Source organism: Folsomia candida, unplaced genomic scaffold (assembly GCF_002217175.1).
Source record: "Folsomia candida strain VU population unplaced genomic scaffold, ASM221717v1 Fcan01_Sc006, whole genome shotgun sequence".
NCBI classification, from domain to species: domain Eukaryota; kingdom Metazoa; phylum Arthropoda; class Collembola; order Entomobryomorpha; family Isotomidae; genus Folsomia; species Folsomia candida.
In genome coordinates, this window is record NW_019091198.1 from 10,080,498 (window position 1) to 10,141,445 (window position 60,948).

Here is a 60,948-nt window from a genome sequence, read left to right on the forward strand (position 1 = left end):
TCTCCTCCTCCTCTCTTAAAAAGATAAGCAATTATTTATACTCACCAAGATAAGACCATTGGCTGTAGAAGGAAACGGTTCCCTCTATTCCCGTCAAAATTGCTGATAACAATGGTAACCTAACCAATTCTTTTCGGCGATATACACAAAACTTGGAATTCTTCACAGCTGGAATGCTTTACCCGATTCTTCCCTCTCTTTTTCCCCGTATTGTCGCTGATTATTAACGAGTAAAACTCTTTCCCAGTAAACCACTCCTTTTTTGCATCCATTATAAGTGAAGAAAAAAAAAATCACGAGCAAATTTTCCATCCAATGTGGCACCCTGTGGATTATGCTCATTCAATTTGTTGGCATGATTGATATTTCGGGGTAAACAACCCATTTACGATTTCTCTTTGAGATGTTACAATTCATTAATTAAGGGGAAGATTTACTGGAAGGGAAAATTAGAAAAAAAACTTCGATGGAATTTCCTTTAAACTTAGTTCAGAACTGAACTTTGAATGTTTTCTTTCTTCTGAAGTCAATTATGCTAGACGGCCAAAATTTTACAGAATTTCTGCTGGTAAAACCAATTGCAAATTGTTCACAAAATTTAAAAAAAGTTACTTGAAACTAGTAACAAAAAAAATGCTAACTGTAGAAGCCAAAATTTTATAGAATTTTTGCTGATAAAACCAATTGAAAATTGCTCACAAAATTAAAAAAAATCAGTTACTTGAAACTAGTTTCGGAAAAAAGGCATCCCGTAGAAGCTCAACTTTCCCAAAATAAAAGAAAGCAAGCATAATCCAGAGCAAACCCAACTCTCACTTTTTTAGCTGGTGCACTTCCCAGTATCCGCAGCCCATGCCATCTCTCCACTCCTCTCGACACCGGCCACCCTACTTTCTCTCCATCTCGTTTAATTAATATTTCCCTTTTACACGACTCCGCCACTTATGCCTCCCATACTCAAATGCATACTAATCGTAGTACGCATTCAATCATTATTACCAACCAGTGATGGACACGGGTAGTGATCCGTGCATACATCTTCCTCCTGGCATTTATGGATGGTGTGTTTGCTCAGCATGAATTTGGTCGGAGGAAGAAGTACATAAATTGAAGAAGCCGTAAGTATTCCTTCTGTCTGCTTTGTGTTAATGGGGTTTGTTGCGGAGGAGAGCAGTAAGTGTGGTGATATATGTAGAAACATGAGTCAGAGAAATATTGTCAATAATTTAGAAGCAGGGAATGACAGAGAGAAGTAGCAGGGAGATTTTAAAGTGAGAGAAAGCAGGAGCCACCAGCCGAGAGAGAGATCCATTCACTTCTGCTTCTTCTTCTTCTCTGCATACGGAATCAATGGCTAATATTATGACAACGGAGAGAGAAAGAGGAAGAAATAAGAGAGCAAGATGCAAATGTAGTAATGGATCTGACTGCAGGAGGAACACTGGCATCACCACACTTCATCTCTCTGACTGTGTGTGTCGCTTGATTTTTCCTCTAAATACATTCCCATCATCCATTTCATATCGTCTTCCTCCGCATGCATTTCATAATGAGGAGGAAAACCGTGGCATTTCTCCAATCTGCCATCGTATATGCAATAACACAAACATCTCAAATGCGCTATTCTCCCCAAGTAACACCGATACATACAAGCCACCAGCTCTCTCTCAGCCTCCGTCTCTCTCTCGCTCTCACTCTACGTGCAGTCTTTTGATGCCGATAAATCACCTCATTAAACGAAGAGAGACCAAAGAGCGTCTCTCAAAGACACAAGACACTCCAAATTTCTCGATGGCGAAATGCAACCACCACTACACAACTCCTTTCCACTTCTCTAATGTTCAAATGCACACGCTTTCTCCCAGGGTGTCCTCCAGTCCACGTGGGACGTTACGACACGCAGAGGATGTAACAGAGTAGTCAGCTCTTATTCCGTGGAAAGTACAAGACAACGATTTAGCTCAAGTTGTTGCGGGGCAATCTAACCACAGTTATTGGACTCAATCTCTCTCCTTCTTGTTGTGGGAGAAAAATGTGTATGTATCATTTCTTTAATTCGCACTTTCTCCACGTTCGCATTACGGGTGAAAGATTACATATGGGAAATGCTGGATGGGTAAGTAAGAAAAAGGAAAAAAAACTATCATCACGAAACATCATCTAATATTCTGGGACGGATTGTGCTAAAATATGTATCAACTAGTCATAAAATGAGATGATGATACTTAAGTTAGTTTCAATCCAGTCAATCCGTAGAGACCTAAAGCCGTGAATTCCAGGGCAGCCGTAGTCTCTAGCTTTGAAAGGGTAGCTGTTTCTTCTTTTCTAAGCAATTGTGAACCACGAACCACGGATTGGAAGGATTTCAGAAGAAGAAATTTCGTATCCTACTTCAGAACCAGACTTTCAAGTGGTCGGCACATTCATAGCATCGCACTTCTACCCACACTTGGATAAATAGATCTCAAATTCAATGAAAGTAGAAGAGGACAAACCTCAGATTACTCAATTATCGCCATCATCATCATCATCATAATCGTCATCAGAAGATACTTGTCTCATCAAATGAGAGAAAGAGAGAGAGCCTCAAACGTGTCTCATCTTCCCAGCAGCAGCAGTCGGAGCAGTCGTGGTGATTGTTGAAGCCAATATTTAAACAACCACTTGCCAGTTCCTTAAGTACGCTGTCAACACGAGCTAATGCTTACAAAGTGACTGCCACTTGGTGAAAGTGGGGATGAGATACCGGATTTCAAACACACTCTTCTTGCCAATCACGAGAAGACCACTTGGTTGCCTTGTAGAGAGAAAGCGGTTGCTTTGAACTTATACGATGATGGAAATGTTCAAAACCACCACCCACGCGTAACACCTTAACCATCCAGCCAGCCATCGATACTTATACACTTTGGCTCAATCTGCCTGCCGCTGCTTTCTCACTCTGCTGCGGTTCCGCCTGTTTGATGAATACATAAGTCTTTGCTGCTGCATTACGAGGCAGGTGGTTTAACTCAACCTGTGGTTTCCTTATCGCAATCCTCTCCTTCCGCTTTACTACGTACTCTCGTCTCAAAGCGATTCAAGGATCCGCCTATTTACGTAACCTTTCCCTAACCTACCATTATTTATGTAAAAGTATTTATGGAATGAGCCAAGTAATCAATTGGTCCAAATATAAACTACAAATTAGCTGCAGGATGGGAAAGGGTGAGGAAAATTGAAATTTTCTGCTCGACTAGGAACCAATCAAATTTGATTAGTGAGCATAATTTTGCCCAGAATTAGGTAGAAAGTCGGGACTCTTTTATGCCGTGGAAATTTAGAGAATGGTCCAAACCACGAGTTTTGTAGGAAAGAAATATGTACTTATTTTGTGCATATTATGCACGGAAATACGTGGACACGAGTGACTGAAGGAACGTGGCGTAGGCAGGTAAGGACGAGGTTGAGGAGTAATCGGCGGAGGTAGTATTATGGAAAACAGGAGCATGAATGGAGCTTGAGTTTGACTGGATGGCCTGCAGAATACGAAATTCGACAGATGAAGAGCATGAGGGAAATATTTGGATGAAATATTTGAGACTGAGGAGAAAGTTGGTGGTTGTTGGGGAAGAATTCTTATAAGTGGAGCATCCCACAGGATTAGGACAAAAGGATCATAATAATAGTGACGGCGGATCGCAGTTAAGGAAATCCAGTTGGAAATACATGCATGTTGGGATCGGTAAAGATTTTTGGAATGAAGGCAGAAGAAGAGTCATATTTCATGAGAGATGTTCACTCTTTGCATACTTATTGTACGTCCGGGTACGTATACATTTAGGCGGCGGAGGTAGTAGTGCTGCTGGGTCTCGTCGTCGTATCGTCGTAGTGCAATATTATTCTTATTCAGATCTGTTTGACTGCTCTTATGCTTCTGGCTTTGGCTGCACTATGTGGTGAGAGACCGATTAGGGCAAAAAACGTCCATGACCGTTTGAGACCTTCGGTTTATGTAAACTTAAGGTCAAAGGGATCTAGAGAATGCGATTCTGAAAATTTTTTGGGGTCATACCTTTTGGGGGGAAATTAACTCTCCAGTAGGAGTGGCCCGGAACTTCTTATATTTTTCTGCTGAAGGCGTGAGGGCAGATTTCGCGTTTTGTTTTTAAAACGCATGTTTTTGGGTACATCTACGACCATATCTCAGCCAGATCAACTCTTAGATCTACAAAACTTGAGAATTAAGATCAACATTAGAAAAATATTGCTGATCTTAATTAGTTACCTCCCCATAGTTTTGGCGAAACAAATTTTAAGAACTGCATTCTCTGGGTCCCTCTGACCTTAAATTTATATATATTTAAGGTCTCAAACGGTCAACAACTTTTGGCACCCTAATCCGTCCCTCGCCACATTGTGTTCCGTATGGAGATGGATGGAGCACTCACTCGGAGAGAAAGCAGATCGACTGATTCCGGCACACACACAATCCACGTAGGATAGATTAGGGGATACAAGATGCCGGATTGTGCCAAAATGCAAAAGGCATTACGTTCCTCTATTGACTAACAATATGCAAATGTTGGCTTCCCAGCAAAACGCCCCATCCGAGAACAATCAAGCTGCTTTGTGTCAAGCAAACGTGTACGTTATACGCACACACACAAAATCTCTCACCGGTGTGGTGCTAGCCCTGTTCTTACCGATTATTGTGATTTTGTGACCCTTTCATCTAAAACCGTTCCATCCAGCAATACATAATAGCCTCGCATCATCGATCCACCAGCAAGAAAACTACCCAAAGGGCTGCTTGAGTCGATCACCAATATGCAAATTAGAAATAATGCTCGTACAATATTTAAAATTAGTCTTTCTTAGAGAGGAGGGAAGCACCACTTTGTTTCCTTGATGGGGACCAAGCCAGCCGCCACCACCACCACCGCCACGACGATAAGACGGAGGAGAAACATCATCTCTTCGTCTTCCTGCTGCCCGTGGCAAAGTTTGGTGGACGACCTGCTTTGATCACTTGATCAGCCACTCCACCCACCACCACCACCAACCGACGACTTTCCATGAATATTATCTCCCTCACTCAATTACCTCCTTTCTCCATTATCCTTAATGTTGCATCATTTCCTCGTGTATGTACCTGCCCTCGTGCACTCCAACCCCACAGTCTCTTCATCATTATTCAACTCATCTCCATTTTCCAGCAAAACGAGTAGTTGTTGCTCGTTATTTATTGAAACCAAACAAAACCGAATTCTACTTCCATCAACCATCCATTTCCCCAATAATAATACTGATACGGAGCAATAATGCTCAAATTTGTATCCCGCACTGCCACTATCATGACTTCGACTACGTATTTACTTAATGCGAAATCAATTAATTCCACGGCTCAGTCTGATGTAAGAAGAAAGAAGAAAAAAGAGTGCTACTTTTTATCAACCTGTTAGAGCCTCTCAACAGAAAGGAGAGAAAAAAGGGAACGGTTAAATTTATTGGGGTAAGAATTGACTATTTCTGGCAATGTGGTTTTTTATCCTTTCGTGACTTGAGCTCCCTCATAAATCCCATATCGTTCGTATACATGGCACAAATCTATTGGGATAAAGACTGCATATTCTCGCTCCTCTTTCTCAACATTTCTCCACTTTCCTGCTACTTCATCATTCAGAGGTTGCCTTTCCTCCTTAGCTTTCCCCAATCCGGTGTACATTGAGTCTCACCAACCAACGACTCCTCGCAGCATGGGCCTTTCTCACCTTTACTTGTCCCACGTTACGTAAATTCGTATCAGGAGAAAGTATGGAGAGAGACAGTGTGAAACGATTCCAGGAAAGCACCTTAATTCCTGGTATCACAATTTCCTGAACTGTTTTCAGAATATAAAATAGGTTCGAAGTTTTGAAGCGGCTTTGCAAGTATCTTTAACTGCCGGGATGTTTCACTGCATGAAATTTACACCTGTCACTTCACTCTCCCTCAAAGACGTGCATATAAGTATGTCAAGTTTGTTATTTATTGTCATCGTGATGATTATGCCAAGGCGGAAGTGCAGAAATGCTTAATCAGACCAATTTTTACGTGAACTTGGACATTTTCTTGATCAATAGCAATGCTTATCATACGTACAAAGCTAGTTCCATAGCATAGAAAATTTTCTGTAACTTTGAAATACTCGAACTCTGCGATACACTACTTTCCTCGTGAAAATAGAGTACCGAATTTATCATCCATAGTCGCATAAGTAACCTAATATTGCCTGGCATTGATGAATATACAACGTAGATAAGTTGTCTCAGCGAGTCACCACCACCATGACGGCGCTTACTTATAGCAACGACGACGTAATATAAGCAACAGCCGAGGAATGAGAGCCTTGTGTTGTGTGAGGAATGACTGGGATTTGAAGAGGAGGAAGTTTTACTCCAAAAATTTATCTGTGTAAATCTTATTCCTGATTATAATTCCATAAGCGAATAAAGGAAAGGAAGAATAGTTCCACAAAGAAATATCCTCTTTGATCTTGATAAATCTCTTCAGAAAAGTCCCCAACTTCCTGCTCTAGCTTTCTGCCTACCCACCCACCCAGCGGACCTGCAACTTTCCTTCCTCCTCCTCACTTGCAAACTAGCAGAGAGAGGACTACATCACGTAACTGATACATATAATCCAGTACTCATCCGTACATATCAATCTCCGACAGACCAAAATGTGTTCTCACAAATATCCTCGTAATTTTCGGTACGCGCCGCGTTCCCAATGTTTTCTCCGACGTTGTTCATATCGCTCGTGTCGTGGCGATATGACTCGTGAAGAGCTATGCGTCATTATACCAGCGTCAGTGAAAGATCGCTTTTCAGCCGGGGAGTAGAATACACACGGATCTCTCGCACGTTTCAAATCCACAAACGCAGAGAGAGAAATACAGCTCAAGAGTGGAATTCCTAACTAAAAAAAATCCCAGTCTAATAATAATAATAATAATGATGCTATTCCTTCCTTCCACCTACACATCAACATACCAGTCACTCGTAGGACTCGTCTGATTCCAAAGTGATGATGAGTAGGACACACACGAGGCGGACGGAGAAGTGGATCGCGTCAAACTCACATAAGTAAAAATATCGCTATCTGGGGATATCACGCTCATAATCTCTCCTCCCCGTCAACTTTCTCCACTTGGCCGCATGGACTTTGAGCGAGGATGAAACAGTTTTTTTTTCTTCTTCTACTTTATAAATACAGAGTACAGAGAAGAGGAAAGTTTCGGGCTCGGGATGACTTTTGATCCTAAGTCACGTGAACAGTGACAGCTCAAGGAGCAGGAACGAGTAAAGTAAACAGCTCAAATCTTTTCAACTCAATTATCAAGTCAGTTTTCACTTCACAAACTCATGCCCATATTTTTCTCCGCCTTCTTCTTCTCTTAATCCCAACTGGTCTTCTCATCGCTACTCATTTTTTCCACGACTTTCTCCACTTTCTCCGCTACATACACGAGGAAACGAATAACTTTCTTTATATGGACGTACATATCTTTACACACTCGGAGTAATGAAAGTTGGTCGGTCGGTCTCCTGCTAAATAAGTAGCAGAGGAGTTGACTATATTTATTTTTTGGCGTGTTGCTTAATATATATTTTGCATCGCTCTGAGCTACATACACGAACTTCTTGGTTCAGTTCAACGTGGTGGCAGAGCAGAATAAAAACATGGGATGAAAAAAAAGAACGGATTTTTTTGTCAGGTCCCATTTGATCCTTTCTTGATTGCTGGCAAATTAAATGAGCAAACCAAACCGAGAGTCGGTCGGCTCATCGAGTTGCTGCTGCTTCAGAAAGTCGCCTCACATTAAATTGAAAACGGGCAACTTGGTCGGTGAACCAATTTATGTGAAAATGGGAAGAGGAGACACACCAAATGAGTCGCCTCCAGTGCAGTATGAGAAAAATGAGTAATTAAGTCTTTAAATAAGGCGAGAGAGATTGAACAACAAGAGGAGAAATAATCCCGGCTGCGCCTGTAGCTATTTAACCCATCGATCTTTTTCAGGCAATTACAGTACCACCACGGCCAAGTCTTCACGTTTTTTTCCTATTTTTTTCCCTCCTCCTGGATGTTATTATTGTTATATATCTGTCTTTCTGTGTGTGTGGTTCTTGTTGTCGTTCTCATTTGCCATGCCCCTTTACCCATGGTTCGAGTGCGGCTATACGTATGTGTGTACATGCCGCTCTCGGGAACCAAATACCAAATCAAAACGAAATGAGAGAAAGGCCCAAGATGTTGGGTGTCTCGTTTTATGTCGTTCTGCCTCCAAGTAGTCGTTGCTACTTTCACCACCAAAACCAGCACCACTTGGACCAGGAAGGGAAAGGAGGCACTAATGATACAAAAGGGCATGTACATTCTGCAGAGAGAGAGAGTGGTGGCCATTATCAATATCCTATCTAGAAAAATAATAATTCAGCGGCCCCTTGCTCTTGATCTTTTCAGACGATGGTCCTAATTGCTCTTCCTTCTCTCTCTCTTCCATATAATGCTTGGTGCTGCTGCATACTACACAAATGTCTTTACTTACGCAAAGTATCCATTATTGTCACTAGCCAAAGTATCGCCATTAGGCCAGATTTATGTGCGTCATACGAATAGAAAATTATTATTAAGCACTTATGCCCGCCGCTTCTGAGAGAAAGAGAGCAGTTGTTCTCGGGGTGCAGCAATCGAACTAACGAACTACTACTCATCTTCATTTGCCACTTGGAGCTGCTGCTCCCTCCTCGTACAATCTCTGATGAGGTAATAATCCGTGGGAGACAGAGGCTAAATGACTCGACATTCCTTGTTGACCTTCAAAATCACTCGGGGTGTGGGTAAGCATAATGAGAGCCAATACAGCCTAATTAGACTAGTCCAGGATGATTTTTAGCAAAAAGTGCATAATAAGACGTGACATTTAGTAAAACCTTTCATCAACCATGCAACGGAGACAATTCATAACAAAAATAAAAAGCGAGGTGACCATGATCTCCTAATTATTTAAGACGTGCAAGTGGGACCAGGAAGAGGTTACCGAGTGCTAATCACGGGCCCCAGTTTGTGAATGAAGGAGCAGTTGTAAGGAAAGGATTAGGCGGATGAGAGCGTGAACTGAACACTGCTCGGGAAGGGAGAAGGCAGCCACTCGGTGAAACAAAGACACGGGGTCCGACCGAGTAAGTAAAGACGTCTTGTTCCAAAGCCAACAGGCATCTGTGGCTGGTGTCCGGGTAAAAATCGGGGTTTTCCTTTCCCGTGTGTGTGTACGTACTCTTACTACGATGGGAAGAGAGAGAGAGAGTAGAAAGTGAGTGGGATCGCTTTCTTTTCTCACAGAGAGGTTCTTCCTCCTCGCTTCTTATTCTTATTCGGGTGCACATGAGAGTTCAACAGGTTAACACCACACTCACGGAGAGAGAGAGAGGAGGAAGTGAGAGTACGAGAACTCCACTTTTTCCCATGCCGCATCATGATCATCCCATCGTGGTGGGAGAAGAATCTGTGGAAGGAGTGGGTCGAGAGGAAGGAGTTGGGCACTCACTCTGCCAGGGAATGCATGCCAGGAGAAGCACGCGTTGCTTCGGTGGTGGTGGTGGTGGTGGGTCTTAGAAGACACGGCGACCACATGCATGGAAGAGCAACAGGAAGAAAGAGAAAGTGAGAGAAAGCAGCACTTACAGGTGAGTAGCTCCACCAGGTAGTCGTACCCTCTTCTTGGTTGGATGGATGGATGGTGCCGTGCTAATGAGAAGAGTCGGCGGCTCGACTGATGGTGATGAGAACTGCAGCAGGACTAATAAGTCGTAGTTGATTTGTCATGTTGTTTATGTGTGTGTGGTGGCGTCGGCAGGAGAGGAGCAGGCCTGGCTGATGAGCCGATGGGAGCGAGTGAGGAAGGATCGACTGCAGAAAGGCAAGTGAAAGAGAGTTGTAAAATAAACAGGGACTGTGCGAATCTGACGCAGTGTATGCTATATGCTGTCTCTGATAACTCTCTCCTCATCTCAAACTAATCAATAATACGCTGAATACTATTGATTGCCGATACCAATCAATCGCGCAAGTCTGTGGCTCTCCGAGTCGAGGATGGATGGATGGTATATGAGATGAGGCCCCCTTTCACTCAGTCAGTCATAGTGATGGTGGTACATAATTCTGGCTTAGGTCTCCTCTCTCTCTCTATTTCCTCTTTGCTAACTCTTCTCCTGCCACACACAAATTTCACCCTTCTCTCTCCAACGGCATGGGATCCCTGCTCCGTCAAAAAAGCCAAACTCTCCCCGCCAGCTCACCAACTCTCTAAATCATCATCAGCTCAAATCCTTCCAATGAATTCATTCACTGCCAAACCGCCCAGAGCTCACTTAATTATTCTCTCCGGCATGCAACACAACCACCACGGCTGTCTCTCGTCTTCATGACTTTCTCCACACTCCGCTCACTTTCCTTTCTCCCATCACCACCACCACAACCACCGCGTACGTACACGAGACCGGTCTCAACAGCATGTATGCAGATAAGTACGAGTGGGGCAGGCATATGGTCAACAAGGTGATCTGATCCACAACGCTCCTCTGAACAGCGAGACGAGGAAGAAGGAGAAGAAAGTCCCCGGAAGAAAGGAATCATCACACGTGAATCCATGCATGCAAACATCCGTCACGGGGAGAAAGAGAGAAAGTTGGGTAGCAGGGAAATGCTTCTGCTGCTGCTGCTGTAGGGCATAAATTTAAGCAAGTGCGGAATATCCCAATAATAAATGGAGGTTGTGGGAATGGAAAAGAACAATCGGAGAGGGGGACCTCATATGCATAATGGTCATCATCCTGGAATAGGTGAGGCACGTGACGGGAGGAGGGATAGGAATAATTTCATGTCACTGCTGCCTCTGCCTCTGCTGCCTCTGCTCGTCCGCCGTGCTGGGTGAGCTGGGCAGGAAGGAGGGTGGGTATTGGCGATATCGGAGATGGAAGCAATATATCGATCTGGAATGATAATTACGAGTGACAATTGGAGATAAAGGGGAAAAGAAGATGCATCAGGGAAAGGCTGTAGAGAGTCAAACAAAAAGGGATTAAAAGGGTGGGTGGCATTCTCGCCAGCATTCACGACTACATTATGATGACTATGAGCAGTAGTGAGTGAAGTGAGGGAGCGTTTGGCTGATATCAGAAATAATCAATAATTGTAAGCAGAGATGAGTCTCTCTCATTCTGGATACATTGGCATCAGACACGATTTTATTCCAAATATGGTTGTCATTTCTCACCATGCATCCTCTACTTTTACCATCACCTTCTGATGCCCAGCTCTCTCCCTGCCTGCCACCATCACCACCACCACCACAGCCAGCCAGCTAATCCTTCTTCCCTGCCTCCCCGATACAAAGTCCCAACCTGCCTCCATCGCCGATTCTTTCAATTCATAAATTTCCAATCCCACTAATTTTATACACAGCCACGCCAGCACACCGTGTCCTCCTCTCGCATCTCTCCGACTAGCTGCTCTCCATCCATCCTCCTCCTCCATGTCATCAAATCAACCAAAACCAATATGTGATACATATGCATGCACAGGTAGTTGGTTTGGGTGGGGGAAATCTTCAGCATATGGATTGCTTTCTTCTTCTCTCAACATCGTTCCTCTCCCGATTGACACACTATTGATTTATCGATCATCTCCAGTCAATACCAGTCTATCCATCCATAATCATCATCACCTTTTCCTATAACTTTCACCAGGCCCAATATCGCCTGTCCTCCTCCGATAGATCAATCTATCTCCGACTCCCAACCTACCTACGTGTACATGTAATAGCCAGAAGCAGCAGAAAGCAACTCATTCCAACCTTCCTCATGTTAACGGCTTCCTTTCTCCTTCTCCCAGAGAGAGAGAGAGAGGTGCCTTCCCTCCCTGATCCGACAACAGGAGCACTAACACAACTATTTTGTCCATCAATTGGCAACAGCCTTCTGATCAACCACAGAACACTGCTCGAGAGCAAACTGGTTGTGTGAGTGAGTCATGTTTGCAATTTGTGAAACAAGTTGGATCCGTGTTTCATGCGGAATTGTTGTTTGTTTATGTGCACTTATCAGGTTTGCCTGGCCGTATTACTCCCTCCTTCCTTTATTTAACAACCATTATACGATTACTTACTTACACTCGCCTACAACCAAGCCGTATACATACATACGAGCAAGAAGTGTTGTGATGAATGGTTGGTTATGCAATGCAACAAGACCAAGAAAGTCGTGTAATATGCACCGACTGGCATAAAATATTTAACAATCCGTGTTGCATATAACCATGATTCAATGACATAACATTTTGTCACACGACTTCTCGAGTCGATGACTCCCATTTCATCATCGAGCATGCAATGATGCGGAAGAAGGACTGATTGAGCCCTTAAAATAATAGCGCTGCTGAATAAATATCTTGTGTCGAAACATGTGTGCGTAATGTTCAATCGATGCAAAATCAATGGCCGATGGTGAAAATGAAGGGGGACGAAGAAGAAGAAATTAAAAATGTGGAGCCGTCCCCTTCTCTCCGTATCCCGCAGCTCGACAACCAGCCCAACTTATGTACGTACGTATGTGCATCAGCATCATTTTCTCCTATACGTAACAAAACTGTGAACGTACGCTGAGTACCAAGTACAACCTACTTGGTGACTCTCGGGAAGTAGGAAATATAAAGAAGTCGAAGGAACGAACGAGTTCAGCAGCATGGCAAACAGCAATTAAGCTATTACTAATTTAGATTTGGGAATATTTGCATATTCAGAACTTTCTATTCATACGCATAACTTGGATCGAAATCGAAAATAAGCATAATAATGGCTCAACCCAGAAGAAGTACAAGAAGAAAGTTTTGGAATTAGAAAGTGTATCGGCCCTATGGGAAATTTTGGCCTTAATAAGACGACTTATATATATAAAAACGTGCATACAAATGGGAATGGGCATAGCGACTTCTCAAACTGACGGCCTCCTGTGCACTTATTACTCCCGATGTGAAAAGAGATCGACCAAATTATAAAATTTGGATATGACTTTTGACTTTTATTCTGTCCCTTGCTTCCCACACACACAAATCCACATGCACAAGTCCCGTTCACTTCACTTTACTTCCTTCAACTCTCAAGCCAGGTCTCTAGAGATCGATAGCTTATCAGAAATCATACCCAGCCACCAAACTTACCTGGTCTCATTGGCCATTGATTGACAGGTATTAGCCTTAATGCTGATTTTGCGTGTTTGCCTTGGGTAATTAAAGAGTTTGGCACACAGCTCGGTCCGTGGGATCAAATCAAGCGATATATTGGAGAATTGACCCCTCGATCTTGATTCTCAACTCTCTGCTGGACCCACATCCAATTATATTATTATTACTTGTCACTCACTCACTCCACTCCGGGCGTGCTTTCACTTTGAACACAAACTTTATCTGGAACTGGGATCCGACCTTTTTCAAAATTCGTGATTTAATTTCAAAACAAGAAACTCGATTAAAAATTGTTAAGGCGAAGGAGAAAATCTCACATGTAAATGTCGCGGTTGACACTTGTAACGCAAAGCGACGCTTTACTGCCGATGTTCAATTGATGATTGCCGATACTTGGAAAGTAATATTGACAGATTTCTGGTCCCAAAGTACGAATCTATCTCGCATTCGAAGCATATAAATACATACGGAGAAACCTCAAACTGTTTTTTTTATATTCACTCTTACTTTGCGGCACGGTAGGAGCAGCGGTGTATCTCTTACACTGATCCTTATCGGGCTCAATAAAAAATAAAATATTTGGCAAATCTCCCAATTCAAAAAAATACATGAGAGTTGCATCGTACGTGCATATGTGTGGATCTCACAGATCAGATAAATGGATAGCAGATGAACGCAGCCCAATTTCCTCAGGATCAGTCACAACAAGATACGTACATATCGTTCGATCCATATCCATACCTTTCAGATCAGAAAGCATCGCGTCCCGATTTTCAATACAATCCATCGTTTCCTTTCCGCAGCCAAAATAAAAATCGTGTTCAATGTACGTAATTTCGGATCCTCACTCATTTGAGACACACGTTTTTTAAGAAATCTAATCCTTCTCCGACATTTTCTCCCTCTTCTTCGTCCCACTCACCTCACAGCGTTAACGACTTGTGTGCTATATGTACGTACGTAAATGTTTCAATCACTTTGTGTACCAATGCGAATCGACATTTATTTAAAATTACATATGTAAGACATTTAAAAGCGATAACTGTCGCGAAATAGTTGGCCATGATTCAAAGAAAAAGATTGGGAGTTATGCAGGATTATGAAATCAGCTAATAAGACTAGTCCTCCATTACGACACGTTTTATTTAGATGGTCGTAATACTGTCAGATATTGGAAAAAATTGTGGATATTATTTAGTGGTTAGGTAGTAAATACAATTTTACGAGTTCATTTAGCCCGAGACAGCGGAACAAATTTGTATATTGCACTAAATTGTATTTATGTGCATATATTCAACGAAAATTCGATGTACATATGTCATGATCTTAGCTTTAATTGACCCAAAATGGACCAAACTTTAATTTGATCCAATTACCCAAATAGATTTATCGCCTTTACTGCCGGACGGACGCGATGGCTGAATAAGCACATACGGCAAATCTGTTGCTCCTCGTATTTAGATGCGATTACATGTACGTACGTACGTGTACACCATTCAGTTCATGAACCTTCATACCGTTGCAAAAAGGGTGGGTCACTTTTTTTTATACGCGTACTAAAACCCTGTCATCCACACCACTCTACTTTACACTTGATAATAAAAATGTCATAAAGTGTACAACAAAATAAGTTGAAGTGATTTAAAATGTTTATCGAGCTCAGAGGCAATACGCTGTTGGGTGATGTCGTTGTTCGGAGGAGAAAAGGAAAACATGGGAAAATGCGTGTATTACGAGCATGAAAAACTGAATAGATTCCTTTGATGTATTCCCCAGCGGAAAAACAAAGATTATGGGATCTCTCCTCCTCGAGTGGTATCAAAGCTATTGATTGTTGCTTATGTGGAGCTGGTGAGAAAAGCACGGGGAGAGACTGATCTCTATTTTTGGCATAACATTATCCACACACGGAGCCTCCCCCACCATCAACTATGCACTAATACGATACAGCGTGTGTACATAGCACGTGTGAGAGGATGAACAGCAAAAAGAGAAACGATTGCGTTTTTGTTGGTACGCATTTTTCTAAAATATGTTTCGCCCTACATCGGATTTGTTCCCATCAACTTTTTTTTTGCTACTCAATCTGAATCGAACTAGGAAAATGATATTTACACGGAAATTTCACTTTTTCCTGGGGCTACATAATTTAGTTAAGTGATTCCAACTTGGTGTTTTTTTTCACCCATTGGCATTCCATGTTGGAGTTTTTCTTTCCGTTACGTATGTACCAACAGGTTGCCTGATTTTTTTGGAAAAAAAATGTAAATCCAAGCTTTCGCTACGTAACATTGAATTAACTTCGAGATAAAGTGAATTCTGCAGGTTGAGACATTTCCCTTTTCTCAATAAATCCTGTGGGTGAAGTGCGTTCCCGATTTTGCTGGCTGATACTGCAATACACACAGCACCGCCTACTTTATTGGATGCAGCAGTCTCAGGCGGAATGGGAATAACAAATTTCTTTGTCGATTTGGGATAAGTTTGTGGTGCCAAATGTTACTAATTATTTTCCCGTAATGGTCCGACCTTTAAGCAATAACGGAATTCTTGCTCGCCCGAATTGTTTCATTGGGGAAATATGTTGAGTGTGGAAGTGAAAACGAGATATCGAGTGAGATATTGGCTATTCTTTCCACAGGAAGTAAAATAATGTTCACATCATGTTCTCAACGACATGTAAATGCAACGCGGCCGCGTCGGTGGAATGGAAGCCGTCCAAGTAGTCGTGGTGTTCGTAATGAGACGGTAATTTGATGCTGATATTTATATCCCTGTTTCAATAAAAGTGTTTCATTTTCCCTTCGAATTGCTCTGCTAACTTGCTGCTCTCGATAAGACCTGAGAGAACTCATGCACTCATTACAGTGCCAACTTTCCTCTCTCTCTGACTTTTCGATTTCTGGTGAGTATCGCATTTTATTTAACTGGCAACTGGTGGCATGGATGGTGGTTGAGCGTCGCAAAAGCAGCATGACATAATTCACCCGTGTGGGGATTTGCTAACACAACCACCACGCTTATCTCAGACAAAAAGAAGCTGACATAAAAATCAGCCACTTTGTCCACGTTTGGGAACGATGCTTGGTGGTTAAGAGTTGTTCTTATTTGGACTCAATTTGTATAGCGAGTGAAGCTACGAGTTAAATTTGAGACATTTAGCTTAACTCTACAGCTTTACGTATCTTGTACTCGAAGGCGAAACTAATCGATTTTGAGAAGAGATCATATTGCCATTTTCTGTCCTTCGATCATTATTTATGACTCCATTCCCAGTCGTTCCGAGTGTAAAAAGATTGGTCGAGACGGGCTCAGTTGTCTGCTTAAATGGGTGTAAATGGATGAAGAATGGCCATAATCTCTCCAGAGGAGGACATTCGATACACATTGTATCGAATTTGAAACGATGTTGCTTATTTTATTGACTGCATTCCTTCACCTCTGCCCAGTTTTGGGGCTCAAATTTTGTCTCGAAATGCAAATTGAATCGGTTCCACATAGCGAGTTGTTCTAACCGTTTTTATTATTCATCATCCACTCTTCGTCTCCACTTGCTTCTCGTCGTCGTCGTCGTATAAATACTTACTTTGTGAGAAATGGACTGGCCCGGATGCAACCTTCCTCTTATTACCAGACGAAAGAAAAAATATTTATATCCATCCATCCATCCATACTTTTAATATTGTTGCAAGAGAAAATTTGTAAATTTGACGCGTAACAAATCGGATAAACTGCAGACGTAAGTTGAGCTCTATTTTTGCAACCCAAATTATCACCATTTCATTTCAATTGAGCTCATAACACTTTGCCTCGTAAAAACAATTTGCACAATTAATTACCAAATTTAACTGCAGCAACTGCCTTTACTTTACTTAATTATATGCCAAGAGCAAAGATGACGATTGTTTTATTATTGTGAAGTAATAATGAAGGAGGGAAAAAAAGTGTTGACTTTTCTAGGAAAGTGTATATTTCCTCTGCATTCATACACGTCTACATCTATATCTATTTCTTATATGGGGCTGTACAATTACAAGGTTTGTGGGGTTGTAGTTTTGGGGGCAGCAATCTGCAATCAAAGTACAGAATATTGAGTGAGGAGCAGGCCTAGAATAATGCATACATAGCAGGAGGCGTCCGTCACGGCAGTAGAGACGTGTGTACAGATTATTATGGCGGATTGGTCACCACCACGGAGAAGGGAATAATAATAATAATAATAACAGAGGGTCAGATTTGACACAGGAATCGATCGATTATTTCTTAACATGCACGAAACAAATTTATCGATTAGAAGTCTAAATCAAAGCATATTACACACACACAGAAACGACAGGAATGCTCTCTGAACTTGCTGTCGAGGTGCTTTAGCGTTAAATTAGAAATAGTCGTTCGTCAGCCAATCAGCGTGTCATGCCATGTCTTGAAGACAAAACAATTCCGGTGATATGAGACTCGTTCTTGCTGCTGCTGCTACGGGGCAAGTACGCAAATAATTGACAGAAAATGTTAATATGCCAAGTAAAAAAAATAGGGTTGCATTTATTTTTCGTCCTGTGTGTAAACAATGGTTTTACTCTCAAGTAGAATTATTTGTCTGCACCATTGGAAATATCCATAACTTGGGAAATCACTTGTTGTTTGTTACACCAAATTACGAGTTGTATAATGTTCCATGTTTGACACGCGTGCTGTATAGATTTATTTTGTCGTCTACTCTTGTTCTTTCCCGTTAAAACGGGACAATCAAGATACACGGACAATAATACATGTTCCCAAAGACGACGGAATATTCCATTGTTTCATGATCTCTCTCTCTCCCTGACATTTAAACGTCGCTCTGGCTCGGCACATTACGTGATATTTTCTCAGGCTAAATCCTCTCCCATCTAATTCCAAAGTTGTCCAGAGATCTTCAATCTCGTGCATACCAAATCGAATCTTGCTGATTGAGCTTGAGATTCACGTCCACCAGTTCACCCAATAGGGCGACCACTACCACATCATGACTCAAGGAGGAAGAAGAGCATCATGGGAAGGACCATCTTCCAACTTGATCTCATTCTCCGACAACACTTTCGTTCATTTCATTTCAGAAAATGGGAGAAGAGACGGAAGCAGAAGAAAGAGAGAGTAATAAATATGCACAACTGATTACTACACCAAGTGAATGAATGATCTGATAAATTTAGAGAAATTAAGGAATGCCGTCAGCTCTTTCGAAATATCCGAGACAGTTCACAGATAAAACAAAAGAGTTTTTGGAGAATAATTACGCAACTCTCGGACTCTTTTGTTGGAACCCCAACAATAATAAGTGATACGACCGACGGTAAAGTTATTTTGGAAGGAAATGAAACTGACTGAGCTGGAAAGGACAACATAAATATTACAAGCTGTACATATACTTCCACAGGCGGCGCATGGTAATAGTTTGAACCTCATCGACTTCACCCTTGAAACGCATTTGCATAGCGGATCGAGGAAGAGATAGGACTGCGAACCGAGAGGAAAAGTACAACAGGAAAGACAATCAACATTATTAATTTCTCTGTCAAAGCATTGAAAATATTGGAGACCAATGAATCCGAGGGCTTCAAAAGTAAAAGTGCACCCATGTCGACGGGTGAAATTAGTAGGGAAAAGAGCAATACATACACATGACATACTACGCGTTGGTTTGTGAATCGAGTTTTGAGAGGACAACAAAGGTTCGGAATGAATCCCTGTGCATTTCTCCTACCAAAACGGCTGGCTAAATAGATGGATGGATGGTGGATCTGATGTGAGTGAACGCATTTGTAGTAGTGGATTTATAAGCCGAGAAGGTTTTGCAGTTTTGTTGTGTGAGGAACTATAAGGCTCCTTTTACTTTTTCATTCTTCTTCTTTATTTCCGAGCGCTTCAAACCTCCTCCTCCTCTTATTTTTATTACAACTCCTGTGGGAAGTCGTAGTGGAATCGGGTAGTGGAAGCTACCCGATTAAAGTTTGCATAGAAACAAGATAGGAAATTAAAGGCTGAGTTCTTGGCCTTCTATCAAGAAACGATAGCTCATTGGGGATTTCGAGGCCTTTCCAATTTATGAACGATAGAGATTGCTGCTTCCCAGAAGCTGCATCCTCGCTCCTCAATGAATCCTCGATGAACTAACGAAATCGCTCCCAGAATCGTCGTCCACTTAAAAGTCGCTCCTACATTTGCATCCCATGGATTTTCTGCCTACATACTTTCGCCTCATATACGACGACCACCACTCACTAAATGTTATGATACCACCACGCGTAACAACAACTCATTCAAAACTTCATTATTATCTCCACGTCGTGAAACAGCAACATTACAATGATGACGTGCCAGCCAGCAAACACTGCTTAAAAACTTGTATCGTCTCATTTCACACGAATTGTAATAACAAAAAAACAGCAAATTTGACTCATTTCCCACAAAATCTTGGCTAATAAATAAGTGATGTGATAACGGATGGATCCCGTATTTTTATTTTTTCCCTCCTCTTCTCCGTCATGTCAAAGGTAATGTTGACTTTTTTTAAATGGACCCCATTTAACGAGGCGAAGGAGAATAAATGTTCCATTTACCTACCAATTCCATTTTTACTGCCGTATAAATACGACATAGGCCATAAACTTCGATTTTCGTTACTCTTTCTTTTCCTCATAAATACTGAACGTATGGTCATAACATGATTCCCGACAACATAAACACACTCCTCACGGTTTCAACATGGGTATAAAGTTCACTTTTAAATGTCAATGAAATGTGAGTGTGTGTATGTGTGCGTGGGGGTATGTGTACTTTGAAACTTGGGCTGGTTGCTCAATTCCTACATAAATGCATGCATACGAGTCATGCCTCATCTCATTATTACATCACCTCCTCCTCCTTGGTGAAGAAAGTTGTTGATATTTACGGAGCAGGAGGACATAGGATTCAAATTATTGTGAAAATACTTGGAATTACTTTGATTAGAGAATTGCAATTACTTAGAAAAGTTCCCAATTTAAGGAGAAGGAGCTCAAAATAAAATGTGCATCATAATTCTTTTCTCTACAGGAAAGACCCCCCAATTCAATCCCACGTCACCCTTCTCCTATTTTCGGATCGCTATAAATGTCTATCTATCCATAAAGAAAATCAAATTCATCTCTTCTTCCTCTGCTGATTCATTCCGTGTTAAGTTGGATTCTAAAATGCAAGGCTCCCATATCGCGAGATGCCATTAATTATAAATACACAGAGAATCCCAAATGAGCCGCTGTGCTGCTGAGCTACTTCATTCCTTTTTTCATTTCATTTTGTTTTACAAGCTCCGCAACTGATCGTTTGAATTATTGCCCACACCATATCGTTTGAGAGTCTCCTCTTCCCTTCGACGGTAGGTCTCCATTTCTTTCTCCGTACTAATTACAAAGTAAGCAAGCAGCTGAGCCGAGGAATAAGAACCCTAAGCAGCAGCACAGCAGCAGCATGGATGGAAACGTCAATTAGCACTAATTTTAAAAACTTTTCCTCATTCCATCATTCGAAAATGAAAAATTTACTTAAAAATTACATTCTCCTCTTCTTCCTCCTCCTCTCGCGATGGAGGAGGAAGGGAAGCATAAAATTTCTTCAAACAAGATCCACTACGACGAGTGAAAGCTGGTAGCTTTGGGTAGTGTACATATATGAGTACACATAGCGAGTAATTATCAATTATACCAAAAGATGAGATCCACTACGGGTAAAAATTAATAAAAAGACTGCGTAGAAAGAGACACCGTCATCAAATGTGCATCATTTAGTTAGCCATTCTTCATGACTAAATATGTATGAATATCGTGTCACAGTATTGCGTGGCGTATTCATAATAATGCAAATGATAGCTTCTGATGCTGCTTGAGTCTGGGGAAAGTAGGGAATAGTTACGTTTTCTCACCTTGTCTCACCTCCCTCCGTGGTTAGTCTGCCTATTGCTAAACAATTGATCTCACTCCTAGCCCCGAATATCTGCACACTTGGGAAAGTGAGACGACGCTCTTCTTCTCCACACTCCAACTCGGCTGAGCAGCAATCCAATTCACCCGGTAATAAGTCTCTCTTTCACACAAACTAACGAGTATGTATCTTATTCCCACAAGTTCACACCGTCCCTTCTTCTTCTTCTCGAACCGATTCCTGACAAACAGACAAGACGAGGAAAAATATTATTTATTGTGAAAAGACGGAACAAATTATCCCCATGAATCAAGCCTTCGTCATTACGATGATGACTAATACGAACTGGATCGAAAGGAGTAAACACATGCATAAAACAAGGCTTTTTTGTGCTGCCCATGGTGGTGCGAGTTGCATAATGAATTGTGACATGGTTGCGTAAAATTAGTTTTTGTGTCGATTTATGGAGAAATCTACACTGACCGGAATCACGCAGGGGAAGGGAGCGACAGACAAGAAATGATAGGACATGTAACCCGTGGGACAACGTGAGACACAAACAAAGAGAGAAAGGTGGTCGTCGTACCTGGTGAAAGCGTGGCTGGCTGGCCTGCCGGGTAGTATTTTATATTTAGACGCGGAGTCGTCGTCGTACTGGACGGCACGTTAGTTAACTTGTTACTGAAAACACCTTGTCACCTTCACTCCACTAATATGTCAAGCGATCAGCGTCCAGCGTGGAGTTTTGTGTAGGGCAGAATTAACCCCGAACTCGTGTGATTATTACACTCGAACAGGTATATGAAATAAATATAAATGAATTCCCGAATCGGGTTCGTGTTTATTTGGCCGTATCGAATTGGGGAGCAAGCAACAGAGGTGGAGGTAGTCAGTCAGTCACCGTCGTCCAAACCGGGGAAAATCCGATTTCACCGAAACCCGATTTAAATCAGATCAAGAGAGCACAGAGAGGTAGGTAGGTGGATGGATGGATGGATGGGAGGGTAGTGTTTACTTATTAGAGGAGAAAAGTCGCCAGGTAGGCTGCCACAAGTTTTAATGTGCAACAAACTTCTTCCGTACTTGTGCATATGCAAATATGTCCAGCAGCAGTAGCGCGGATGATGATGAGGAGCAGCTAAAAAAGAGTGCGGAATAAGTGGTGGGAGCATCTTGGTTAAATAGTCGTCACGACTATGTCACTTAACAAAGGGGCCAGGTCAAAGGTTTCTCCGTCATGAATAATTAGCCATGGATAATGTAAACTGTCCCTGCTTGAGCGTGTGGACTGTGGGCAGAGCTGTTGCGTAATAACGCAAACAAAGACTTGCATGCAGGCAGGACGATGATGATGGAAGCCGAGCGTGTTGGAGAAACGGCCAAAAAATGAACTGCCGACGCCTCCCTGGACTTTACTTGTATGTACGGTTTAAAATATGTAATATGCAAATTTGTATGGGAGCGAATTTGCAGTTGAAATTTGCGAATGTTTTTTAACACTTTTATCTTTGATAAATTTTGTTGTACATTTTTACGAATTTTTGTATCTAAAAAAATACCGTGCAAAAAGGAAAATTTGCGTAATTTGGGTATATCATGCATGACGAGAAAATAGTGGATTGGACTGGATACTAAATAATTATCATCTCGATAGTTGTCCGTATGTCAAGTCGATTTTATGTGTCAGATGATAATATTCGTACTACACGCTATAATAATAACTAGCTGGCTAGCTGCGGATGATAATGGCCTGAACTGCTCTTGAATTTCAATCTGATGAGTTTGCAAATTACGATAAAAATGTGACTTGTTTACGTCTACAAAGTAAGAAGTGGCTACGCTGTGCATAATCCAGCAGACTTTTTTTATTTTCTTGATCCAAATATGAAAGAAAATGGTACATACAAACGTGGTACTATTCCAGATCTCTATTTTATCACATGATGACAAATCTATTTGTACTTTTTCCCCTAATGACGCCAATACTGCAGTGACGATTGTTTCTTAATGGTCAATTAAGCAAATTAACTGCAAATGGTCAATAGGTCAGATGAGATGACGCGTAAAGGTGACGAAGAAAGTTGAGAAAAACCATGCCCATTTCACATCCCGGAGTTTCATCTCAATCCACCCAGACCGGCGGGAGATTGGGTTCTTGCACTCCGGCAAATAAAGAAAACCCACCGCTTTTATCGCCCAGCGGAAGAAGAAATAGGGCAAAGTAATAATTACGCAAATCCACTTCCGGTTAGTTGATTGATCAAATTAGTGATCTGGGCATAATGTGGAACGGTGTACTAGCCCCGGAGGAGGTGAGCTCTCTCAAGAATTTTATGGGCGATGAGAAGAAAACGCCCCCCTTCGAATCACTGACCTCTTCTCTTATCGACTTCCGCGATGACCACTTCGTCTCCTACAACAGGGCGAGGCACACCCTTTGTGTGGGCAGCGTCAAGAAACTAGTGAACTCAGTGGCGCAGGATGACCTTCCAGTTGATGAGGTGAGTGTCTTAATGGCAATTTAACATCATCATAATATGCATATCATATCGTATTTGTTCATTATAATGATGTTGTGTGAGTGAGGTGATAAGTTAATTGTTCTAAGAAGAGGTGGCGAAAATCTACATATAGCATTGGACATTCAAAACTATTTATACTAATTGTCGATATGAGTTTTAAAGAGAAAGTTCCCTAAGAGAAAGCAAGGAAATATAATTTATAAAGAAAGGTGAATAATCAAGCTTATCGTTATTGTTATCCTTGAAAAAAGAAGCTTGACAGAGGGATAAACTGTAAAAGAGAGAAAGAAAAATGGTTATTTGTTGCTTTCAAGGAGTAGAAGAAAGAATGGAAAAAGTCCATCAGGAATTGAACGTTAATGGCTTGGAGGAAGTATTTTACAAGATAATGACAATCCGTACTGCATGTCTCCAATTGTGTATCGGGTTGTTTTGCATAGACCGATCAAGAAGAAAGAGCCATCATCATTTCCATTCTTGTTTTCCTGTGTATTTCCTGCTTTCCTTATATTATATTCATCTCTCGATGTGCTGTGGGTGGGTGGGACGAGACTCGGGTGGGTTTTATGACAGAGAGATCTACTTGTCGTGAAAGTTTAAAGATTTTTCTGTTGCACTCCTCCTGAATTTCTCCTTTCTTTTTTTCCTTCTTTCGAGAGCTGCTACGACTATTGGTTTGGTGATCACGAGAAAAAGGGATAAGTAATCCATGCACCATTATTTCATAGGCAGACACACTACTTTCTCTCCATTTCAACCTATTACTCATGGCTTATTTGAGTCCTCCTCGTCGGTGGCGTCGCTCCTCTACTCGCTCGCATTTTATGACCAACTTACGCTTCATTTGACTCTTGGATCACGACATGCCACAACTACATACGTACGACGAGTTGTGCAGGATTGCTATTTACCACTTTTTCCCGTCGTCCCACTACTACTACTACAAAAACCATGGCATTGTAGTCGTCCTATCTGTGTCGTATGCTAAACGATCTCTTCGAAGAAGGCTTAAGTCGTCATATATCGCATCACTCACTTCACTCTCTGATCCGCCGACTGCTGCTGCTGCCTGCATATCATCATCCCACCCACTTCCTGCTCTCTCTTAAAAGTAGTTATTTATGCAGACAGTTATGCATGATGATATCATCAAAATACGAATATTTTTCCTCATCTCCGATTGAATCTGGAATAAAAACGCGATAAAATAACGCTGCTCTCTCTCTCTCACAAGTTTTTCTTCTTTCTCTGCTCCTCCATAATACGTTTCCAAAAAATCATTTTTTATCCCATCTCATTTTTTAATTATGACCTCGGGCAAGAACTTTGTAATTACTCATTCTTTTTCTGCAATAATTACCAGAGTCTCTCTCCATGTATAGCTTTCTCTGTTGCAATCAAGGGAGAAAGCGGTGGTGGGGGGATAAATAAAAACTGTCATGTATTTCATCTTCTCGTCTGACAAACTGGTCCTGTGTTTGCTTGCTTGTTTGTTTGAGATGACTTTTGACTCTGTATTACGAAAGAAGAAGCCTTTGGCAATTTCCGATTTTTTTATCGAGCTGTGAAAATTAGAAGGTATCACCGCCCACCACACATGGGACGACGAGGAGGGTCGTCGAGTATTGAAATATGACTTGCCTGACGCGGTTTGACTCACTGAGTGACTTCTTCCTAGGAGATCATGTCTAATAAATTGTTGTCATTCTTGATCCTCTCTCGCATTCCATGAGGCAATAGAGACCGAGAGAGCAGTCATTCTTCTTGACTTCCCTCCCAGAAAATTGGCCATCACAAGAAGCCAGCAGAGAATGGAGGAGGAGGACGAGAGGATTTAAAAAATATATACATACATAAAAAACATGAAATGTGATTTCCAATTGTACATATGAAATTAAAGAGGGCATTTCTGCCTGCTGCCTTCATTTTTCATAATGTTGAATGTATGACGTCCAGATACTTATCATATTGATCAAATTTATTTCCTGTCTCTAAAAGTATGAATATAATTATGCCGCATACATATAGGTTTTCGGTGGTGCAATACAATTGTTGTTGCTTTTCTCCTCTCTGGGAGAATGCTGCTGAGGGATCACATCAAGTTACGGAGTGGATCGAGTTAGTTGTGTAATATGACGTTGTATGTAAGAGGGAAAGCCACTCACTCACTCACTTGCTCTCAATCTATGCATGCTTTCGCGTGTGTCTTTTACCAACAAGAACATTCCCTTGTAAAACTGTGCATAATGGGTCTCCATTTGCTACAAGTCAGTAGGGCTGCAATTCAGGCAATCGCCCGCAGAAGAAGAACGCAGGCAGGCAGGCATGTTTGGCTTGGTTGGTTAAGAGGAAGGGGAGAAAGGGGAATAATAAATAGAATAAAAAGCTCATTTTCCTATAAAAGTAACTTAAATTTCATGCTGTTGTCACATGACAATTTTGATCCTTTGTGAATTTATGATGTTCAGCCTCTCGCTAAATGAATTCTGTCCAAAAAACAACTTGCTCTTTTTCCCTTCTGACTAGTTGACCATGAATTAGCCCCATTGTGTGTGTCGATTCAATCGAATCGAACAAGAACCCTTTTCAAATGTGATACATGTAAATATAAACTTTCACTCTGGTCGGATTCATCCATTTTATTTTGGGTCAGAATCAATTCGAAACATGTTTCACTCCCAAGTGAACATAATGGTTCGTTCGTTCTGGGTTTATAGGCAGAAAACGAGCTTTATATTTGAATATTCTCTGGAAAATATGCAAGGTGAAAGTCTTTATTTCTAGCCTTTGTTTTTGCAGAAGAATTTGAATTACTCATTCATTCTCGGTGGTAAGGAACACTGAAAATGGGGTGCAGAATATGCATAGGATTCAAGACAGTTGATGGTTTGGTTATACAATTGAGGTGAAGTTAAGAAAAGTGGGAGAAGAGGAAGAGAGTGAGAGCGAAAGTAGGCAGGTTTGTTTGTGTAAGCCTGTTGCCCAACAATTTTGTAATAGGTATCCATACATTCGGAGGTGATATGGCCATTGGTGCTGCCACACAATGGAGGAAAGGCGGTTGAAGGGCACATTTGTTAAATGCGATGAATGGATTGAGAGAATATAGAAAAATAGGAGAACGGAAGACTTTGAATCTCCTGTGGATTCATATTTGTCAGTTTATTTATTTCCTGGGGAATATGATTGCAGGCGAGATAAGGAACGCGGCGTATGGAGAGAGGGCCGGCAGAGAGATGTTTGTTGCCTTCTTCCCTGAGTTGTTGGGCCTGTTGAAAAATCGGAGTCCATTTTTCCTCTTTCCTTTCTCTCCCAGAGTTGACTCTCTAGTGATTTTATTCTCGTTTTCTGTTGCAATTTCAAAGTCAGTGAAAAATCGTCAATTTGGGAAAGAAAATAAAATAAAAGAGAATTACAGGCGGACCACGGAATAGGAGAGTCAGTCTTTTTAACTTCATGACGCTTTGAAAAATGCCGATTCCTTCCTTCTGGGTGGCTATTTCTCCTCTTCCTTAACACAGTTATTCATAACGTATGTGTCCTATTGCCACTGCTGCTTTTCTCCATCATTCCTCTCTCTCTCTCTCCTCCAACACACACTCACTCTCGTTTAACGTCTCACTGTTTTCAATACTCGTCCCTTTGGTTTCACTTTATCCAAATTGCATTGTTTTCTCTCTCTCCTTATCCCCCATCCGATTCCTCTCCGCTATCTCTCTCTCAGTCGGGCTCAAAGTGTGTCCCTTTCTCTCGATGTGTCACTTACTCATTTACAATGACACATAAAAATATAAAATATGCATGAATGGAGTTTGAATAATAAATTTTTATTTTCCTTCCCATTTATACATTTATGCTAATCCAATGGTGTCTACGCTTCCATTCACCCATTTTCAACCTCATTGATACATTTGTGATGCCTACTCAAAAATGTCTTCCGACGGATTGTTGTGTGCGATTCTTCTTCTCTTCTCGTCGCTCCCCTCATAAATAAACTATTATTCTTTACCCCTTAAACTGAACAAATGGAAAAAATAAACAAAGATGGATATCCTCCTGGCAAGCCGAGAGACAGAAGGGATTGACGATATGTGTGTGTACTGGTGCTGGTGAAAGTGGAAGAATGGAGAGGAAGGCACGATTTTTCATTTATTTATTTTTCTTCAATTTCACCTACGGATAGATAACAACAACAATTTTAAGAACCGTGGTGATGGCATGTCCTTGTTGGTCGTCTCATCTACTAACGAACCATTGCGATCTTCTTGAGGCTAAAGTAAAAGTTGAAAGTACGTGTGGCATTGGCGTTCCTTATTATTGCTTCAATGATATCAAAAAGTCCTCTAGGTTTGAAGTGGTCACACAGCCACGATGAGATAATGAACACAATGTTTCGACAAACAAAAAGGAAAATAGGAGATGGATTTTCTTACGAGTAAACACAGCGAGTCTTTTGAATTGGATAATAATAATGATATCCGTTAGACATTTCATATATCTAGCAAAGTTAATAATAAGTTGCATGATTTTCTGACTCGGGAAAAGAATGTGAAAGCTGAGACGGAGGCACAGCTAGGTTGAGGTAAACGGCATTTAGAGTCTGATAAATCGCAGTGTAAGTTTGCTGTAAATCCGTCGGATTTTCGATGCTATTTGGGACCACATTTATTTTCTTTATATTGAGTTCCACCACTGCCTCCCCAAAATGAGCTTCTTCTTTTACTACGTATGTACGTACACACATACACATGCCGACTTTTCTTTGTGAAAGTAGTTGGATGGATGGAACGAACAATGATCTGAGCAAACAATTATAAGGCGATACCAACGATAGTGAAAGTTAGTTGGAGACAGTGTTGTTGTGAAGTATGCGTAATAAAGATACACATCTTTCAATTTCTCTCCAGTCGTCGGATTAAGTAATTTTTGAGATCCGTTATTTAGTGACCGGCGGACGGAATGACTTTTTCTCTTTGTTTCTCAAATACTTTATTTGTTCTTTATTTTTTACTGGGATTTTGTCTTCTGTTGATTCTTCTTAACTAAACGGTAACGTGTGTGCAACCGCCTACTGTCTAATTTCTGCTGTACACACATACATACGTCTTATCCCCTTGGACAAAGATAAGAAAGAATGGTGGTGGTGGTGGGATTGGAATGGATTGCAACTCAAAATCGTATCTTGCCAACAACCCAACTTGATACTTTGTAGTACATAAAATTGTCTCTGAACGGTAAAAATGGATGGCGGATCTTGTTAGAGATTTCTTTGTGAATAATGGAATAAATAGTTTCTTGATTTTAGTGGTACAAAGATTTGCATGGCTTGGATACGATTGCAACATTAAATTCATTGGAAGAAATGAGCCAACGGTTAGCGGCGGAGGAATGGAAGAGCAGTAATTCATGGGACATGAGAATGGGACATGACTGGAGAGTTGTTTAGAACCCAATACTTATTCATTCATTTGGTTTTTTGGTAATAAATTTTGTTTTGTGACTGAGAAAGAGGCTGAACGAGGATGAGGATGATGAGGATGAGTCAATTGGCTGGAAGAGCTTTTGTTCACTCTTATATTCTCAATCCCTTGATCGCCCTTCTTCTTCTTCCACTTTGCAGAGGAGAGAATTTCAATGGCTTCTTCTTCTTTCTTTCTTTTACTACATATCTCAACCAGATTCTTTCAGGACAAGGATATCGTCGGGGAAAGGCGTGTTCAATTGCATGTTTGTTGGCGAAACAAGTCGTACTTTTCCTCCTGATCCTCCCCACACAGCAGCAGAATCAAAAGTCTTTTTCTCTCCTTGCATATTATTATTATTGTGTATATACAAGCAGACACTCAATCCTGCTGCTGCTGCTGGCTGGGAATAAATGACAAAATTGGAGTGAGAATAAAAATGTAAAATGCAGACGACACGACGACGAATGTTTGAAAATATGCAGGACGAGAGGAGAGGATATAGATACAAGAAAATGGGGGTCGTAAAAATCAAAGAGAAAGCGTTTTGACATTCTATGCACAAGTTGGTGGTAGGAATAAGTGGAAAAATTGTGCACGCCTCTTCTTCTTCTTCTGATTATCGTCGTCGTCAGCACAACTGTAATAATAACGTTGCATACTTTCACTTCACTTTCACTTTCTGCATAGCTATATGTACATCCTCGCCATAAACAAACTGTGTTGACAACGTGTTTTGTCTTTACAGAGCTGGGCGAAAAACTTCATTTGTATTGGGCGTGAGTGATATGAAAAATAAATTGGATGATAATTTCCTCCTTGAGATAAAAAGCAGGCAGGCGGTCGGATATTGACATTGAAGAAGAAGCTGCTCCTGAGTAAAAAGAAAGACGAACATTTCTTTATTATTGCAAATTTTGTCACGAAAGCCGGTACCAAGAATTCATGGTAGATGATATTCGTATTTACATGATTGGGCATTTCCGTTACCCTTGTAAAATTTGTTCTTGTAGCAGCATCACCATTTAATCCGCATGATCCCTTAGCCTTGTTGTACTTTTTTGTCATATTGAATATAAAGTGACACAATGAGAGCAATCAATGCGTCAAATGATGGCATCTCTGAATGAAATTGTGGTTGTGGGATAAAAAAGGGATAAAAAGAATCGAGGGGTTGGTGAAGGTAGAGGTGGCGACTACGACGGAACAAGAAAGAATACCACAATAACAGGTTATTTGTGGGTGAAAGTGCATGTGAACGCACTTTACTCTGAGGGCGAATAGATTTCTCAATGACATGTGTTTCGAGTTATAGTGATTGACGTTAGGTTGGAGAGTTGGTTTGGTAGGCAGGTTTGGACTTATTGCTCCACGATAAAGATTCAGATCCCAGATATGCTGAGTGAAAGGGGGACACGAGGAAGATGGGTTGGCCGGCTGCTGGAGAGAGTTGAGGAGGAGGAATAATAATGGAAAGGAGGGAAGAAATTTCTATTGTTGTGCGTTTTGTTGTTGTTGTTCATATGTATACGTGGGTGGTGTGACCTTTGGTTGGTGGTGCGGGAGGAAAAGTCTCAAGGAGAGAAAAGTCAAAGTGGCCAAGGAGAGAGGAGAGTGAAGACGATTTTGTTTTTTGAATGAGACGACCGACCGACTCGCTGCTATTGATACAATGAATATTTAGATGTGCGAGGAGTGAGGGGTTGGGTTGATGGCTCTCCAGGGAGTCCGAGGATCGGATTCGAACGGACCGATTTGATCCTCGTCTACCCCCTGATGAGCTCTGAATGTATATCTGCCAAAGTTCTTAATTAAAGCTTTTCCAATTTCAACTTGTATCATCACTGGAAGAATCCAAGCTCATCCCATTCTTCAGATAGACACGTAGCATTAATATTTGGCCGTGTTGTAATGGTCGTCGTCGTATTGTTCACTGCACTGCCGTACCACTTGCTATATGATCCTGCCGCATGGGTGGTGGTGTTGGTGGGGTACCTTAATAATGTTTGATATTTCACACCCTGCACCGTATAGGACTCTTTCATATGCATATCATCATCTCTATTGATTCTTTCACTTACCTTTTATCATGGTCCAACCAAGAAGATAGGCTGGCAGCATGTTGGTTGATCAAGTTCTCTCTCATTGCGGAAAACTCCCGAGGGATTCTCACAGAGAGTGAAAGTAGTGAAGCAAGTCCCTCTTCCTCCTCCGTTGGCTGCCTTGTTTTAATTTTAATGTGCCTCATACATACCAAACATCTCTTTTTATCCTCCCACTTCTCTCATCCATTCACTCATTTCCTTCTTCGGATCACTGATACTCGACCAAACCAACCCTTCTCTGCATACAAACTTACTCCTCGTCTCACTTGGGACCTTCCTAAAACTTTTCAATACTACTTCCACTACGGTTTATCTCTTCAACCTACCACCACCACCACCGTTCATTCATTCCACTTGCTCGTCTTCTTCTTATAAATATGTCAGCCGCAGATGGACGTGTAAAATCTTCCCGTCCACGATGCATGTGCGTACACACTCTTGTTCTTCTTGATATCCGCGTGAATCTAATTTCAATTTCTGCTTCGACCCTCTCCTCACTTTGTGTTCGATGATTAAAGTCCAGTTTATGCATTCGTGGGAGAAAGTGGAAAGGAGGGTAGAAGAAACTGCTGGTTGACTGGACCCTCTGTCGTATTAGTAGTCTAGTCAAAGCTGTGTTGTAGGTAAGATTCTGCGTTGATATCTAATGTCCTCCTGCTGCTTGGTCCCATTCAGACAAACGATTAAATAATGAATGAATGTGTTTCCTCATCCGTCACCGTGATTCTGTGATTGATTTTTCATCAATAGGAGCTGTGTTTGTTTGTGACGACAACGGCGGAAGCGAGGAGACTTATTGAGAATGAGAAGGAGAGAGAGGTCAAAATAGGTGAATATTGTCCTGAGGCACGCGATCCCACCGCCGCCACGATCTTCTCACCATTCCGTCTCCTCCTTCTGTGTACTTAACGAGAGAGAGGTAGACCCCGTGCGGTGCTGTAACAAAGGACCGTTGATTGAAACGGTGAGAACGGCATCGGTGCCACTCTGATGTTGGCGACATTTGATTATGTTGATTGAGCTACATCACGATACTCGCTCCTTTCTTTGTGATTCAAGATTTGTTGACAAAAATTACGACGATGAGGTGGCGTTTCATGCAATATTCGGCGGCACGGAGCAATATATCATTCATTTCACAATGTAGCCAAGTGGGAAATTCATAGGAGAGAGAGAATAAGTACTTGAAATTCATGGGAGAAATTACATACTGAACTGGTCCACCTGGTTTCGGTGATGATGATCCGATATCGTGTGTGACAACATCCACTCTTCTCCTCCTCCTCCTCCTGGCTGATCGTGCAGGTTTGGTGGTGTTTGTGCAGGGAAGAAGAAATTCCGACTATTTAATAAAGTGAATTGTAACAACTGGGAGGAGGAAATATATAACGATAATTATTCGGCTCTCTCTCTCTCTCCCATGTTCTCACATCGAGTAGGGGAGCATTGAATAGATAAACATCAGGAGAAAAGAGAGAGAGAGAGACAGAGAGGCTGAAGAAAATGAGAAGACGGGAGTAGAAAATAAGGGTGGAACGGAACCTGCTGAATGTGTGAACAACAATGTGAAATGCGATATTCAAAATTTGTCCATATATCTCACACAAATTAACTCTCTAGTACAAAGTCGTTGTGGCCATTGAATAATGTTCATTTATGCCGACATAAATTCACTCTTATTAGCAAATTGCAAATGCCTTTTCCTTCTCAGCTCTCGTGGTATGCCCTCCACTCCTCCGCTCTTCTTGGAAGAATGACCTGGTTGGTATCGGTTTATTATTGTGGGTGAGAGCCGTTGTGTGTGCCATGCTGGGTAAATTTAATGCATGTTATTGTGTAGTGAGATGAGGCTGCTGCTGCCGCGTTGGAGAAAGTTTACTCCTTGCCTTCTTCTTCTTATTCGTTTCTCATTGAGGGAGCAAATTCATGGCGAGACATGAAACGAGGAACTCTTGGTCGCAGTTCCTTATTCTTCCATAAATATCCAGCTCCTTTCCCTCACCATGTTTCACTGCATAAATATGTCCCAACTTTACCAATAAGTCCCATTACGCTGTTCTCAAACACCGACACCCGACAACACAATTCATGATTTACATCACAACCCATAAGCCAAAGAGCTTCATTTTCCCTTGTTTCCCAATACTCTGTCTTCTCGTCGACTCTCTGCCTCAGTCTGCACTATAAATTTTATTTCCTACTCGCTCACTTCTCTGTAAATTCCTAGTTTGCTGTTTGTTTACTCCTCGGAATTATGGGCCCCTGGACTTTGCACATCATCTGCCAATGATGCAAACCAAACTCCTCATGGCACTTAACTCGGAACAAGAAGGTGTCGATGTGATGTAGTCAAAGACCACCAAAGTAATAATGTTGCCGGGCTGGACCACAAATCTCAAACTCTCTCTCTCTCTCCATTTCAAAACGTGTACATGACATTGTTCTCTTTACGACTTTCTCTCTGTAATGGGTTGAACAAAAAGGCATTCTCCCACTCACTCGTTTCCTCTCACTGAAATTTGATTCCATCAACAGCTCCTTCTTACATGGACGCCGTATGAATGATGGAAGAACATTGAAATTATTATTAGTGGACATGCCTTCTTGAGAGAGTACATGTGCCACTGTGTATGGAATAATTTGATTGCCAGTGCGGTGATAAGGAGGATAAGACTGCTACCGGTTTTGGTACTATGTAACGTTTGATGATGGCATCAAAGTAGGAAACGGGATTGTGTGTGTACCTACTACTTACTACTGCCGGTGGGTGTAATATGATTGTGGTTGGTTGGTTGGGATGATGATTTTTTCTTCTCTTCTCCTGCAATGTGGGGATGATTTGGGGTAAAAGGAAGATTAGTGTAGGAGAAAGTAATGTGGAATTCATTGGATAATGTGTTGTGCATTGAGCCTGGTTGATGTGAAAAAATGAGCGAGACACTCCAACCCCGTGTGTTGCCGATGATGGGAACAATATTATTAGGGAAACAGAAGGAGAGGGAAGAAAGAGAGAAAGCATGCAATTTTTTACACTTAATGAAAAGCTATTAGATCGACTGCCACACAGTCAGCGAGCCGAAGAGAGAAGAGAATTCGTGGTGTTATAACATTGCTCGCATAACAGTCCCTCTTCTCACATTTCGTTAATATCCTCTCTCTTCTGGCTGCTGCTGCCTTTGGTAATAAATACATTTTTACTTTTTCCCATTCATTTCTTCTTATGTTCGACTACAAAGCAAAGGGTGGATCCGAATACCGCAGGATTATGTAATCATATGCGAAATGAAAAATAATCATAAATCGACTCATTTTCTATTCTTCCTTTCCTTCCTCTCCCTCTCTCTCTTGCTATTTCCTTCCTTCTATTCCAGCTATTATGCTACCATTACGATTATGCAGCAAAGCAGCAGCAGACGTCGTTTGCCTCGTCTACTTTTTAAACTGTTGTTATCGATTAATGTGATATTTTCTCTATTCATTAATTTAGCTGCTGGCTGGGAAAAGAATATGCCGCAACTGTTTCCTTCCAAATCCCAACATCCTTCGTTCCATTGCTCTTCTTCTTCTTCCCTCGGCCAGTATGCTAATTATCCAATTCCCTCATCCATCCTCCTCTCGAACATTACCTTTCCTCGCTTTCCCTTAACTGCCATCGTTTAAGAGAAACATTACGCCATCCGGCAATATCTCCTCCCTTCTCTCTCGCTTTCTCGTATTTTATCCAATTTTTCATGGATTATGGGTTACAGACGATGTGGATGATGCGACATAAAATTGTATTAGCCGTTTAGGGATATTGAATGCAAATTATGTATCGTGTTGTAGTCAAAGTCTTAAATTAGATGTCTCCTTCTCATTGTGCTCAGCTCTGTGAGGCTGTTTGGATTAACAAATCCATTCTTTTGTTCAACAACAGCACTATTTATGTGTATCCTACGTAGTAATAATCCAGTCTTGCAATGTCTCATCCGAGAAAGGAGGATAATGAGTTTTCGGTATTTTTGTCTTGCAGGAGTTACATTTAACAGTACAACAGTGGTTCGAAATCAGTCAACTTTCCTTATTCCCTAATGCCGACTATTGTTGCTTGCTGTGGGGATCTAGAGGAATCGTTATCGTGTCGATCGAGCATCGAAATTCTAGTTCCAGGCTTCAAATAACAAAGTAAGATAAACAAAACAATGGGATTTGGCTGGAATTAATGAATAATGTCCAAATTTTAATTTCTGCTTTTAATTGTGCCTGCAGGGAACATTTCATAGCTGAAAGCGTGTATCGGGATCATCCTACCTTGTCCATCTTCCAATGTAGATGGTCACCAATACGGTCGGCGAAAATTGTGATGGTTCTAAATTCGGATTCCTTTCTTAGGTATGATTATTTCAATGGTTTGATGGAAAAGAAAACGGAACATAATATGGAATTGTATTATTAATAATCTGTTTTGCTTTTTTCTTCACTGTAGAGTATATAATGTAATGTCCGGAGATACGTTGGGATGCTTTAACCTCGGACCCAAAATTAGTCTACCTCTCGTGACAACTTTCTCTCCAGACATTAACCCAGAAACTCCGATTGACTTCGATTTCGGCCCTTATATATCTGTCTTGAAGTCATGGATGATTCTTGTTTTGAAGCCGACTGGCCTGATATACTGTGCCCTTCTAGGAATTGTTGCGACAAATACGCAGTATGCTTAGACTTTTATTTCCTTAATATTTAGTATATGGTTTTGATGAAATTTGGTAATGATATGTTAATTTTTTATGGTTAGGTGTTTTATAAATTATTATCGTCACGTGCAATACTCGAGCAGCACGGAAGAAGAGGAAAACTACACGCGAATTTTGTGTTCTAAGCAATTTCCAATTGTTTGCGTAACAGGTCAAGAGAGTGGATTCTTGTCTCATTCAATAATGGTCCCTACCCGGTTAGAAGAAGATGATGTAGACTTGGAGGACCAAGTTGATAAACATCTCATGAACGACTCTTACAAATTGTTTATTAAAGAACGCTTAAAATTACCCAAAAGATCAAGTGGACATAATGAATATGAGTCGTCATTACAGTTACTACAGGATCCTCTATTTGATAACAGGTAGATTATAGATTATTTTGGGATTATTTTTTAGTTGAGCAAATATGGTCATTAATGTATTTAATTTTTTTATTTATAGATATATATGTGCACATGACAGTGGATTAAATATCATAACCATTAAATTTGCTCCAGAAGTACAAAAATTTTTAATGGGTGACGAGGATGCCCTCGAATCTTTGACGTCTTCAGTTTGTAGACACTTGATGGTTTGGAATGTAGGAGATACGGTGCCGACATTCAACAAATTGATAGGAATTTCTTTTACTGCTTCTCAACCCGAGAGATTATTATGTGTTCTTAATGATGCTAGAGTGAGTTGGTACTAGTTAATTATTAAGAAAGAATGGGTTTTCTGAGCTAATTATAAAATTAAAAGGGTTATTTCATTTTGAACCTTACAGGCTATCATATATTTAATACCACATCCTGCAGACATTCGTCATTTTGAGGAAAAGAAAGAAATTGTCTCAGTAAAATATGATCCGACGAACAGTAGGAGCATCTTGGACGTAATCAAGTCTATTTTAGGTCAATCCCCTGAGCAGCCATTTTATTGCTGTGACCAGGATGAGCTTGGGGTACGTATTTGTCTCTACGTCTAATCATCATTTAATACCAATCTTTACTATACATTATTACAAGTTAATTTATTTAATTAATTAATTTTGCAGACTGCGGAGAGTAGAAAGCTATTACAGGCCACTCTGAAGTCCAAATTCAAAAGACTGTGTTCATTGGAGAGAGCTTCAGAGTATCTGGCTTCCTATTTGAAATCAATTCGTTCAAAAACAAAAGATATGGAGACGTCTGTAAAAAATCTGCTAGATGCAAGAGGCGAAATAAAAGTATGTCCCAAAAATATGTAGAATATATTGAAGTATAATGTTGGAGGATAATTCAAAATTTATGTGTAAAACTATTTTATTAAAGGATGCTGCTCAAAACATTGCCGAAATATACGAAGATTTATCGGAAGAAGATCAAGTTACTCGCAAACGTATGGACGTTGTAATGTATCGTTTCCACCAAACGTTTCCTATTCTTACCGATAAAGAAAAAGAGTGGCGACAGATATTAGAAACTATAAGTCGCGAAATAACTTCACTTAAATCATCAACGGAGTCGCTTCATCATCAAGTTGCTGAGATGAAGGAAACTTTACCCACACAACCTGTCAAATTAAAAGCACATCAACTAGAGTCCATAAAAGAGCAAGTAATGCATAAGTAAGTAGTATAAAAAATTGCCAATTGGACTGATTTTCCTTTATACGGAATTAATTATTATTTTCATTTAATGTAGCCAAACTGTGATTTCCACCATGAAAAACAGCCTCCTTCAAATGCAAGACAAGATTCTACGACAATAATTATATTTTTAACACAAAAAAGAACAAATGTTGGAACACAGAAAACATACTGATCGTGTTCATCTTTTGCCGAGCTACTACAATTTATGAATTCTGTGATAACTTATTATAACTCGCACTCAAATATATGCCGCTAAAGTGATAATTCTTCTTAATTCGTATTAATAGTAACTATTAACAATAAGATTATAATCCTCTATACACACTAATTTTATCCATGGCTTGACAATATTGACAAACTAAAACTTCTGTTCTTTAACTTTACGTATTTTGATTAATTACTGATTATTCGGAATGAACCGTATAATAGATATAAGACTCGCATATACCAAATCAATATTCAGGATTAATATGAGCTGAAATGGTTTTCATGATCAATTTACTCTTTTTCTAAAATATTTTAATATTTGAACATAAAAGAAGTTAATTGTATACATCGATACAGTATATTTATAAATGTCTTTAAAATACATGCACAAATCAATAAGTTAGGTATTCTATTAAAATGTTTGAAAATAAAAAATAACCAGGTGCATTTAATACCGATAAAGAGGAGGAATGTGAAGGGGATGTATGTAAATATTTGCAAGCCCAAATTGTACCGTACATTTTATGTGAAATCTCCAAAATCGAATAAATAAATAAAGAATATTTGTATTCTTTTATGATAATAATTTCAATAGTCAAAAGTAAGTGGACCTTAAATTACCATTTTGAAAATAAATTCTATTAAAATTACTTAGAAAATTATTGCAATCATGAAAGTGAAACTTTTTGCTTTAATGTAAAGTCAGATCAGAATCTCCTCCGCTAATAATTATTTAGCATATACTGCAGTTTGGCATTTTATGGAAATTATTGAAAAATGCAAATTATTCGAAAAGATGTAATTCCATGCATGCAGTTGTGAATCGCAGAGAAAGCAGTGAGTTTGGTTGGATGGGGAAGGTGAGCGAGTGTTATTGGCGGCATGGGAAGCTACATTTTCAGCACTTTTTCACTTTCTCTCTCTCTCTTTCTCTCTCCTTGTATTTAATTGACAAATCGTAGAAAAATAATATTTAACTTTCTGATATCTAAATTTGTAACGTAAATTATCAGTTATCAAGTGTTCAAAAGATTCTTCTTGTTGAAATACAAAATAGGTGAGATATCTTGCTTGAAAATTTTATGAGTAGGTGAAAGTTAAGATTATTTACGCAGTATGTTGTAGACAGGTGACTGACATTGCTGTTCGGATTTTTCGACATGGCCTGCAGATGGTCATCCAAGCTGATCGAAAGCTGTAGAACCAAGTTAGGATCTGATCCACATTTTGCTCGACATAAGGCTCGATTTATGTCAGGCGACCGGTAAGTGAATTTGGCCAAGTTAGATAGAAAAGTAAATTAAATTAATGGGTGTTGTAGGTTAAGGATGTCAATCTCCCCTGGTTGGATTCAAGCCCAAACGATCAGTAGTTCTCAGAGCCGACATGAGTTTAAGATTTATACTCGAACTGGTGACAAAGGAACATCAGCCTTGTTCACGGGAGAAAGACGGCCGAAAAATGACCTTATTTTCAACGCATTGGGCAGCACGGACGAACTTTCTTCTCACATCGCCATGGCCAGGGAATACGCTCTGGAAGGGGACCATTCTTACTGTGAACGTTTGCTCAGGATTCAATGCATTTTACAGGCATGATAAATGAACTGCGTTGATACTTCATAATTTCACGATAATTTTCCTACCAATGCTATATAAATAAATTACGACATAAGAACATTCTATCGTGCAATCATGAAGCATCAACGAAACTATTGCTTGTTCTTATCAAATTGAACAATTTCATGTGAAGTAAAATAAACAAAGCGTTTTATTTTAGGATATCTCGGCCGTTATCGCCACACCAAAGTCGTCTGCACGGGAAGCTCATTTAAAGAAGGTCGGATTCTCGGAGCGTCACGCCACTGAATTGGAAGAATGGATTGATGAGTACACGCACGAACTGCCTCCTCTGCAGAATTTCATTTTACCAGTAATTTTTAATTTTTACTTCTATTATTTCAGTATTCAAAGGTAGATAGATGTGCCTTTGAACAAATATATGTAACATATTCGGTGTACAAAATAGGGTGGTGGAAAAGCTAGTGCAGCGCTTCATGTAGCGAGAACTGTTTGTCGACGAGCAGAACGTTGTGTTTCTCCATTGGTTCTTTCAGGAGAAATAGATACACAAGCACTCATATATCTGAACAGGTTGGCGTTTTAAATGTACTGTATATTAATGTATATTAAACTAGTGTTTATTTATGCATGTTTAAATTGTAGGTTGTCGGATTTCCTGTTTACCGCTGCTCGATATGCAGCAAAGCTAGATAATCGTCAAGAAGAAATCTACATCCGTTCCGACCTAGAAGAACCTCCAAAGAAAGAGAAATCAAAACCACTAAATCCTAGTAAAAAATAGTCATCTTCTAAGGTCAAAAACCAGGCCACAACAATGGTCATGCATTTATATTGAACTGATCAAATTATTGTACGCATTTAAATTTAGCTAAAAAAATAGTACCCGAATAATTGTAAGTGAAAGTAAACATTTTTATGTACAAAAAACAGACTGATTTGAACAATAAAAGTTTTGCTTTGTTATAATTTGTGGTGGTGCTTATTCAATTAATTATTACTTATTATTGATTATTATTAGATGGTGCTTATTCATTAATTATTCGATAGCTTCCTCGCTGTCGTTAACTTCTTTCAGAGACAGCACTTCTAATCTTCCTTGTCCCTTTGTTTCAGCCTGCATTATCTCATCTAATTGTCTGTAATAGCCAGGATCGATCAAAACAGTCTGTTCAACAATGCAAAAGAAACATTCAATTAATTTATCTCTTTTTATATAACCTCTTATTTTTTAAAACGAGATAAATGTACCATTGTTAACCCATTTCCCATAAACTCCTTATCCTCGACAGTCCCCATGTTCCCCACTTTCTCCGCAATGCTTTTACACGAGTGTCCTGACACAGTTATCTTCAACCTCATCTGCGCCCTCTCAATGGGAAGAGACGTCTTAAGCTGCGGAATTGCTTCCAAGGCCAATTGCTTCGCGCTTCGGTTTGGCTTGACTGAGAAGTGAATATCTTTCAAGCCCTTCTCGATAATTGAGATAGGATATGGCCGCTTCGTTTCAGGGTTAACACAGAGCCCTGGTCAAATAATAACAATAAATTGCATAAAAATAGTATAATTGTTCTCCAATAATAACCTTCTTGTAATTAAATAGCTCACCTGCAATCGTATTAGCAACATCTTTCACTGAAGCATCCAACTGTTCCTGCCTCTCCTTTCCGGACACTTGAAGCTCACCCTTATCCAAAATAAGTTTACAGATTTCTGTCTGATCATCCTTTCCAAAAGCTGCAACCAAATCCTCCTTTTTGGCGACTTGTCCCTTCGAAACGTTTGTGAAAACGGAATGAGTCTGTAAAACTTCATCAATATCCTTCTCCCTATAAAATATATTTAACCAAATTATATAAATTACCTTTAGAGAAATTAAAATTTATATTAATATTGTTTAATATGTTTACACTTTATTCCTCCAAGACAAAACCTTATTCTTGTAACACGCAATTTCAAAACGTTTTCCTCCCTTTTTCATCCTCACAATGGCCACATTTGTAAGTCGAATTTGATTCGTTGGCGTAAATATCTTGGACATTATGAATGTTGGATAAGTGTGAACTGCTGAACTAATATAACACGATGTAGTTTAAACTAATGTAGATTCTTCTAATTATTTCTTCTGAAACCAAACAATATTCACAAAATCGCCTCGTATTATTCTAGATGTGTCTTGCATGTGGTTGTTGAGATGAGATTGTTTTCCTTGTCTTTTTTATTCGTTGTCTCCAGTGGTCTCTCTTTTCCCAGGCATAAGATCTAGGCTCGGTGCCCTCTGATAGTAAAATGGGATCCTAATCCCATGAATTGGGGATTTATTATATCCACACAAGTGGGCGGAAGGTCAACATTGGCTTTATAAATTTCAAGCCTAAGCTTTTTCAATTTGGGAGGGGATTTGGATTCTTGCTCTGATCCTTCAACAGGAACAACTTGACGCCTCCCTCGGTGGATTACTCCCTTCATCACCAGAACAAGTTCTTCCAAATTGACACATTGTTTAAACAAAATGTTTTTCAATCCTTCCATTGACCAACCCGCAGGAACAACGAGCCGTTTCATGCGATGACCAAACTTTGTGAGAAAATTACTCATGGGGACATCGTCGATTGGCACGTTTATGGGCAATTCAACGTCCTCGTATATGTTTGGAATATCATTTGGAGCACAATCCATCCTTTCATCCACAAGTGCCATCAGTTTTTCAGCGTTATGTATTACCATTTTGATTTTATTGCTCAATCTTACAGTTGAGCACGCATCATACCAGTTGTTGCTAACTAGTCTGCATGACATCCAGTCCTTTAGTGATAAATTGGCTAATATCTCCCTAAATATCTGGAAAGAGAAATGAAAATTCTATTAGCATAAATAATTACAAAAGTATATCATCAATTTAAGAATTCCTCCAGGTGTGTCAAGCAGCTTACGTGGGGTAACTCAAATGGTGTAGTTGGTGGTCGATAATATGCTTCTCCGGATAAAGTTGACGGTCCACCGTGATTGTCGTCGTCGTTGTGGTATTGGCTGACTACTTCCTCGTTCAAAGAATGTAACTTTGAGCGTTTGGATTTGCGACATATCCCACCAGATCGAAGACTACGCTTGCCCATCATTGAATTCAAATCACAAATTCCAATTTGTTAAAAACTTTCAAGAGTTGAAACACGAATCAACAAGTAATGTGACTAGAGCAAAAACACCAGAGACCTTTTTCCGATGACTAGTAAAAAGTATATTGGATTGGATCACAGATAAAGTTAGTAAAGTAAGTAAATAATGAATCGAACTCGATCAAACTTATTTTAAATTGTGCATCTAAATTAAAATTACACGACACCACACGGCTACACGTATGTATTAGGATACGGGTGAAGCTGGAGGATTGAGGACTCATCCACAGAGATGCACGCTGTGATGTCATCGGGGTCAATGAGCACAGAGGGCACTTCACGCATCAAGGCCTGAACTAGCTCTGATTATCGTCTCATAATATGCAAAGTTAATTTTCGAATCATAATCATTTATTTGATATTAGACCCTTACGAAACGAAATACCAAGTCGTCATGCTCATCTAAACCTTTGATAAGCCCAATCATACTCTGGCACATTTTTAATGATTTTAGCATTACACATAGGTTTCCAATATCCAAATGTCTTCGTTTGAAATGCATGAAATACTGTAAAATTCGGTTTTATTTTCTTTTCTACATACAAAAGTAGAGAAACTCATTCAATTACAAATACACGGATTTATGATTTTCATAAATAAAGATATGATTAAATTAAAGATCCTTATGAAGAGGATCCACATACTGTTCTGTAGAGTTTTCAAAAAGGAGTTCCTCTCCATAGTCGTCATTTAGAGTGGAGGCTATATCGCCACGTTCCAAATTGTCCTCCAAACGTCGCAAAGTGATTTTATGTTGTCCCATTTTTACGTGGTCTTTAACAGTGGAGGAAGCGAGAGATTTGACCGTGGTGGTGGTGGTGGAGCTAATTAAATGACCTTGTCGGAGGGGTGTGGGTTCCATGATGACCTCTCGAGAGGATTGGTGATTGTTGTGATGGTGGTGATGACGAGGTTGAAGTCGGTCACGGTCACGTTCTTCCAGTGCTGTTGAAAGTCGGTACACTTCTCTCTCCAAGATTTCAATCCGTCTCTCCATTTCTCTGAGAGTGAAAGTGGAGTCAAATTGTATGAAAAATTACATGTTAAAATGTATAAAGTTACTAAACTATGTAAATTCATACCTAAATTCGTTCATTAAACTTGAAATTCTGGTGTTAAGAGCGACAAATGTTAACGACTTGTCACCACCTATTAGATTTTCATGATGACGGAAATCTTGTTCCAAAAATGTTTGACTCGCCATCAGATCATTCTTCTTATCCTTTTCATTCTCACCATTTTCTATCAAAATGCTTAGTTTCATCTCTATTTTAGAAACCCGGTTGGCAATGATGTGAAAAGTGGTGCAGTTGAAGCATTCTGAAATTAATTCAGTTTAAAAACGTATGAAAAATTAGAGAAATGCTTAACTATTAGTTTATTCTTACCTTCCTCGCAATCAGATCCTTCCAACCCTGGACAACATTTGTACCTTGTTTCCACAATCTTCTTATACGTCGTTACAAATTTGGGACGATGCAAAATTTTCTTCGTACAGGCAAACGATCCATTAATGCTTTTCCAGCAAATGTTTGGACCATAATACGGTTCTGTACCGTTCCTCACACGACAAGGCACCATTTTCTCGACTTTGTATGGACACCATGACCTACATAAATTTTTAACACACCACGTATTGAAAATTAATGAATCAATAACCTATAATACGCACTTACCCAGAATATATCGTCCGTGAACCAGGACATTGCCACAAGAGGCAAAGTAAGACTCGGAAAATACAAAGCAAGCGATTACTATTCATTCTGATTCTTTAAGGATTGAACATGGCCGATCAGTTTTGGGATATTTTAAATGAAACTAAGCACAAATTGATTGGAAAATCTCGTATTGCAAGAAAGAAATGAGGAGGAGAGGACGGATTTGAAATATTTACTTCTGCATGCGGGAGGTAGAGTGGACTATGGATGGATGATGAGAGGAGTCGAAAAGATTCATAGCGTTGGATTCCCACATGTGAACTACGGGACTCCTTTAAATTACGAGTCTCAAGTGCCAGTTTGCGTTATCAGTGGATATGATCAAATTTCACGAGGCAGAGAGACCTACCCAAAGAGCCTGGAGAATTGAACAACAGAGCTTCTTTCATTTCACATCGTCACAAACAAAAGGGCTTCCACGCTAAATGTTACCATCCCACTTCTCAAACCGACGGGAAAGAAGATACCCAGGCAGCAGTAATAAAGCAAAGATCTGCCGAGATTCTCATCCACGCAGGAAAATATTCTAATGTCAAGCTAGTAGTACAATTAATTGTTTATTTAGCTAGAAATTTGTCACCCCACTGCAAAATAGCCTCGAGGTAGTATAAACAAGCATTTTTGCCGGACTTGTCCAGTCTGGTGAGAAGGAAGTTGAACAAAAACCGGATTTAACAGGGTATATATTGTAGCTAATTGGTAATATAACTAACTTCCTGGTATACTTATGTGGACGGGTGTGGACTTAAAGGCACTTTAATTACCTTGCTAATACGCTGGAAAGTTGGAATGCTGACTTTTGCGTACATACACGCAGGAAAAAAAATATCCGGTCTTTAGCATAGTAATGAGAAGCACATCAAAATACGTATCAATCCGGATTGATTTATTCAGACTTTTACTACCAATTAGTAAATTGTTATGCATCAACTTCTTCTTCCAGAGGTCATTCTGATCTCGGCATTCTGATTGTGATGGCTTTGTTCTCTACAAATTTCCGCACTCTCATTCTCTGTTATCGACCATTGTTAATGTGCGATTATCCAAAGCGGAGACAAAACTTTAATTGTTCCACTCTTACAAAATCATAGTCAGTCAGTTCCATGAAAACTATGATGATGATGAATTATAAAATGTCATGCGCACATTTTAGATTCGATGGAACTCAGAGATTCGATTATGATCAGAGAAAGACCACTCACTGATTTCTTTTCATTAGCAAAACTGCACGTGAGTGAACAAAGCACAAACACATGCATAAATATTGGCTCGTGGTTGACGGGCATTCACATTATCGTTTCCTCTTCCTTCCTCTGATAAAAAAATGCGTCTCAGCACAGCACCCACGTCAAACATTTACTTTTGTGAAGCATGCATTTGGCCATTTCGTTCACATTTTAATATTTTAACCATTCTTATCCACATAAATGCAAACGTATGTCGACAACATTCAATTTCTGAACGATTTCTCGTGTCAAAAAACGGTCAGAGGTCAAATCTCTGCCTTCTGGGGTAACATGCCCCCTTTGAGACGAATTAAGCGACTGATGTGATTACAATAGGATGAGACTGGCAACATTTCTGCCATAAGAATAGTACCGCTATACGCAACCTACCACTTTTACCACACACGGATGAGTATAAAACTTGCTCATCTCATAAGTAAAAAGGGTTACCTCACTCACTTGCTCACTCGTTCACTAGCAATAAAAAACAAGGTGGATAAAAACAGTGAATCATACGCTCTTTAAAGAAGAAACCCTTGTTGTTCAACTAAATTATTTAGCAGCTCAGTAGTCAAGTCAAAAGACAAAATCTAATATTTAACTAAATATTATACTAAATTTAAAGTCATTTTCATTATTTACTGAATAAAAATTTGAGTGTCTCTAGCAGCGACCCGAAATAGACAATTTGCTGACGACGAAAATATCAACCATTTTGGGAAAAGTGAATTTCTAATTAATTACAGATCGGATCAAGTTAGTTGTGCTGTTAGTTAATTAATTTTAAAAGGGCGTTGCTGGTCCATCACAATTGACTCGTGCAACAGTGCCCGTGTGACGGAGGAGTCGTCACCACCACAAATTGTTGCAGTTCCAATCATGTCGGGTGACCAGAGGACCGTGATAAAGGGCAATCCGTCGCAATACGTTAAGCTAAATGTGGGAGGGTCTCTGTACTACACGACCATCGGGACGCTCACCAAAGTTCCGGATACCATGTTGCAAGCCATGTTTTCCGGGAGGATGGAGGTGCTGACAGACTCGGAGGGTGAGGTCAAATTATCAATCAGTTACGGTCAAAATAAATCTAAAATATGGAATGCATTTGCAGGTTGGATCCTAATTGACAGGTGTGGAAAACATTTTGGGACGATTTTGAACTACTTACGTGACGCTGCAGTCCCCCTGCCCGCAAATACGACGGATATTGAAGAAATTTTGGCCGAGGCTAAATTTTATTGTATGACGGGACTCGCTAACCTGGCCGAGAAGGCGTTAGAGAGTCGCAATGCTGTGATGAACCCTATCTGCCAAGGTTGGTAATTTATAATAAATTATTTATTTATTAATTAAACATTCATTTTTTATGAATTAAGCATTACGTTATTCAAGTAAGAGAATTGTAGTACCAAATATTAATAAGTTTATCATAAATTATACAAAATTAAAAGAATGTGTTTCAAACTGACAGTTCCATTCATTACGTCGGAGGAGGAGAGAAAGCAATTTATCGCTAATGCTACCAGACCCGTCGTGGAACTTTTAATAAATCGACACAACAATAAATACTCGTATACGAAGTATGAACAGTATAATATTATGTTCTTGTCATAACATGTATTTAGGCGTGGGTCTGTTTTATTGTAAATGAAAAATGATTTTCTTTTTCTTTTTAGTACGTCAGATGAAAATCTATTGAAGAATTTGGAAATGTTTGACCGCCTTGCGTTAAGATTCAATGGAAGAATTCATTTTATTAAGGATGCGATAGGACCATCAGAAATCTGCTGTTGGAGGTTTTACGGCAATGCAAAAAAGTTTGCGGAAGTGTGCTGCACTTCCATAGTTTATGCAACGGATAGAAAACACACGAAGGTATGAGATCATCTATATTTTAAAAACGGCCGTATTCTTAAAATTTAGACTGAAATGAGATTGTGAATTATTGATATGTTTATCAGGTCGAGTTCCCGGAAGCAAGAATTTACGAAGAAACTTTAAACTCATTCCTGTATGAGAACAGGCCTGGACCGGATCAGGAATTGATGAGGGCGACATCGGTTCGTGGACTGGGTGGTGTTACGAATTGCACTTCCGACGAAGAGGAAGAACGTCGCAATATTCGGTCTGGAAATATGGGCAAGGGCATTTTAAACCGATGAAATAATCATAAAAGGCAATAGTGAATTAATTCCTGCTAAGCAATTATTGCTAATAAGAAATCTCAGATTTTATCCTTCAGATAAAGTTAAAAAAATATGATAATTTCCAAGTGCTTTGTTGGTAGCCACTATAATTATATTTAACCGGAAACGAATAGCTATTATACTGCAAAATTGTTAAGTGGAATAAGGTGTGACATAAAATGAAATAATTAGCCACATAAACAATTCAATATTTCAATGAATAAAATATGTTGCCTTGGAGTTAATTGACATTAATTGCGTACTTATGAGTAATGCAAATATGTACATATGCATGCGCATGTATTGCATATTAGGTGCCGTATGAATAAGAAAAACATAACATGACACCATATTTTTCATATTAAGCCCTTTATTATACTGAGATGCACTTTTGTATACATTACATAGTCCTTCTGTTTAAAACAAAGATTACATCACAACCTGCGAAAAAAAGGTGAACTCATGGACCTTTCTCGTGGTTGAAAAAGTCCATAATAATTTTATACACTCCTTCCCAACTCCTTTACATACGTAGTCATACTTATTTATATAATATGTTCTTGCAACACACATAGTGTGTAAACACATCCGTAAAACAGTGTGATATCCCATCTTTCAAAAAATATGTAGCGCGTGGCGAATGACCTCGTGTCGAGGCGACGATGATGCGATCTAGAAACTAAGATTGTGTACCAAGTAGGAAACAAAATTGAGTAGAGATCAGGCATAAATTATATCTAATTTGTTAATAATGCATTTCCTCCCCACCGTGAAATGCCAAGACGAGTCTCCATTATCCATTACACTACATTATAGTATTTAATCTACAGGGGTAAGGTATACACATCCGCTGTTTTGACTAATAATAATAACTCGTGATACAAACCATCGGAATATCTAGTATTGCATAAAGGCGAGTAGCAATAGTGATCATAATTCATCAGGTTATTTTAGCTATTAACTGATGATTCGTCATCCTAAATAACTAAATGACTGCTGAAACTTAGGATACGGAAATTTAAACCTAAACCCCATTGTTGACTTAACAATGAGATTCTACAAAATCATTTGCATCTTGAAATGCTCGCTAAAACTAGTTGAATAATAAGAAATAATAAGAATAATGATTCAGTAATAAATAAATATAATTTATGATGGGATGTTTTCCGTGAAGTTTTCATCGAAAGAAGCAGTGACGAAGCCTTGCTGCTGGAGTACAAATAGACGTTTCTCCACAGCATCTTTGTCTAAAGTGAGTAAAAATAGCCAAAATTAGTAAAACAATATTAGCCTTTACTTTTATAATAAAATTTAGAAAATAGACACTCACATTTCAGCAATAGTTGTTTCTCGTTGTCCGAATCAACCTGTTGATACAAACTGTGCAGCAAAATTTGCGCTGTTTGGTACCGTTTGGAGCATTCGGCCGGATTCCCGAACAGCTCGTCCAGTGCAGCTGACTGGCACTGTTGTTTTTCAAAATTATGAATACAAATAAGTTAGTAATTCGTTTCGGAAAGAGTCGAAAATATATCAAAATGCATTTGTATATAAAACTAGTATTACGTACCACATCAATAGCGTGATTGTACAGGATTCTGTCCGCATTCAGATGTTGTTGATGTATCAGCATGTTCTGTGGTGTTTGAGAGCAAAGTTTCTTCGTGGCAGCGAAACTCGTTTTAAATCGATCATTGAGTTGCGAGACAACCTACAAATAAAAAACATTAACCAGCGTTAGACATTTTCATGCAACAGTAAACAGGCGTCTAATATTGTAGGCGTGAAATTTACCTTCTTAACAGCTGCAGAGGGTCGAAGACGACTTTCTTCAAGTTCATCTTTAGCGAGTCGCAAAGCGGAAGATAAGAGATGGAGAGTTCGAATATAGAGAACCAACTGTTCAGATTTTCCTATCTGGAATGTATTTCCCGTTTTGCAACAGCTCTCATCATCCCTGACGAAGAAGAGTACAAATATTAGTAATCATGGCTTCTCTTCACCTTTCACGACATATAACACATTAACAAACCTGGTGGATTCCTGCAATTTGGATAACGGTGCCCCCTTGCTCTTTGCCAGTTCAATTATGCACTCCACCAGAGCCAAAACAAAATTCAGCTTTGCCAGCGTCTGGTTGTGCTCTTTCTCAAGTAGAGTTTCTTCCGTCAATTGTGGAGGCTCAAAGTTGAAAATAAAGTGGTCTGGAGGGGGTGACGCAGCAAACATGAAGGGTGCATTTTCCAGACTGGTCCGTCTCGGCGAGTCGCCACTGCCCATCCCTGCTGACGCTCCACCACAATACTGCACCAATGGCTGTTCAAATAAAACAAAGGTCAACTTCAGCAATGCATAAATGTTAAAGGAGTACTCTTACTAGCTAAAGATTATAATTTAAATAATTACCAATAAATTTGGTGGAGATGCCCCAGGAGACATGTTGCCTTGAGTTGGTGTAAACTGGACTCTTGGTGGAGATAGCGAACTCACGTCCGGTTTCCAGCAACCTACGCAAAAACCAATCATGGATTAAATAACGTATCCACAATTTTTTTTACATGATCATGCATTTTTATGCTTTTATATTGAATATAATAATTGTCGACTCACTTTGTTTCTGTTTTGGTGTTGTTGGCTGTGCATCAACTGACCGATTGGACCCAGTTCCCGAACTTGGAGTTGTCGGAGCCTTCTTGTTCACAGTAGACGGGGAATTATTCTGAGAATTGGGTTCGCTTTTTCCGTGAGGAACAGGGATAGGCTTCGACTTTGGCATGGGTGGCACCACCACGAATCCCGCTGTTTCTGGGGATGACATAGCTTTCTCCTCTTCCACTGGTGAAGGTGACTTTGGAACAGCTACTGGTGCCGTGGCCAAGAAGGGATGTGTAAAAAATGCATTGAAATCAATTCGCTCCTTTGGATTCCGCTTCAACAAATTATGCAGCAAATCAGTCAGTTGTGCTGATGTCCCAGGTGGAATTCTAGAAAGATACAAGATATTGTAAAAAAAATATATAATTTTGATGGGTGAAAGTTCACAGAGTTGAATGAACATACTTTGGGCATAGAAGAATATTTTTTTCGTAGAAATTCTTCAGTTGCTGCGGTGTTTGGGCAGAAAATGGTGCCTTCCCCGTCAAACATTGATATACTATAGTTCCAAGCGACCACAGATCAGCTTTTGCATCGTATGTCAACGACATTATCACTTCAGGAGCCTATTTAGAATTGAGCAAGTTCAAGGATTAGTAATTTTCATCTCCATCTCATAATATGTAAATACTTATAATTAATCCCTATTATGTATTAATAAGTAAATAAACATACCATGTACATTGGAGAGCCACACAGCGTTGCTGCCATTACACCATCTTGCAAAAACCTCGCAAAGCCAAAGTCAGCTAATCAAGATGAAATGATAATTAGTACATCACGATGACTTGACAACATGATGATGAGTACTGTGTTATATGAGTGGTTGAAATATTCATACCGATTTTCAGTTGAATGTCTTGGGGCATTGGACTAGGTTTGTTGTAAGTAAGGAGGATGTTTTGTGGTTTGAGATCTGTGAACAAAATGAACATGATGATAAATGTAAACTTTTATACAATATTGTCTTCATATGTTTATCCTTATTTTTTGAAGTTGTTAGTAAACAGTATGTTTTCCCGTGAGTACTGAGCTTTTACTTTCACATAAGAAGGACTATATATATGTATATATTTACCTCTGTGAACGACTCCCTTTGAGTACAATGCTCGCATGGCTCCAGCTAAAAACGATAAAAAAGAACGTTATTTACCAGTGAACAACATGATGCACTGACATGGCAATCCTAATCAAACTACTTGATTGATTACTTACCCAACTGTCTGAGAAATAAGCGGATCGTATCCTCGCTTAAGGTACCCTTGCCACTTAAGTAGTCTGCCAAGTCCCCACCGTTGCAATATTCCATGACGAGGTATACATGCGTTGCAGTTTCCTAAAATCATTAAAATTAATAAGTACTTTATACGTGCATATTTATTTATTTATAACTTAAACTGTTCTTTTAAGACTTTAAAACTTTAAAATCTTACCCGACACTCAAACAAGGCGACGACATTCTCGTGATGCAATTCCGTCAGTTCTTTTAAAATGGCAATCTCCTTTGTTAAAAGTGCCTGTGACTTTGCAAGATTCTTTTTTGTGATGGACTTTATAGCAACGCAATGCCCCGTCTGAAATTAAGTACCAAAACGCATATGTCATTATTACTCATCACACATATATCGTACATATGATACAAATGATACCAACTACATGGTCGGTAAGTACTCATAAATAGTCAAGTAGCACAAATGATGGTGTGACCACACATATAATACCACATACTCGTAGTAGTATTTACTAGTCGTCGTAGTACTAGTGGTCAACAACCATCGAATTATTGTCAACAACTCTTTTATAACTCGGAGCATTTTGAACCTGACAGGTGGACCTACGTTTGGAGGATATTTTAAGAAATGATATCAACACGATGATACGACATAAACCTGAGTAATAGCTGTACATACTTAATAAGCTCGCAGTAAAACGTAACGTGATAAAATAACAATAACTACCGCATAAACCCATGTTCTCCAAATTGTTGCACATTTACAGATAATTCACGAGTCATTTAAATAAATATGAAAAATTCCTTCGCATTGATGAGCCAGCAGAAAGAAGGTGAACAAACTTTACGCTTCCTATGCAAAACCTAACCAACTACCATTTTACAGCAGCAGCAGCAGTAGTTGAATTGGTAGTGCAAGTGTTATATAGCATAAGCACACACCATTACTCTTATTACTCATCTATCATTATTTATTAACAAACCTCCAATCTAATAATGATAACAAAATATTGACTTGGGTAAACTAGATGTATTTATTATTGCACTAACTCCGTGCAGCACGTATGAATGTGTAATACTTCCATGCTTCAATTACTACGATGATAACATAACGTCGGCCGATGGATATGCATTGCATTTTACATCTGTATGTAAAACGACTACTTGAACTATATACCTACATCATCGAGATATTATATTTTATAAAATTATTCTACTCCCAAATACTGTACACAATAATTACATGTTATGCCAATATTCGTTCGTGATCAAGATAATTTACAGTTAAGTGTAAAAAATGGGTAAAGAGACGGACAGATGCGGGATGATTGACGACTATCAGAAAACTTGTCTTAATATGGCAAAAGGAGCACATCTCATGTATTATTTTACTGCACAATATTCAATGTGTAAGCATACATAAAACATTATCATGCACGGTAGATTTACTACCAACGACATCCGAGAAAGAAAGAATCGTCAAATTTAATTTGTTATTGCAGTTCAGCAAGGTCTCTTTAACTCTGAGATGTGATGAACAATTCAGGTTGGATCATCATAAAATAATGGCCAACTAAAAAATATTGTTGCTAACTCAGTAACCAACTTCATCAAGGATAGAAAGAGAGATGTAATGATGGATGGGTTGAAAAATCAGTCCCAGACTGCGTGGCAGCAACTGAAACCACGCCAAGTACAGAGATCATCACAGCAGTCACCTCACCGACCGACCAACGACTCCCCATGGGTGCTCATCATCGGATTTTATTTCACTTCAAAACTTGCCATCAGCACCATCAGCAGCAGCAACTTTGATTTAATTGTACGTTTTAATACTGCCTTTAATTTTTTCTCCTTTTCTCATTGTTCAATCTTTTTTTTTCTCTGCAGATTTCCACTAAAATTCTGTTCCAATTCATGAAGAGTAGAAGTAGTCCTTGAATTTAAAGGTGTGTTGATGACCAGCAGAAAATATGCAACCGATCATCATCCTCCCAGGTGCACCACATTTCTTTAATCTGTGCAATTATTGAGAGAGGAGGAATGATTTGGTGAAATGACCACTCCAAATAATACTTGACTAGCGGAAAATAAATAATCATGACAGAGACAAATATATGTATGTACATATGTACGTATCTTTGCTTAACCCACGCACTTATGTATTCATATCAATAAGTGTCATGAAAAAAAGTACGAAAACAAAATATTTACCGAAAACTTCTGGGGAAAAGTAAATAAAAAACCTACAGTGCAGACTCCATATAGCCCGAGTCAGGGACATAGTCCCTGACTCAATAAGTCAGAGCCCGCTTCTAAATTCTTTTCCGAACTGACCGACATAATATCATCATCTTCCGTGTTGTGGATGGTTAAAAGTTTGTTAGATAGTTTCTATTATTTGGTACCAAATTTTTGAATTAGTTACAAATCATGTGCCTTGACCACCATGACCAGTGGCTTCTTTAACATCCTGAAGTTCTAAGCTGTATGTATGTGCTATTCAGCCTCCTAATCAAATTTCAGCTCGATATAACGATTTTAAAAAATCAGTATGGGTCACCCCATACTGATTGCACTCTGTTCACTTTGGTCTGGTTGCACTTTGTTCACTTTTAACTTCATATTCTTTAATTAGCAGTCATTAAGTATCATTGTGCCGGATTTCATCTTTTTAAAGCAATTTCTAAAAATCGGTATGGGTCACCCCATAGGGGCGTTCCAGATAAAAATTTTACCAATATCATATCATATTCTTTCATTAAGACCCATAAGCAACCTCTCCACCAAATTTCAGTTCGATATGATGGTTTTGAAAAATCGGTATGGGTCACCCCATAGGGTCACTCATGATGAAAATTTTTCCAACCTGAAGTTATTTTTTTCTATTAGGAACCATTAGCAACCTCTGTACCAAATTTCAGCTCTCTACAACAATTTTGAAATTTTAGTGCATAAGACCCCACCCACTCCGATGACCCCCACCGGTCAACCACTTGACCGATTTCGCCCATCTTCGAACTCGTTTCCTAACTTTGTCCAATATGCATATGGTAAAAATTTCAAGTCAATCGGTTCAGCCGTTTTGGCTCTATCGTGCCGGACAGACAGACAGACAGACAGACGGACGGACATGACGGTTCCATAAGCCCTGACTCGGGCTAAAAAGTCAACTATGGAAAGATCTGTCTCAAACTAACTATACTTGAAGTGAGTTAGTTATGTGCTGTGCGAATGGAGCTAAACTCACGAGAAACCCTAGTCTCAGCACAAGGTACTTCAGGAGGCCGTAGGTTTAAGCTCCACCCGCACAGTACATAACTCGTTCACTTTATGTATAATAATAAAGATGTGCATGTTTAACAGGCTCTGGAACATTCATTAGAAAAAAATTGCCCTTGTGTTGATTGCAACAAACAAAGTCATATGAGCTCGACTTATAAAAATGTAAACAAATAGGCAAGTGTCGGTCGGTGATGATTCAATTGGTATTAAATATACGTTTTTAGAGTCCAACAAGCATCTGCGGAGGTGCAACTTGGAAGGTAATAAAATAAATGACGTCAGAGAGTTGACGGAAAAGTCGCATATACGAAACCACGCTGCATGCATATTCCAGTCAACCTTGGTTATATACATACGCATTTAAATGTGATGTCGTATTACTGTAGTTAATAATTTGCAGCGTAGTAGTCTGTGGCTGCTTGAGATAGGTAAAGTGTATTATGGTCTCGAAATTCCAGAACATCATGCGTCCGACACCCGACATACGTATATTATTACAGTCTGGTAGTAATAATGCATAAATAACAATAATGCCACTTGCCACTATCGCAACTTAAAACTAGGCCAACTTCCATGCCATGAAAGTAGATATATACATAAGCAATTGTCCCTCATCCTCTCCCGTGCAATACTCGTGCTTAAAAACAAATATTGAATGCGACGCAACAAAGTGCGACGCTTCAAATCATAATTGCAAATAGGCCACACATGCAAAATATATGCAAGGTATTAAATCAATACTTTCTCCGAATTTTGATAAGTTGAATGAATATTAATATATTTCTGATATATTCTTGTGTAAAATTCGATTTTATCATTTATGGTCAACGACATTACCAATGTCTATAAATGCTCACACAGCTACGTATGTATTGAATTGCATTCATTACATAACATAACCCACATAATCTGCGCGTCTGTATGAAACCAATTCATCCGCGTTCGTCACAACATCATGTGCGAATCGTTCGTCCATCCATCCATCCAAATATGATCGGATTAAAAATGAATGTCGTCAAAAATTATTCAAAGGTTATCCATTATTATTATCTTTCTCTCTCTGATTCGGATTGTATGGGAATTCCAAAGGTCTTCAGCCTCAGCCATACACCCGCTGACCACGGATGATTATGGTGCGCTATACACCCGCCACGTAATAATAGTTGACTGAAATTTCGCAAATATCGACCACTTATATGCCAAACCTCACCACATCACTCTGAGAGGGCATGTGATCAGGTCAGTTACCCGAATGGGCCAAATAACAACTATGTATGTATATATCAAACAACAACCAACTGTACCGTGATATACTCTCTACTTAAATACAAAAGTGTGCTGAATAATAGTAGCATCCTCTTTGTGATGTATATCATTGCACACTTATCCACAATTGTAACTCTTTTGGAATTTGGCAAGTGCAAATTAGCGAGTGGTTGGCGCAATGGAATATGTTTACATGAGCTGAACCCCTGCTCAAGTGCTGTTCAACAATTCAATCTAATAATGACTGACAGATATCAAAAACGGCTTGCATGGACTGAATCGATATTTAACAACTTCCTTCTATTCTATGCTTACAATATCAGCCACTTGAAAGGAGAAAAAAAATCTTTCCATTTCCAGCTAAGCAAGAGAACTTAACATGTTTTGTTATTCTTTAGCACACACACGTAGATGGTATGTACATAATAGAAAAAAATAATGCTTTGAGAGTTTTTGAACTCGACTTTATCTGGATCAGGATATAAACATTGCGTTCAATAATATTCACACATCAATAATATTTAGGCATTGACCTTATCTGCCATCATTCTGCCTCCCTCAGTGATTACACAGTTGACTCCAACTCCAACTCTGCAGTAGTACGTATTATACTAGTGGTAGGTATTCATATCAAGCGAGAAAACGTGGATTATGCAAATAAATCTGTCTTCCTAAAAAACTGTGTTCCATATGTCGTGTCAAAATCAATTTATAGGATTGAATTAAGCAGAAACTGTACATACACAGTAGAAGAGAGAAAAAGAGAGAAGGACAACACGCGAAGAGAAACTAAATTAAAATGACCTACTATTTATGATTTCAGAAGGAGGTTCTCTATCAAACTGGTCAAAATAATAAAATTCTCTCAAAATGTTTGTACGTATGTATGTTATGGATAACTTCCGTTATTCAAATGATTGAGTGCAACAACCAATTCAGCCAAATATACAGTAGTAAATAAATAATGACAAGCTCACATTATTATTTAATTGACATTTTACAATTATGAGTTCAATAAAACGTTCAATTACAGTGTGAATCGCTACACAAATTTGTGCATGCGAACAAGATGTGATGATGATGATGCAATAAATGTAAATTTTGATTCTTTTTGTAAAGTTTCATTTCGGCCGACCAAACCAGAATAAAAGTCATAATAATAGTAATCAATTTACAAGAAAAATCTCCCAACTATCTAGACTACAACTTTCGTCTATAACTTTCTTTCATACAAACTGCGCTACGTAAGAGATTGTGTCAAATTTGAGACGTAGAGAATGTTTATGCTTTATTCCAGCAAAATCTTTTTTTAGCTAGTTTCGTTTACACCCATGGACCCAAAAAATGCCCCAATTTCTTCATCCTTAAACAAAAAACAGAGGTCACTTTCTAACGACTTTGCTGTATTTGTGTTATGTACTCTTCGCCCTCCGTTCGTCCGTCCAGTTATTGGACAGTCTGTGCAGTGGTGCGCAACGCAGTATACGCTTAAGAAGCCACTAAACAAGTTACTGCACTATTATTGTTGACACCGTTTCAGCCACATTTAACAAATCATGTTAAACTTTTAGAGAGAGAGAGGTAAATTAAACAACGTTTGCAGTGTGCCAAAAAGTTACCACGACCAGCAACCAGCTGATGAAATTTCCAAGGACTATGTCACAGCCACTGACTCCATCATCCTCGTCTAAATATATGTATCGCATAATATTCGCCATGAATGAAGAAAACCAACGAACCACGCAGTAAAAAGTAGCATCAAATGCACTTCTTATTTATTTACGACTCGTGTGTTCAGCCAAGAGCCAAGCCAAGTGATCATCCCTTGGGTGCATGATCGCTAAAATACAATGTCGCCCTTCCATCCATCTAACAATATGATCTCGTCGTCGTCGTCGTCTCATCTCAACTCAACTCTTTTTGCTAACATATGTATGTAATACAGATCTAGTAATGAGATTATATTGCATGTATATGTAGCGCACACGCGTCGCCCAATACCTACAGTCAACCTTACAAGCATCCTATAGTGCATGCATACAAGCATTAATTGTTATGCAACTCCTCCTCAAGTGTAACAAAGCCTCTCTTAATTAACCAACCAACTCAGCCAATATGCATGGGTCCATAATGTCTGTGCTGCTCAATTCTGCTGAGCATAAACGTTAAATGGCGTCCTATCGACTTGAAAAAAAAACTGGAATTGAAACAAAAACGTTTAAACGCTCACCTTCTTGTTCCTCCCTTTGAAGACCACGGCGAAGGCTCCATGTCCGATGAGATCCTTAGAGTTGTACTCGTAGTCCCCGATCCCTTCCGTCATTTTGGAAGATGGCGATGATATATGACGACTTCACGACACGGGCGTCAGGTCAACTGGGACGAGAGAGGGAGAGCGTGATCCCCTCTATTTCTGTAGAGTTTGTTTATTAATAACAATTCTTCTCTTCTCCTTATCCTTGTTCAAGTAGGTGTGTAGGTGGTTGGTTAGAGATGTGAGTGAAGTACAACTTACACAAGTTGTGTGGCTGATGATAAGTAAGTAAATATTGTATTACTAATGGTCCAGCAGACTCCGGATCGAGACAGCTTTTCTCGCAGCTCTCCTTTGTTCTGCCGCGAGCAATTATGGCCTGGTAACAGCAGAAGGCAGAGGAGATTCGTAGAATGTATTGTTGTAATTCCTTTTTCTTGTAACAGAAGCCACTTTTTTACTTCTTCTTCTTCTTCTTATCTTCTTCGCAGTCTTCTTGTAGCGTGTCGTATTATAAATAATTTCTTAGCCCAAAATTCTTGTAATTATAACGTATCTCTCTAACTTTCCTATTGTTTAATCGCCTTCACAGTTATACAATATTCTGATTGGGGATGCAATTCTTTTGATGAATGCAATATAATATGTAATAATTGCAAGTAAGTAAGTAATAATAATAATGCACTTCCTTTACGTTCTTTGTTCTACAGCCAACTGTCGAAATATTGGAATAACAATCAAAATTGGGAACGCGAGTTTTTGTTGGTAAACTTAATCCTTCGAGTTGGTGGACTATTATATTATTCTTTTTACAATATGTATCTATATCTATCTCTGTTGTGAGTATTATTGACTAATTTTTAACAAACCAAATACAGTGAGTAAACTGATAAGTTGTATAAAAAAAGCACCACAATAATTGCAAACTGTTTCAATAAGTACAAACAATAATGTTGGATATTCGAATTTGTAGTTTTTTGAATATGAACAAATCACAACAATGGACCAAAAAACTAATCAACGAACAACAATTTGTTAATACTTTTTTTCTACCTTCGTTTCAATATATTATTTTATGTATTAGGTACAGAAATATTACCCCAGATCCTACTTATGCCTGACTGACTTATCAAGTTAAACCTTTCTCTCTCTTTACAAAATATATTACAAACTATGTATTGTTTACCAGTAGTAAAATAAAGGTGGTAGTGATGATGACTAAAACAGAATTGGTGGAACGTTGTGTACTATGTTCACACTAGCTTATCACACGTCGTCAAAAGGTATAACAAGTATGTATATCAACTAAATAATAATAATTAACTCATGAGTGAGTGAGGTATAGTAAAGGTGAGGTTTGGATAGTCTTCTGATTTGATTGCCACAAAATGGACACTTCTTCTCTTCTTCTTCTTTGTGTAGAATTAGACTATGTGTACAGGCTTCCTTCCTTTGTTTAGGAGGATTTTAAAGTTTAAATGGCCTCAGCTGAGAACAACAAAGCCTGGAGAAACGAAAAGGCTCCCACGACTTGAAATAAAAAAAATCAACCCTTCGTCTTCTTCCCAAAGTTTGTAAGTACTTCACACAAGCTAAAAGTCAGCTAGCAGCATTTTTTTAACTTAACAACAACAGAGCAGCAAGCTGAACTGAAATCGATTTATATTTTTTCACTCTATTGTCCTTTTGCCTGTTCTTTCCTTCTTGTAAAGTGTTTTTATAATATTTACCTTATCTTGAGTTCGTATTAAGTTATATCGTTACAAAAGTAGTCGTTAAACTTAACTAAAAGTTAAAAAAACGTCGTCGTGATGCTTTGTTTCTTTGAGGGTTTGTTGGTGCGAATGTGCTCATGCACCTTCACGTCTGTGACTGAGAAGCTTACACTGGCTTAGCGTCGCTTAAAGGCTACAAAATTGTGGTGGTGGTGGAGTTGCTTGAATGCTTGGATACACACATGTGATGCTTTGTTATATATTCGGCATGCATCACCATATGAGCTTGCTTGCTTCCCATCGTGCTATATATGTGGAGATACATACAACACACGTATGTACGTAGTTACTGACTGGCTGTGCAATTCTGGTGGTGCTGGTTATCAATTCCACGGCACTAATGCGGTCCGTCCAGATCCAACTGAGCGTCGGCCACGGCGCAATTTTCGCATCGTCAGACCTTTCCGATTTCATGAGGAGCATGATGAAAAATATGTTGACTGCATTTTTTTAATGGTCATTTCCAGGAAGATGAATGAAGAAGAACTGTGTCATAGTGCGGTTTTTAGGGGACGTATTTAATGTTTATTATTGTTGTGGCGTTCATCAAAGACTTTGATTCAAAGTGCAAATTCACACGGGATAAAGGCCAATTTATGGTTGAACGCAGTGTTGTTTTGTTCCTGCCCGACAACGACGACGACGACGTTACATAAGCACTCACCCAGATTCACTTTACTGTTTTTACTGCCTCCTTCCTCGGTGTTCGGCTGGATGGTTGGTTTGGTTATATAGAGAAAAATAG

At 39.5% G+C, this 60,948-nt stretch overlaps 8 protein-coding genes across 11 annotated transcripts in view; 3 read left to right on the forward strand and 5 right to left on the reverse strand.

Annotated features, from left to right (window-relative positions):
- LOC110851116 (homeobox protein cut) overlaps positions 1-9,933 on the reverse strand; it is a 124,589-nt gene extending 114,656 nt beyond the window's left edge. Inside the window, exon 1 of the mRNA XM_035852703.1 lies at positions 9,712-9,933. The gene's annotated coding sequence lies outside the window, so the exon portion shown is untranslated. The remainder of the gene's footprint in view (positions 1-9,711) is intronic.
- A 13,413-nt stretch (positions 9,934-23,346) lies between these two features.
- LOC110851016 (nuclear pore complex protein Nup88) lies at positions 23,347-38,443 on the forward strand. The gene is made up of 10 exons (XM_022098642.2): positions 23,347-23,705; positions 35,306-35,457; positions 35,542-35,664; positions 35,759-35,983; positions 36,068-36,391; positions 36,471-36,705; positions 36,796-36,972; positions 37,066-37,239; positions 37,325-37,620; positions 37,697-38,443. The coding sequence occupies exons 1-10, from the start codon at positions 23,487-23,489 to the stop codon at positions 37,761-37,763; spliced, it is 1,992 nt and encodes a 663-aa protein (XP_021954334.1). The 5' UTR covers positions 23,347-23,486; the 3' UTR covers positions 37,764-38,443.
- A 273-nt stretch (positions 38,444-38,716) lies between these two features.
- LOC110851289 (corrinoid adenosyltransferase) lies at positions 38,717-40,241 on the forward strand. Of its 2 annotated transcripts, none has more exons than XM_022099008.2 (6): positions 38,717-38,908; positions 38,981-39,115; positions 39,173-39,443; positions 39,631-39,783; positions 39,880-40,004; positions 40,077-40,241. In XM_022099008.2, exons 2-6 carry the CDS (start codon positions 39,012-39,014, stop codon positions 40,213-40,215), a joined length of 792 nt encoding a protein of 263 aa, XP_021954700.1. In that variant the 5' UTR covers positions 38,717-38,908; positions 38,981-39,011; the 3' UTR covers positions 40,216-40,241. The 2 variants fall into 2 exon arrangements, with proteins under 2 accessions (XP_021954700.1, XP_021954699.1); XM_022099007.2 differs by having other exon boundaries at positions 38,718-38,908; positions 38,977-39,115.
- Positions 40,242-40,325: 84 nt separating this feature from the next.
- Positions 40,326-41,620, reverse strand: LOC110851290 (ribosome maturation protein SBDS). The gene is made up of 4 exons (XM_022099009.2): positions 41,342-41,620; positions 41,040-41,260; positions 40,683-40,957; positions 40,326-40,599 (listed from the first exon to the last, which is right to left on the reverse strand). Exons 1-4 carry the CDS (start codon positions 41,470-41,472, stop codon positions 40,471-40,473), a joined length of 756 nt encoding a protein of 251 aa, XP_021954701.1. The 5' UTR covers positions 41,473-41,620; the 3' UTR covers positions 40,326-40,470.
- A 41-nt stretch (positions 41,621-41,661) lies between these two features.
- LOC118436027 lies at positions 41,662-42,771 on the reverse strand. Its single transcript, XM_035852863.1, has 2 exons — positions 42,365-42,771; positions 41,662-42,272 (listed from the first exon to the last, which is right to left on the reverse strand). The coding sequence occupies exons 1-2, from the start codon at positions 42,548-42,550 to the stop codon at positions 41,694-41,696; spliced, it is 765 nt and encodes a 254-aa protein (XP_035708756.1). The 5' UTR covers positions 42,551-42,771; the 3' UTR covers positions 41,662-41,693.
- A 359-nt stretch (positions 42,772-43,130) lies between these two features.
- On the reverse strand, positions 43,131-45,587 carry LOC110851440. The gene is made up of 4 exons (XM_035852656.1): positions 44,284-45,587; positions 43,996-44,216; positions 43,690-43,927; positions 43,131-43,608 (listed from the first exon to the last, which is right to left on the reverse strand). Exons 1-4 carry the CDS (start codon positions 44,367-44,369, stop codon positions 43,221-43,223), a joined length of 933 nt encoding a protein of 310 aa, XP_035708549.1. The 5' UTR covers positions 44,370-45,587; the 3' UTR covers positions 43,131-43,220.
- A 208-nt stretch (positions 45,588-45,795) lies between these two features.
- Positions 45,796-47,989, forward strand: LOC110850832 (BTB/POZ domain-containing adapter for CUL3-mediated RhoA degradation protein 3). Of its 2 annotated transcripts, XM_022098413.2 has the most exons (5): positions 45,859-46,599; positions 46,663-46,866; positions 47,023-47,131; positions 47,228-47,426; positions 47,513-47,989. In XM_022098413.2, the coding sequence occupies exons 1-5, from the start codon at positions 46,431-46,433 to the stop codon at positions 47,711-47,713; spliced, it is 882 nt and encodes a 293-aa protein (XP_021954105.1). In that variant the 5' UTR covers positions 45,859-46,430; the 3' UTR covers positions 47,714-47,989. The 2 variants fall into 2 exon arrangements, with proteins under 2 accessions (XP_021954104.1, XP_021954105.1); XM_022098412.2 differs by having other exon boundaries at positions 45,796-46,866.
- Positions 47,990-48,087: 98 nt separating this feature from the next.
- LOC110850725 (serine/threonine-protein kinase unc-51) lies at positions 48,088-60,310 on the reverse strand. 2 transcript variants are annotated; one of them, XM_022098255.2, is made up of 15 exons: positions 58,690-60,310; positions 58,405-58,587; positions 51,826-51,966; positions 51,608-51,728; positions 51,471-51,515; positions 51,234-51,308; positions 51,068-51,141; positions 50,798-50,958; positions 50,348-50,721; positions 50,144-50,244; positions 49,770-50,053; positions 49,532-49,694; positions 49,308-49,448; positions 49,068-49,203; positions 48,088-48,984 (listed from the first exon to the last, which is right to left on the reverse strand). In XM_022098255.2, the coding sequence occupies exons 2-15, from the start codon at positions 58,495-58,497 to the stop codon at positions 48,887-48,889; spliced, it is 2,007 nt and encodes a 668-aa protein (XP_021953947.1). In that variant the 5' UTR covers positions 58,498-58,587; positions 58,690-60,310; the 3' UTR covers positions 48,088-48,886. The 2 variants fall into 2 exon arrangements, with proteins under 2 accessions (XP_021953947.1, XP_021953946.1); XM_022098254.2 differs by having other exon boundaries at positions 58,405-60,310.
- Between the last annotated feature and the right edge of the window lie 638 nt (positions 60,311-60,948).

Coding starts and splice junctions, on each gene's coding strand:
- LOC110851016 (XM_022098642.2), top strand. CDS start 23,487: ATGTGGAACGGTGTACTAGCCCCGGAGGAGGTGAGCTCTCTCAAGAAT. Junction 23,706..35,305: donor ATGACCTTCCAGTTGATGAG/GTGAGTGTCTTA, acceptor TTTGTCTTGCAG/GAGTTACATTTAACAGTACA. Junction 35,665..35,758: donor AATTCGGATTCCTTTCTTAG/GTATGATTATTT, acceptor TCTTCACTGTAG/AGTATATAATGTAATGTCCG.
- LOC110851289 (XM_022099008.2), top strand. CDS start 39,012: ATGGCCTGCAGATGGTCATCCAAGCTGATCGAAAGCTGTAGAACCAAG. Junction 39,116..39,172: donor CGATTTATGTCAGGCGACCG/GTAAGTGAATTT, acceptor TGGGTGTTGTAG/GTTAAGGATGTCAATCTCCC. Junction 39,444..39,630: donor GGATTCAATGCATTTTACAG/GCATGATAAATG, acceptor GTTTTATTTTAG/GATATCTCGGCCGTTATCGC.
- LOC110851290 (XM_022099009.2), bottom strand. CDS start 41,472: ATGTCCAAGATATTTACGCCAACGAATCAAATTCGACTTACAAATGTG. Junction 40,958..41,039: donor TGTTGCTAATACGATTGCAG/GTGAGCTATTTA, acceptor TTATTTGACCAG/GGCTCTGTGTTAACCCTGAA. Junction 40,600..40,682: donor TGGGAAATGGGTTAACAATG/GTACATTTATCT, acceptor ATTGTTGAACAG/ACTGTTTTGATCGATCCTGG.
- LOC118436027 (XM_035852863.1), bottom strand. CDS start 42,550: ATGATGGGCAAGCGTAGTCTTCGATCTGGTGGGATATGTCGCAAATCC. Junction 42,273..42,364: donor CACCATTTGAGTTACCCCAC/GTAAGCTGCTTG, acceptor TTCTCTTTCCAG/ATATTTAGGGAGATATTAGC.
- LOC110851440 (XM_035852656.1), bottom strand. CDS start 44,369: ATGAATAGTAATCGCTTGCTTTGTATTTTCCGAGTCTTACTTTGCCTC. Junction 44,217..44,283: donor TCACGGACGATATATTCTGG/GTAAGTGCGTAT, acceptor AAATTTATGTAG/GTCATGGTGTCCATACAAAG. Junction 43,609..43,689: donor AGTTTAATGAACGAATTTAG/GTATGAATTTAC, acceptor TTTCACTCTCAG/AGAAATGGAGAGACGGATTG.
- LOC110850832 (XM_022098412.2), top strand. CDS start 46,431: ATGTCGGGTGACCAGAGGACCGTGATAAAGGGCAATCCGTCGCAATAC. Junction 46,867..47,022: donor GATGAACCCTATCTGCCAAG/GTTGGTAATTTA, acceptor TCAAACTGACAG/TTCCATTCATTACGTCGGAG. Junction 47,132..47,227: donor AATAAATACTCGTATACGAA/GTATGAACAGTA, acceptor TTTTCTTTTTAG/TACGTCAGATGAAAATCTAT.
- LOC110850725 (XM_022098255.2), bottom strand. CDS start 58,497: ATGACGGAAGGGATCGGGGACTACGAGTACAACTCTAAGGATCTCATC. Junction 51,967..58,404: donor TCAAAGGGAGGAACAAGAAG/GTGAGCGTTTAA, acceptor ACTTAATTTCAG/ACGGGGCATTGCGTTGCTAT. Junction 50,054..50,143: donor CATCTCCACCAAATTTATTG/GTAATTATTTAA, acceptor TTATTTGAACAG/CCATTGGTGCAGTATTGTGG.